At 35.3% G+C, this 72,089-nt stretch overlaps 1 protein-coding gene and 2 long non-coding RNA genes across 3 annotated transcripts; 2 read left to right on the top strand and 1 right to left on the bottom strand.

Annotated features, from left to right (window-relative positions):
- Positions 1-4,666: 4,666 nt before the first annotated feature.
- LOC126746113 (uncharacterized) lies at positions 4,667-7,570 on the top strand. The gene is made up of 2 exons (XR_007663797.1): positions 4,667-4,727; positions 7,141-7,570. It is a non-coding gene; the product is annotated as an uncharacterized LOC126746113 (long non-coding RNA).
- A 13,216-nt stretch (positions 7,571-20,786) lies between these two features.
- On the top strand, positions 20,787-22,041 carry LOC126746110 (uncharacterized). Its single transcript, XR_007663794.1, has 3 exons — positions 20,787-21,254; positions 21,297-21,710; positions 21,766-22,041. It is a non-coding gene; the product is annotated as an uncharacterized LOC126746110 (long non-coding RNA).
- Positions 22,042-45,519: 23,478 nt separating this feature from the next.
- LOC126746573 (ATP-dependent DNA helicase PIF1-like) lies at positions 45,520-58,732 on the bottom strand. The gene is made up of 3 exons (XM_050454877.1): positions 58,650-58,732; positions 45,580-46,141; positions 45,520-45,534 (listed from the first exon to the last, which is right to left on the bottom strand). The coding sequence occupies exons 1-3, from the start codon at positions 58,730-58,732 to the stop codon at positions 45,520-45,522; spliced, it is 660 nt and encodes a 219-aa protein (XP_050310834.1).
- Between the last annotated feature and the right edge of the window lie 13,357 nt (positions 58,733-72,089).

The raw sequence follows: 72,089 nt of genomic DNA, 5'->3' as shown, positions 1-72,089 counted from the left end.
AGGAATGCAAGAAAGTATTTATTGATAAAGCGCCCCTTGTAATCCAGTTCATGTCGAGCCATCAGGCGCATATCTTCATCGACCTGATCAGGGTCCCGAGCCAAATTTCTGGTAACGCGCTCCGCGGTTTCGTATCGCTCCTCCAAAGAGGAGTTAAACTCAACCGGGTGCGCGACCTTAAAGTGAAGTCGCATCCCAGTGTAGGTGTCGTAACGCTCGCCGCATACTCTGCACTGGTTCGAGTCAGGACCAGGGGGTCCCCTGCACCGCAGCGGAGTTAGGTGAGTTCTTAAACTCAACTCAGTAGCTCTTTCAGGCAGACACAACGAGGCATCGTACAACTGTGGATGAACTAAACGGTCCAGTTAAGTGTGTGAAGTGGGTAGCTGACTGTTAGCAACGCCAAAGCCAGCCTTTAATCTCGTAAGAGGATATGAGCCCACTTCCGCAATGACACGTGTACAAGCACAAATACAAGTACACGGGGTCCGGTGTTCAGTTAATCGGTTCTTAAAAGAACCGACCGTAGCAGCCCCGCCACGTGCAGGCAAACCGGTTTGGCGAGATAGGCTAAACGTTTTGTGAAATATAGGTTCAAAGACTCTAAATGATTCGCTTGCGTTTGTTTATCGACTGCTCGCGCACAAAACACCTATCGATCGGCCAGGGGCCCAAAGTTCGATGATGCCTTGTCCGTCCATAATATCTTCGAGATAAATCGGGTATCTTCTCTAACCATGTTCAACAGCCAATGACCGAAATTAAGTCTGTTATCAAAGTATTTTTCGAGAAGCGCCTGGTGCAGAACCACGTGATATGGATGAAGTCTAAATAAAAAACAAATATAAGATATGAAGGGTACAGGTTAAAAAGGGGGAATGTCAAAAATCGTTGATTTTCAGGAAATCAATTTTTAATTTTAAAACCCAATAACTTATTATTTTATTACTTTGTATTGAATGTATTAATGGGTTTAGTTTGTTATGTCTATTTGGGATTGAAATTGAAAAAATATCAATAAAATTCCATTTTAGAGCAAAAAAGAAGAAGAAAGTACAGATTGTAACGAACAAGAAGGGGAAATGTCACATATTTTCACTGTAGTTTTGTAGTATCATCAGTTTTTTATACACAAACAATTCTAAAGCAAAACAGCAAAGGTTAATTTGGATTTCTCATTTAATTGGAAAAGATACAGAAAAAATTCATAGACTTTTTTTTGCGCTTCTTACACACGAAGCTTTTGGAAAGGAAGCCTTGTCTTTGACATTTCTGGTATGTTTTAATGTAGAGGAATATTTTCTAGCGGCTGGATTGCGACAGAATTTCATTAAGCACTGCAGGTCATTGTACTTGGCTAGTGTTATAGGCAGTAGTCCTGCAAATAGATAAAACATCCTTAACATTGGAAAATAATATTATGTGTATAGTTAGGTACTTTTGTATAATTGGCCTGGTAATTCGAACAAATTGTTTGGTAAATTATTGATAAATTTTTTCATCGGTTCAATCAAAACAGCCGATTCCCACATACCATTCCATGTGGATCGATGGTAGACAAGCCTGGGATAATCTTTAACGACTTTTAGTTCACGTATGGGCTGGATCTTCATTGGACACTTATTTTTGTAAAGTGTAGTCCAGCATTTAAAAAATCGAAAGTGATTTCCCTAACATCAAAAGAATTTGGTTTAACTCGTGGTTTAACTCGTACTCTGAAAACTTCAGCCCATTCATTTAGAAGTTCCACACGCGACTTTTGCTGAACTAGTCCAAAATCCTTGTCGCATTCCATAAATGAATGTCTTCTAATGGGAAAACTGATCTTGATTTCATCATACCTTTTTTGCACATGCACTAAGTGATGGAGGTAACGGATAACTGTGTAATTCTTATTCTGTCCCTCACATGAGTCGCAAAATATATCGAGGACTCGAACACTACTAGGTAGAAAGTTGTAAACAAAATGATGCAACATCGCTTGTGAAGTAGATTTTCCTGTTGGAGGGTAGTGATTTTGTCATCTAGTTTTTTTTTTCTATGGCATTTTCTGACACATTCTTCATTTTGGCTTCTAGGGACCTAATATTTACCAAGTATTCGTCATAGATACTGCACGTATCCGACCTTGGGTAACCAAATGAAATGTTAAAGTCTCGTGAGAAAATAGATCTATATGTTTCATATGACACACAATATTTTTGATCTGTAACGGTATTTTTGTACATGTTGTACATTTTTCTGATATTTAAATCTTCGGGCAGGTAGGTTTTTGAAGAATCCCTTAGGCTGTAATGGCTTTGAAATAACTAATATGATTGACCACTAGATCTTTACCTTCCTGTTTCAGCTTGAGAGGCCTATTTAAGTGTTTTCCTCGTTTATCAATTGGGGCGCTACCAATCATTTTTAAAGATTTCTGGAGAATTTCAAGCTTTTTTTCTGTTATACCATGTAAGGAAAGAAAAGCCTTAAAACAAACTGGTACTTCTGTTGTCTCACCATCTAAAGAGATTCTGACACGATAAGCAAATGAACTCTCATGTAATCTTGCGACCTCTTCTGCGTTACGTGGACGTCGCTTTTGTACAGGACAGACACTAATAAGTCCACACAAATAGATGTTTTGCTCATCCACGGATTTTCATAAATTAAACTCACTTATTATTTTTTGTCTTGCACTAAGTGGAATTTTATCAAAATACTTGAGACGTTTACATTGGCAGTAGCTTCCTGCTACGTAGCTTTGTAGGTTAAGTTTTTTAGAAACATCGGTCTTCCGTAATTTTTTCTCTTTTTTCCGTGAACTGGCATAACAATAAAGTCTTTACTGTCACTGATACTTGGATTCATTTTATACTGTTTATTAGCACTACAATATTAAAATACGACTTGTCACTTATATTTCCACAAGTTTGACGAACAATAAATAAACACCAGAACCGGTAAACACAATCAGAAAATAAAAGTAACTGCAGTCAAGAGAGCCTTCTGACAGTTTCTGAATAACGTGCATTTGTGACGTTCCCCCTTCTTAAGGCTCTGTTACATGCATCCGCCATCCGTCGCCACGTCGAAAAATCACGCCTCCTATTGGTTCAAAATAATACCGTGACAAAACACATCCGTCTTGTTTTAAACTTTTCCGATAACGGAGAATCTTAAAATCGATTTAACTTTTATCCGTTGTCGTTCCATTTTTAACCCTACTTTTCACTGTTTACTTTTTCGGTTCAGGTGTTCTGTGGGATTCTTACTTACTATTAGTCCCCTTGTATCAGGTGTTGTGTTTTAAAATGCAAACTTCTAGACAAGAATACATTCGCAAAGTGAATACAGTTCTTCTTTTATCGTTAATCCTTATTCGAAGAAAACGCCGGGCCAAGCAGCAAAGAAAAAGGCGATTTTGGGTCAGGGACATCTTTAAAAATAGGAAAGTGCAAGGAGACTATTGGAATTTGTTGGAAGAAATGAAATAAACAGATAATGAAAAATATATGAACTATCTTAGGATGACAAATGATACATTTCGTCTACTGTTAGGAATGATCGAACACAAATTACAAAAGCACTATTGTGTTCGAGAACCAATATCACCTGGCGAGCGACTTGCAGTTACTTTAAGGTGACAAATTCAGTTAGTCAACAGTCATGTATTTTTTTCTTTTGATAGCTGGCATAAATAGCGGTATCACCTATATTTAAGTTTTATAAATAAAGATGACATGCTCAATGCTGGTTCCATTGATGGAAAAAAACATGTATAACCTTATTACTTTACAAAGTTCATTTGCAACTCATACTTTTAGGTATCTTGCTACTGGAGACAGTATGACATCAATTTCATTTTCCTTTCGGATTGCTCATTCTACTATTTCACAAATTATAAGGGAAACATGTGATGCTATTTGGGAATGTTTGCACGAAAAAGTGTTACCAAAACCAGATGAAGATACTTGGAGAAATATTGCAGAAGGCTTTAGCGAAAAATGGCAATTACCACATTGTGTGGGCGCCATAGACGGGAAACATGTTATAATTCAAGTATGTTTTCAGTGTAACATTAATTTGAAATTTGCTCATATAAATCAGTACAGTATATTAAAAAACAGGCACAGCATTTTACAGTCATACTGATCATACACTTTTAATTCACAAAGATGGATTTCCTTTCTTTCAATCTTGTATGTATAGTATAAAGTCCAGTGCAACGATATATTAGAATTGTCACCCGTCAAAACACCAGCATTTTACTTGTCAAACAATGTAAATAGCAGGTGGATGACATTGTTTGGCAGGTGGAATGCTGGTGTTTTGACGGCTGACCATTATGAAATATCTTTGAACTGGACTATACCTAAATACCTAGGTATAAAGTATTGCATTAAATTTTAGGCACCTCCAAAATCAGGCTCAACATACTACAATTATAAAGGTTCACACAGTATTGTACTAATGGCTTTGTGTGATGCCAATTATAAATTTATAATGGTTGACATAGGAGCAGAGGGTCGCCATAGTGATAGAGGAATATTCAAAAATAGTAATATGGGCAGATTAATTGCAACAATCAATCTAAATTTTCCTCCACCATGTGCATTAATTGACAATGGTGATGAAGTTAATTTTTACATTTGTGGGGATGAAGCTTTTCCTTTACCCACATGTCTAATGCGTCCATATCCAGGCCGATTTTTACCTCAGATTAAAAGGATTTTTAATTATAGGTAGGTAAACATATTGTTATATATTTTTTTTCTAAAGTGCAATAAAATGGAATGATGGTGGTGAAGCGATGAATGCCAAGTTAATCAAAAGAAAAGAAGTACTAAAAATAGTGAAAGGTTTATGGCCTTAAGAGGGTCTCCAAAAGTTGTTTGATGCCCGGAGGAACTTAACCCCTCTTACCTGAAACGCCCAGAGAAGGAATCCTTCACAATGCTGCTAGCTCAAGCCGATGTGGGTTCTAGCTTCTTTCTCAACCAAATGAACCAAAATTTCTTAGGTAGTAACTACCCAAGAGTTACCCAACTAAATGTCAAAATCAGTATGGCGCCACCAAGTTTTGGATTTTATATAATCCCAAAGGACGCCCAATATTTATCAAAATTTATTTAGGCAAGTTCAAAACGAAACTTGGAAAACAAAATCAAAGTCAAATCAGTATACACTATTGTTTCCAAATTACCTATGATATTCCAACCTACTCAACTCAAGTGAAAAACAAATTAACAACAGAAAATAACAATTTATTTAAGTCTTGATTATCACAGAGAATTATGTTATGGTATTTATCGTTAAGAGGAATAATTATTTACGTTGGTAATAAGGAACCACAACATCACACAAAAAAATACACAAAGTGTGGTTGTCAAAGTAAAATAATTTATGTTACACCCAAACCTTTTGGGGAATGAAGCTTCAATTCAATTAAACTAATAACTTACATGGCCCGGTATATCCCGCCACGGACATTGACCTAAGCAAAAAAAAATAACAACCCTAACTGTTGAAGCTTCCCCACTTAAAATTACCCTTTTATTAGTTTACTCTAATATTTACTAGTTAATCTGAGAAAATTTGACATCTTAGGAGTAGTCTAAAAATAAATAATATAACCCAAGTATATACTCGTAGTACTACGAAGCCGGCTGCGTCTTACCTCACAGGAGTCACTTGTCACATATATATGTACTCTTATCAGTAATATTCAATAATAAAATAGCATCGATTAAATAATGTCAATAAAATTTTAAATAAACTTATGTATGTATCTCAACTCAAAAGATAAAAGTTGTGATAATAAAAATAAAATAAGTGAATAAAAAAAATGTTATGTTGTGTCACTTAGCTCCACACACAGCAGACTACTTCAGATTCGAGACTCTCCCAGACATCCAAATCCCAGTCAAAGAAAAAAACTGCAGGCTTCCAAGCTTCACCTCTTCCACTTCACAATACGCCAAGCTCTGGTAGTGGTCTAGGTTAGACGTTAGCTCACAGTTGCTTAAAATAGAGTACATAACCTCAAAACGAAAGCACCATGTGGCATGAAGAAATCAGGTCCGTACAAAAAAAATCCGTCCAAAATCCATGTTATGTAGCTTTGCTAATTAAATTGTCCCCTGCCAATGCCAATCAGAACCGCTATTTTGCCGATGTTCGAGGGCACGTGAAAAATTATTAGGTTTTAAATCGCCATAAAGGCCAGTAAATTCAACAAAACAACAAATTATAGCATTACGCCCAAAAAGTTGATTTACTATCACCACATTTAGTCAATTATATCCCCATATGGGTAAAATTCACACGAATTTCAAAAAGAACTAAAGCACTCTTCACTTCATGACGGCGGTCTGGGAAAAGGAACGACCGCAGAGGTCAAACCTGTATTTAAGCAATCACGCACAAAGTGTATTGCCAATCGAAATATATAACAAAATAACTTAACTTTTTTTATAAGTACCATAAAACCTTTTATAAAAAATAAATAACAAAATTTGTGGCCCAAGGAAGTTGGCAATGAAAATATGTGTCACTATGACAATCAATTTCGATTTTGCCTAGACCAGCAACTTCTTGCTATCTTCCAAGAAAACTAATATTTACATTAGATAAAAAGAGACAAAAATTAGATAGGTCAGTCCGGGTAAAATCAACCAGCATATCTGGTATGGTCAAGCCAAAATCAGATATTGTACTATGAACAGTACAACATACACAATAATTGTACATGCCCAATTAATCATTATTCGTTATAAAATAATTAAATAATCAATATGGGATATAATTTAAATTCTAAAATATTTCTTTAGTCCAGAACCGGGTTTTATAAGAGTATAAATAAAATTTAATTAACAACCAGTACAATATGAAGCTGAAATGTACAAAACTAAATGTGTCCTTAAAAAAAAGAATACTGTAATTTGAAATGGCTAGAGAACAGAACTATGGTTTACTTGGGAGGCTATTACAGAGAGGGCATTACTAGTATCAATCATTAATATTTGTAAAATATCTATTTTGAAAATATAACTGTAATCAGTGCTTTAATAAAGAGTATAAAATGCCAATTTTAACCTGTAACAATATTTTGCTTTTTAATTTGGCATTTCTAAACATACAATATTGTGTTTACAGGTTGTCTAGAGGAAGAAGGGTTGTAGAAAATGCTTTCGGTATATTGTCAGCAAAATGGAGAGTTTATCGAAAACCAATCATTGCACAAGAAGAAACTGTTCGTAGCATTGTTAAGGCCACTGTTTGTCTTCATAACTTTTTAATTGGTGCAGAGAAAAAATATGTGTCTCCGACTCTTGTGGATAGAGAAGATATTGAAGGGCAACAAATTGACGGGGAATGGCGTAACTATGCTACCTCGAATCTTCCCAATATCAGAAGAACTAGTACTAATATGTATGGACGGACAGCAGATATAATGAGGAATAAATTAGCTACATTCTTCTGCAATGAAGGAGCTGTACCATTTCAATGGGCAAAATAATAATAATCTATTATAAAATTCTTTATCTTTATTAAACAGCACTTTATATAATGGTAATAATTATTATCACTTGTTCTTTTATTTATCCTGGACATACATATTTTTGTAAAATGTAGTACACACATTCTACTCTTTCAGTGGTGTAACATTCGCTAAAGCCTATTAACTATTACTGCTTATAACTATTTAGGGGACAAATAATTCTGTGCACCTTCATAAGCTACTTGAAGTAACTTAATTTCTAACAACACCCTTTCTTGTTGTGGAACATGCTCCAGGAGTTCTGATATTCGAATACAAATTGGATTTAAAGGGTTTTTGGGGCTATTCTCAGACGGAGGGGGAGGACAATTAATTTTGCTAAGCACCCCAATAATTGCATCTTCAACTTTGTCACCTTTTGGGGTTCTGGATGGTTGCGTGCTTGGGGTTCTGGTTGGTTGCTCACTTGTGGGAGATAGTAATGGTGGAGTTGTACTGCTGCTACTTTGACTTCTTGAAGTGGTAGGGAGATCTATATTTGAAATAGTAGTTTTATATTTGATTGTGTCGCTCAAAAACGACATTGAATCAAGATGCTCCCATTTTCTTCTTTTGCTTGCTCCGGAACCACTTGGTGTATATTCATTTGTAATCCTAACATAAGTGTCCCGTAGCGTTCTCCATTTTTTCATTAAATATTCCAAAGAAAACTCTGAATTGCTACCAAACTCCTCGTAAATCTCCATCCATAACTGGTCCCTTATAGACTTCGATCTTTCTTTCAATGGTAACCGGGAATCCCACAGAGCTGGCCGATTCTGGACACAGCAGATCAAAAATTCTTCAACTGTAGTGGTTTGTATTTCATTCTGTAAGTAAAAAACATACAAATATTTAATTTAAGTTTGAATTAACATAAAAACAATGGTTAACAGGTTATAATAAATACCTTACCTGTACCGGCTGAATTTCAGACTCAGAATCTCCGGGCAAAGATGTGCTGCATTCTTTCTCTTCCATATTTGATTTAATAATGGCCAAAGAACATAATATAACAAAATTATAAAGGCTTTTGGTATTATTACGATAAGTAAAAACAAAAATAAATAAACAAACAGTAACCAGTAAACAAGCACCACCAGTGAAATGTCAATGTCAATATTGTCAATCATACGAAAGTGACGCGTCCATGTAACAGAAGGGAAAACTATCCGATAAAATTTTGTATGACGGATGACGGATGACGTATGCATGTAACATCACCTTTAGCATGTGGCGCGCGGAAGATGATTAATAATATAGGGAAATCAATCACTTATGTAATTTTACACAGAAACCATTCACAACTAATCATTATTGTAATTTTCATATTTTACGCAACATTTTTATAACACAACATTCTGCAAATATAAAAAATATGATGGTTTTCAATGCCCAAATTCGAACTGTTTTTTATGCTAAATCCTTTTCTTACAATGCCATAAACTGGATCAACTCACTTTCCGATGAATTTTGCCTCCTCAATTTCAACAAATTTAAATATAAATTGAAAAATTATCTGTTAGGAAGACAAAAAGCTGTCTAGTAAATTTGTGATGTGCCTTTTTTCATACAGAGAACTAGTTTTGTACTTATATTTATGATACACCACTATTTTGCTGCTCGATTATTATTATTATTATTATATTTTTTAAATTGTTTTGTATGACTTTATGATTTGATGTCTTTATGTTTTTTTATACTCCGATAGTTTAGTGTATTGATTATCATTCTTTTGATTTTTTTCCAAATTTAGTGTAGATGTATCTATGGTTGAGTAGAATACTAGCGTACAAATGTTTTGACTTCGACATACATGCACTATTAGGTATAATTATTGGTTATTATACTAGTATTTTATTTTATGTAATATAAGGTCTTATTTATGTATTTCTCCAAAACATTTTTACACAAAAATGTGGCAGTTAACGGATGCCATAATTTAAACTATTTTTAGTATTTTTTTAAAATTATTAGCAGAAACCAGTAAATTTAATTTAAAAATTTTAAAGCGAAAAATTAAATAGTTTTAAAAAAGCACGTTACATTATTGTACCATATTTAATATATTTCTCCAAAAATGTGCACAGAAAAATATTACATTTAACCGTTGTTATATTGGCATTGAATTTTTTTTTAAATCTCCCTAATTTGTACTATTTTTAGTAAATATTTTTAGTAGAGTTTTTGCAAAAGAATGGTATATTTAGTACGATTATTCCAAAGATTTCGTAAAAAAGGTGCAAAAGTAAATTAATTTTGTTTTACAAATTTGACTATTTTAATATTTTGAAAATTTCAAGAAATTATAAGAATAACTGCTTTAGAATGACTTCCAAAATGTACACATATTCACACATAAAATAGATTTAGCTAAAGATTTAGTTAAATAATTCAAAAAAAATTATTCGATGTAGCTAGTGATCCAACTAGTGATCATCTAATTTACTAGGTTTAGTACAATTTTAACCGATTTTTGGAAAAAATTTAAAATATGTAAAAACATGAAATTTGTCAATAAATTTGCATTTTTTTTTAAATATTTAAAAAAAATAGCAAAATCTTAGGATTTTAGAATTTAGACAAAATTTGTATAATATATAGTACAATTGTTTTAAAGATTTTCTAACTATAAATATACTCAATACGTCACTCGATACGTACTCAACTCGTACTTCAATTGCACACCATGTTTTCATTCATATAGAATTTTTAGAAAAATTAAAATGTTATTTAAATAAAATAAAATAGGCTCAATAAAGTACATTCAGGTGAGGCAGTAAAGAAAATCATTAATTCCTTCTAATTTTACTCAAACGTTAATGCCTAAGCTATTAACAATATTAGCTACAAGCACAATAATTATTTGGGTTTTAAAGCCGATAATTTACGTTTATTCCAATTTCTATTTATGAGAAAGTAACGTTCCTGGAATATAAACCGGATAGTTGTTCCGACAGTGGCATTTCAGCTACTTCTGCAAAAAAAATACAGTTTTCCAGCAATATAGTGCACGAATTTCGATCCGATCCTCTTCAATCGCATAACAAGTTGATTACTCAAGCACAAACTTGCAAAGCTAAATATTTTGAGGTAAGTTATTATTATTTTTTAAATGCAATAAAAAATTGCAAACTTCATTTCTAGTCGCAGCCCTTTCAAAAAGTGGAAACAATTCTAACTGCAAAAGAAATCTTTTTATCTTATACCAGTCTGGCCAATGAAGGTCCTGAATGCAGACATCAAGATATCTACAAGTCTTAAGTTAAAAAGAGACCGTTAGTACTTTTCCATTTCCATGGGAACTCCTGAGGCAGTCCCTTATTTTTCTCTCTTTAACTTTTGACATTTTGACACCCCAGCAAATAATTTATCAGACCAGTATATAATAATAAAATCTTTCAGAACCTTAAGATCCTCCGATCCTCAGAAACCGGACTAACATGATCCCATCATCTAGCGAAGATGAAACGGCTGAAGGGATACAAGATCATAAAAGCCAGCTGAAAGCAATTTATGCCACAGTCACTCCAAGAAACTCCAGACTCTTAACAACCCCCATGATAGAGGCTTCTTCTCTAGAACCTGCTTCCAGTTCTTTAACTACCTCACGAAGCTCTAAAGATAACCTCTTATCAACGAAATCCAATTCAAAAGGCAGCTTGCCCACCCTCCTTGGATCTGAAGAATTTCTCCCGGAAATCAGCTCCTCATCAAATAATATTTTAAAATGCCTTTACAGTAAAGAACAAAGACATTTGGTCCCTAAATAATTTTTTATCATATAAAGTCTGTAAAATAGCAAAAAAACATATAGCGGTAAAATTGAGATCATAGTGGCTCTGGTACATGAACCCAATCGATCTCTGGATAAAGCTCAGCCAAAGAGTCCCAGAAAACCGAGAAAAGAGCTGAGGCAAGCGTTGTTGGGTAAAGTAAACAAAATGCATAACAATGTTAGAAACCTGGAGAGTGAACGTGCACAATTCCTAAAGCAAAATAAGGTAAAACCTGAAATTACTTTATTGATTTGTTTTAATCTATATTCATTTTTAATATTTGCAGATTGAAAGTTCTGGATCGTCAGTTGACGGCGACGGATTAGAGACGTTGGTCACCGATCATTCTAGTGATTCCAGTTTTAATATTCATAAAAGAAATTAGAAAGCACATTGCAAACAACCTAAAAAAACGTATACTGAAAACAAAATGAATTATATAAGGCACTAAGACAAACTAAAGATAAAGTTTATAAGATCATGGTAGAAGCATCTAATGCCTTACAAGAGGCTAATAAAAGGGTGAAGAGGAACATTAATCAGATTTTGGTTATCCAGAAAGTTTTACTAGAGACTGGTAAGTGATCTTCAATATTTTTAGACTTTAATAGCTTTTTGACAAACGGTTTCTGATGGCGTATTTCTTAATTCATGCATGAGAGATGAGACTGTAGTGTAAAGCTTAATAGTCTGTTTTCATTGTATGTTTAGAGAATAGTTTGACACTAATTAGTTTTTCTTTAATGCACCTTCCAAGCATAGTCTAAAACTAATAAGTTTTTCTGTAATGGATTTGCATAGCGTAGCCTGACCCTAGACTGATCCATTTTTCTTCACCTTTTATGAAGGAGTCAGTAGGATGGATCAGTTTATGTATCTTCAGAGAATAGTATAACAATAATCAGTTTTTCTTTAGTGCATCTTCAGAGCTTTGCTTAAAATTATTCAGTTTCTCTGTAGCAACTGCAAGATTTCTTATTTATGATCCTGTCTGCTGGAGACTTAATAATATGTCTTTCTATAATTCATTAGCAAGGATTTATCTGAGAGTTTTTCTTTAGTTTTTCTGAAGAAGTCAGTGGGATGATCGGCTAAGCATCAGCAACTGTGAGATTTCTGATGTTTTCTTCGAGACTTTATCGTTTAGTTTGAAACTAAAAGTGAATTCTGTATCTTCCGAGCCTAATAGGACACGGATAAGTTTTTCTTCAGCGGATATTCAAAGTATAGTTTGATACTGATTGGTTTACCTTAACGTATGTTAAGTTATATACAGATCGTGTTATCGTGAGCTACGTATTACCCAAAATAATGGCAACATCGCTTGGTTACGGTTTGCAGGCGGCGGAATTTTTGGTTTTTTTTTTTTTTGAACCGGCAGTCAGCAGACCTCACTTTGCTGTGTTACTGCACGTTGCATTAATAATTTTTGAGCGGTATTTTCGTGTTTTTTTCACTATGGCTATTTATACCCCTTCCGAAAGAGTTCAACTAATTAAATGGTTTTATGGAGGCAATTCGGCAGTACAATGTAGAGATTTGTTTTCAGTGACATTTGAGAATAGACCGATTCCTTGTGCAAAAACGGTTTTAAATGTGGTTACAAATTTTGAGACATCTTTTTGTCTTCAAGATTGTAAAAAATGCCACACAAAACGTCAAGAACCACCTGTTGAAGTGGTCCAGGATATATAACGGCCGGAAGAAATGGTTTGCAGTACCCTAGAACTTGATTCGACACGGTCCACTAGTAGTGTTGGAGAGGAACTGGGAATGAGCAATAAAACTGTTGCTCGTATCTAGAAAAAAAATGGGTACAAATGTTTCAAGTATTCAAAAACTCAGGAAATTTTTCCTGAAGACCGGGGGCGAAGAATGGAATTTTGTGAAACCATGATGGAAAAGGCAAATGAAAACGAATATTTTTTAAAAAATATGTTGTTTTGTGATGAATCTTCTTTTCCATTACATGGCAAACACAATCCTTCCATTGTTCGTTATTGGTCTCAGGAAAAGGAGCACAGAAGTTTTCAGTTTCGTACCCAGTATCTTCAGAAATTGAATGTTTGGGCAGGTATTTTGAGCGACAATGTTATAGGGCAATTTTTTATTGATGGCACTTTAAACGCCCAAAATTTACCTTGAGTTGCTGCAAAACCAAGTTCTTCCTGCCATTCAAATCCTACCTGATGTAGACCTGGGATCGGTTTATTTTCAGCAAGATGGCTATCCTGCTCATAACGCGGCTAGGGTAAAAGAATTTTTAACTAATTTTTCCTAACCGCCCTATTAGTGGGACTGGCGATATGAAATGGCCTCCTAGATCTCCAGATTTGTCTCTAAATGACTTTTATCTGTGGGGTTACCTTAAGCAGACCATTTACAAGCATGAATTTAGTAGGCCAACAAATTTAGAGAAGTTGCGAAATAAAATTGTCGAAGGTGCCAATTCCATTTTACCTGAAACTCTTTTGGAGGTGCGAAATAGCTTTTACGATAGTTTAAGTTTTTGTTTAGCGAAAGAAGGCGGTTTATTTGAGCCTTTTATTTAAAAAATTATATGTTGTTAAGTTTGTTTATTAGAGTTTTATTTTTGATTTTTTATTATATTTTTATCAGAGTTGATATTTAATTTTTTATTAGAATAACGCTTTAATTTTCATTATGCAAAACACAGCATATTAAACATTTTAAGATTATAATTCTATGCGGGTTTTACACATTGTCATGTCTGTAAAACCCGCATTAGTATAAATATTTTAAAAATGCCTGGATTTTCGCGTAATATTTTGGGACATTTTGTCGCCAAACGACGCAGCTCCCACGAAAGTCAGATGTTTACTAATCCCGTGACCCGTCCGCATATTCCTAAATAACCGTCAATCCGTCCATTCGGGTACTGCCGAAGCGGGACTGCTAAATAACACTATATAGGACTATTCGTCCGGACCTGCTTCTCATACGTCGGTTATACAGACAACATACAGGACTAAAATGGTTTTTAATTTTTGCTATAGGTTTAAGTTTATTTAAGGTTTATTAGCAGTTTTTTAAACAAATAATGTAATCACTAAAATACATTCTTATCATACATTGTATAGGTATTGTTAGGTATATTAAAACATACAAACGGGCAAAATGTAAAATTAAACTATTTCTTTTGCTTGGTACCTCCCAGCCCTCTATTTTGTATTACGCATTTTCCCAGTGAGTGAGGAGCTTTTCTGACGTCAGTTTTATCACCTGCTGATGGCCTTCCTATGATTTTTCTTTTATCTGCGGCTTATAGCAGTAGATTGAACACTAATCTTACCACCCTTTCTCCGTTTTGTGTCGTTGTGTTTGAGCTGAATGTCTCTTGTATTTAAATGACGTATGTAGGTCACTTAACAAAGTTGAAATAATTAATCTATATTTGTCCAAATTTTCCAAATAAGCTGTAACTGCTGGTACAACATTTTCGGGATCATTTATTCTTGAATATTCCTGATTGGGATTTGAGGCATTGGTGACTTCATTAGAAACATTGGTGTCTACTACACCTAAATTGGTATTTAATTCTGATGTGCCATTATTTATCATAGTTAACTCATATTATTATTTACTAGCTGAATTCCCGCGGCGTTGCTCGCGTGAAAATAAAAGAAAAGTCGAAGAAGGCCTCCAATAATAGTAAATGCAACCCACAATACACAAAAATAACATGAGAAGCCTTGCCTCATTGATAGTACATTCAACCCACAATTGCCACGCCGTTTTTCTTGAGGTCAAGGGGCGTGATTAATATAATATAATTATTATAAAACCAAGACACAAATAATCTTAAAAATGACAAAAGCAACCTATTTCGGAAATTCTCTATAACCTAAAACTTATTAAAAACAACAAAAACTTAAAAACAGTATTCGATTATATAAATAGAAAAAAAAACAAACGCAACGCCAACTATCCTACAATAACAAAGAAAAAACAAACACAGCGACAACTATCCTAACTTTATCAAAATTATAAACGATCAGCGACTACTACGATCCGAACACGAAATGTTGAAAGTAGAGCAACGATCAAGAATGAAGCAAGTACCTCTGGCAGTAGTATTAATAACCTATCGTTCCTGTGACGTCAAATGCGCATGTCGCACCTCGATTCGCCTCGCCCGGTCTTGTCGATCCACGTACCAGCGCATTCGCCATACTGCACAGAAAATGTTATCGGCTTAAAAACTATATTGTTTTTATAAAAAAATATACGCAATAAAACAATAAAAAAAATAGTGTTGAAAGGTCTCGGTAACCAGAGGATTATTTAAAAAAAAAGATCGTGTAAATTGATGCAATACAACTCTCTCACGAACTTGCTGAAAAATTTGGCTTAGTGTTTTAAATATATAGATTTTTTCATTCAATTCATCTCTTAGTAAAGGCAAGAAAGTATTCTTATTAGGTAAAGCTCCTGTAGCTAAAGGATATAATATTGATTGCTGAAAGTAAATTGAGTTTAGATATGACAGCCGCCTGATGTTTGCAGTGCTTCCCATTAAATCCAATAGCATACGTATAAGTGTTAATTGTCACATCCACATTGTAGAATACCTTAGATGTAATACTTTCAACCTTATATTGTTGGTTTCCAAGATCTTCAATTGCTGGGATTATATTTAACTGTTTAGGCATATATCTGTCTTGAACAATTTTGTTCACTCTGATTAAAAGTATATCCAAAATTCTCTGCATGTAAAAACTCTCGAAACTTGTACACACAAAATCTGCTTATTGCGGTAAGTTAAACGCCTTCGTTCTCTCTAAAGGAATATCCTTAAATAAACGAATCAGATCCTCTTATTGGCAAGTTTCGTCTATAAAGTACACACCACTTATCAATGCGTAAGTACATTCTCTCAACATAATTCCTAAATTATAAATTTTTGCGCAATTCCCTTCAAAAGATTGTTTGGCAACATTGATGCCCGTACTCGATAATATTGTTGGTTATAAGGTTTTAAAATCTTATTTTTTTACGTATTTAGCCAACGCTAACAAGCGTTCAGCACATGAAATACTCATAACAATAATTTTGAAGTAGGAAAATATTTTTCTAAAATTTTTCTTTCATTCAGATCATCATCGGTCATTATTACTAATGGCTCCAATTTAACAGTAATGATACTAATTAATGCTTACACAGCTGCCCCAAAAATATTTGAGTTTTGAGTGTTGCTAATAATAGTTGCCAATGGAATACCATCTACCTCCGATTGTGTTACAAAAAATTGACCTTGTGATCTTGAGTATCGCAGTTTTCAGTGGCATCTACAAATATTTCGGACGCCTCTGATATTTTTTGAGCTCTTTGCATTAGTTTTGTACGTATAACGGACAGCATATTGATGTTCGACTTGTACTATTTCAAAAATAACCCTTTTTTCTGAGGCCAAAATTTCTTCCAGTGTTTGCAACAAGTTAGGCCCAGTACGTTTTCCATAAAGTTCTTTAAATTTTTTCCATATATTGGACACATCTTTTTTTGTTGGAAACTCTGCGCTCTAATATTACCTCATTATATTTAGGACCCAGTTCTGACATTTTTTCGATTTAATAAGTATGATATGCTGATGAAGTGGCCTTTTTCAAACAAACTAATAATTATTTGTTTTACCCCTACGCCTAAAGATCGTTCTCTACATCGAGCTAAGAGTTACAAGAGTTTCTACTACATCGTGTCTATAATTTTATTGTCCGTTAAAATTTATTGTGCTTGGGTAATCTTTATCAACCGGTATTTTAGCCTTGGACTTCTCAAAAAAACGATGAATTGTAATTATTAACCTAGCTGGACAATTTAAGTTTCTGGATTTTTTCTTTTTACTTTTTCCTGATTTTGAGCATCTTGTAGAAAAATGGCAGTAGTAGTACCTTTTAAAAATATTTCTACACCTAGCGGTACATTTATTACATACATTATTTATGCTTCATATAATTCTGCTTAAATCTTCAAATTCGTAAATCCATTTCTGAAATTAAAATATTATGTGAGAATATTTAATAGGAATCATTTGACTAAAATAATTTTTACATTTCTATTTTAGTTTTAAAAATTTGATGCCACAACCAAAATTAATAATTTACCTAAACTGGCAAGTTTATTATGTGGGTTTTTTTATCTAACATGATGAAATAGAGCTTACCTTACATAATTAGAATAATAAAGTAGGTATCATAATGGTATCTTCCTTAAACTATACAGAATGTTACAAATTTGGGTGTATGCATGGGATCTTGTTAACCGTAAGAGATATGAGGTACCGTAAGAGATACGATGCCCAATAAAACGGACTTTTAACATTTTTAAAATTCCGGAAATAATTGAAGAAAACTGAATTTTTGTAAAATAGTTTTTACTGTTTTCTGAGCTTATTTAAAAAGATATTTAAAAATGAATGACACTTTCTCATTTCCACTTCTTCTTGTCACACTTTATTTGAGAAAGTGAAACTGCATTTTATTGGGCATTAATTTGGGCAACTTTGCCCTAACTTAATCGACCTTCTATCTCTTACGGTTTACGAGATCTCCATGCATACACCCGAATTTGTAACACCCTGTATAATAGCCCACACCTTAATGATATCAATATTAATGGAACATGAAATATTTAATGGCTTTAATTACAACATCATAAAAATGTAAAAAAATATATAAAGGGACCCTATACCTAGACATATTATAATACTATACCAAACAGAAAGATTTACTAGTTCTTAACGCCTTAAAATATTGCTTGTCACCTTGTAAAAAAAGTAGCGTCGTCAATACCTAGATTAAAAACATTTTAATATAGGTGAATTTAAATCAGTGAATTTTTTCATGACGTGGTCAAGTGTATTCACTCGCTGACGTAATAAAAATAGGGTTATACTGAATATGATTTGAATGGAAATTTTGACGATGGTGGTCAAAAGAGAATTGATTTTTTTTTTGTAAATTTTATAAGAAAACCACATATAAGTTAAGGCCTTAATTTATAATTTATTAGGACTATCAAACCTCATTCAATTGCTTTCATTTATTAAAATTGTGTTGTTTTAAACTGACAAACTGAATAACCTAAAAGAAAATCAAAGTTATGTTTCAAAAGCTTGAAAAATATTTACAAAAAGTCATGACTACATTTTCACGTGACGTCATTATTTCTGGTTTAAATAATTGTAGTCAGGCGTGGTCAATTTATAATATTTTGCCGCAATAGCTTTTGGTAAGTACTTGCCGAACCTATTACTTATTATGGTAAAAGGAAAATGTCCTAAATCACATACAGTGGCCCAGAAAAGTCATGGTACAATAGAGAATTACAATACAAATTTTATTTATAATTTTTTTATGAAATAAAAATCAATTTTTACTTTTATGTATTTATTTTTTCTAATGCCCTACATCATAACATAAACCTATTTCCATAATATATCTAACATACAATAAATAAAAAAATAAAATAAAATTTCTTACAAAAATTTAATCCACAAAAGTCAAGGTACATTTCAGACTATGGGCTAATAAAGTTCTGTCAATAACGCGTGGGAAAACCCTTCAGTTTAATAACCTCTTTTAAGCGATTTGGCATTGAATGAACTAGTTTTTTCGTCACATCGTTGGATATTTTTGGCCACTCTTCTAAAATTACCTGTTTTAAGTCTGATTTATTATGAATCACATGTTGCCGAATTTTTCTCCTCAAAACATCCCATAAATGTTCTATAGGATTAAGATTGGGACTTTGGGGAGGAGTTTCCAGCAGATGGGGAGTATTAAAAACCAACCACTGACGTACTGTATAAGCTTTGTGCTTAGGGTCGTTATCCTGTTGAAAGTAATAGTTCTCATGCAACCCTAATTTTTCAGCACTGGCACGTAAATTTTCTTTTAAAATATTTAAGTATACTTTTTGATCCATTGTTTCGTCGATAAAAACAATATTTCCTACACCTGAAGTTGCCATGCAACCCCAAACCATTACTCCACCTCCTCCATGTTTCACTGTTTTGATTGTATTTTTCGGATTAAGAGCTTCACCGGGTTTCCTCCACACCTTGACACGACCATCGGACCCAAAAATGTTAAATTTACTTTCATCTGACCAGATAACTTTATCCCAGAAATCAAGTTCAATAGACTTGTACTTTTCAGCGAATTCCAGTCTCTTTTTTCTATTAATATCGCTAACATGGGGCTTCTTACGTGCACTACAGGATTTGTATCCACCCTGGTTAAGTTTCCGGCGAACAGTTTCTTCATGAACAGATACTCCAAACATTTCTCTTAACTCTGATGATATTTGTATGGCACTTTTCTTTGGGTCCTTCTTAATTTCATTTAATATGTACCGGGATTCGCGCTCTGACAGCTTCCGAGGACGTCCTGTTCGCGTTTTATTTTCAATTCTGTTTTCATTTTGAAAACGATTTACTACTTTTTGTATAGTGGACCTGCTTCTTTTAATCACTTCTGCAATTTTGGTGTATGATTTTCCCTCTCTATGCAAATTAATAATAATTTTCCGCTCACTGACACTTAATTCGGTTCTTCCCATGATTATCACTGTATTTACCAGTCAAAGTTAAGAAGAAATATTCTAGTGAATACTGAAAACGAATGCCAGAATAGTATTAGAGGAATGTTCTTATTAGCAAATAACAAAATAACAATAAATTTAAAAGATACTTGCATATTTTGATTTACACAAATTAAAAGTACCTTGACTTTTGTGGATTAAATTTTTATAGAAAATTTTATTTTATTTTTTTGTTTATTGTGTGTTAAATATATTATGCAAATAGGTTTATGTTATGATGTTGGGCATTGGAAAAAATAAATACATAAAAGTAAAAATTGATTTTTATTTCATATAAAAATTATAAATAAAATTTATATATAAATTGTCTATTGTACCATCACTTTTGTGGTCCACTGTATAATGTATAACTAATTTTATAGGTTATTATTTCTCACTTCAACTTCTTCTTTTGTATAAATTTTTAATGTATAGGAACTATCAGTAACTTTTACATAGTCTATACTATCGGGTAACTGCATTTTTTAATTCAAGTACAATATCGATACTATATAATAAATAAGTATTAATTGGCTCTCAATAACAAAGTAAAGCCCTCTCTACACCTGCTATACTTATGTGTTTACTACAATAATCGATGATTGAGATTTTTTAAACAACCGACTATTCAGACGCAGGTCGCCCCGATAATCGGTTGTTTAGGTTTCTCAGGTTGGAATAATTCGAGAATTGTCGAATGGATCGATTGACGGTTATTTAGGAATATGCGACCCGTCCTCGGGCCGGCCGGGGCGGTGCTCTGTCGCAGGCACTCGTACACGCGCGTCGTTGCAAAATTTCGCCTCTATGCGGTTTCCTATGAGTAACGAATGAAAAAACGATCTGTATATTTTTACCTAAAGCTAACCAGGTTTTCTGTAATATGTTTGCAAGGCTCAGCCTAAGACTAATCAGTTTTTTTTTTAATTTCTTTGAAGAATTCAGTAAGATGAACAGCTAAACGTCAGCAACTTTAAGATTTCAAATTTCAATTAACAAATGGGTTTTCAGGTGAACGAGTGAAACTAGTAAACAAACATATAGGCGATATGTCATATGCCCGAATAAATGACGGTTGTCCCAGCACAGCGACAATCGCTTTATCTAATATTGATATTCCACTGAAACCCCTTGTCCAGAAGAACTATTATAAACAATATACTGAAAGGTTTCTTATAACAGTTTCCCATGGCCAGGATCTATTTGTATCACAATTTATTGAAGAGAAAACTTATCTGCTTTCTTTGGGTGAGTCTTTCACTTTCAAGAATGTTGCTCCAGACTTTCAAATTAAAATACAACTATTCTACATCAGATTGAAAAATAAACAAAAGATTATTAACTGGGTAAGTTGAATGGCTTTTAAGTAAGTTATGATGATTTTTTAGAAACGGTTGCTGAAGCCATCAAAGTCCAAAATAATTTACCAAGACCATATAGATAACCAGTTTTAAGAAAAAGAAGTTTTCCATACGTCTTTTCAACTATGCGCAAAGATGACACTCACCAGGGACTATATTGACACGAGCTCCTCAACCCTCATTGCTTATCCCAAAGTTTTTCCTAGACTAAATAGAAAAATCCAATACTACGTGCAATGTAACATTGATACCAAAGCGAACCTAGGTGGATTATTAGATGTGGGAACTAAGAAAAGAGACGTAATATTTTGGTGCACTAGGTACTGCATATTGAACGGAAATGACCTCTGGATCTACGCTGATCCAAATGACTGGCAGTTCGGTAGGAAGCCAATTGAAATTATTAACTTGAGTTTTTGTTTAGGACCGATTGTGAGAAAGGTAAGTTTCTATTGATTATTGTTAAAAATATATTATTTTAGACTAACCTTTTTAGATTAACAATTGTTCGAGGCCAAGATGTTTTTAACTGACAACTGCCAGGCCGAAGATAAATCGCGAAAAGCCGCCGTTAGGTCAAAACCGAATTTTATTTAGAAACGGTTTAATTTTTGTGCCAGAACGAAAAGCGAATATGACGAATGGACGAGTCAACTGGAGAACTTATATCAGTCGTTAATGCTTTTTAAAAAGTTATATTTCGATCAGGAATATGAAGAATATTATAAGAGTTTCATGCAAAATTAACTTTTTTAGTTGCAAAAAAGAAATGAGGGGGATTTGTCTGTGTTTAACCCATTAGTGCCCAAAGTTAGTTTTTGTTTTATTTTTAAATTATAATTAGAAAAAGTACCTTATGGGTCTAATAAACATAAAAATATCGTTTTTTAAGTTTTAATTCACTAGAGCCTTTGTTTTAGGGCGTCCCTTTAGAGGGACGCTGGGCAAAAGGAACAAAAATTATTAAAGTAAGATAACATGTTTATTATGTTTTGTATATAATTACATAATATTTTAGTTATCATGGTAATGTTTGAAACAAATTTTAGGATGCAATGCAATGTTACACGTTTCGCAGATGAATTGACTTTTTTTTCCACATAGGGCACATCGGCGGTCGGTTTCATTGTAGACTATCAGATGCCCAATATTATCGAATCGTACGTCATGTAATGGTCGAGGCATTCTGGTTTTTCCTTGAAGGGGTTTAATACCAAAAAATTCTTTAAAAAACTTCGCGATATGTATCGTCAAAACGCCAATAAACTAACAGAGTCGGGATGATTTGTTTTCAATTTTCGCATAAGTAACCAAGCATTCACAACAGATACATCTAATAAATATAAGACTAGTGGCCAATACCATTTCCTTTGTCGAAATCTTGATCTATAAGCCGCAACAAGACCATCTAATTTGTCCACACCACCCATATATTTATTATAGTTGGCTACTATTTTCGGCTGAGGAACGGTCTTCTTAGATCGGGTGACCCTGTCCCAACGAAGTATGTGTTTGCTACTTCAGTGGTTTAAAAATTAGATGCAACAGAAACAACTTTATTATCTTTCCATTGTACGAGCATGCTGGTATCATTTCGATAATACTCATAGCTTCCCCTTTGCTGATTATTTCATTCCTTCTTAGTTTGTACCGGACATTTCTCTAAACGATTATCTCTTATTTTGCCTGTGGCACAATAATTGTTTTTCGATAAATAGTCAAAGAGAGGAAGGCCTGTAATATCCATAGTAATTATCCATAAAAAATTTGTAACCCTTACCTGAAGGTAATTCGATTTGTTCTAGTAAAGATAGTATTACATCTCCACCCAAACCAAATTTCTTTTCTTTTTCTTTGTTTTGAGTTTTTCCAGTATAAATCTCAAAACCATACATGTATCCGCTACTCAAACAAATAGCTCAATTTTTGTAGCCAAATCTTATGGGCTTACCCCGAATGTATTGCTTGTCATAATATTTTCCATAATATGGCACCATGCTCTCGTCAATGGATAAATACGCATCAAAGCTATTGTTTGTTTTAAAATTCAGGTTTAGATGATCTATCAAGGGTCTAAATTTATAAAGCCTGTCGTCTTGGGGTAATTTTGAATTAGGGGTTCTTCCGCTCGAGATTTTAGACCAATTTAGTGACTCAGCTGATAACTAATTACTGACCCATGTTTCAATATTAAAAAAAAAAAATTTGGGATGTCCAGAAAAAAACAATTTAACAGGTTTATCTTTGGTAAAATTTTTGATTTTTTTCATAGTGTATTTTCCGCAGAGTTCCTAAAAGTTCGAAAAATGACGACATTTGCCACCTCATCTCGTGCTTTATATAACAAAAATTAAAAAAGGAGCCTAAGATAAACTTAGATTAATCCTTTTACAGTATTATAAATTAAGAATTTAAAAAATAAGCTTTTAAAACGTTATCAGCTGTGCCTCTACAAGCACAAATTTATACACCGTCCGGTGGCGCCTCTAGCGATCCAATGCACTTTGTTTGCAAGTGGGAGTCGCTTACTTTTGAACGCACTTAGGATATTTTGTAATCGAGTATACTCATGAATAATAGGGTGAGTCGGCAGGAACGGGCAACATTTCAGGACTTATACACGTGGAAATAATTTTAAAACACTAATATGTTCTTATCCGATTCTTTTTTTTTTTCAAACTAGAAATGCGGCAGTTTTAATATTAAAGAAAAACATGAATCACTCAGAAAAGCAACAGAAGCCCTTGGTAGATGAAGAACTTTTTTTTTAAAGTAAGGTATGGATTGTGATACTTTGGTGGAAAGGCCATAAAAAAGACACAAAAATGGTAAAAATTGGATGTATTTATGACATTTTGTGCTTCATGGAAAATAAACAATAGTTTAAAGGTCGCTAGATCAATCGCTAGTTAAGTGAATTATAGTTTTTGATAGTAATTAATATTATGTTAATAAGTAAAGAATGTGTACCGTTATTTGCGAGAAAAAAGAGTGTCTTCAATTTTTTTGCAAAAATCTTTGCAGTCTTATAACTTTGTGTATTTATTTCACTCATATTTTTTGCGAAACCTACCTAATAGGTACAAAAAAACACTGCAATACCTTACATTTTTAAGGCGTTTAAAAAGCAGGCGATTTATTATTGTTAAAACTGTCAGTTTGACGCGTGCAATTTTTCAATTTTAGTTAAAACAGTGAGTTTAAAAATAATGTATACGCTAGCCGAAAGAATAGAAATAATTTTCCTTTATGGAGCTCAAAATCGGTGTGCTCGCAGAACCGCGAGAGCATTTAATGAAAGGTATCAAGATAAAAACGTGAGCCATAAATACGTATTAGAATTGATACGATAATTTGAAGAGACGGGATCGATTTGCAATAAGAAAAAATATGAAAATAGAGTTGTCGATGAAGCATGCCAAGTTAAAGTACTAGGACAATTTGCTATCGATCCAACTTTGTCTATACCAAAGGCCGCAAAACTAACAAATATTTCCATAAAGTTTTTTAAAAAAATAAGTTCTTTCCTTATAAAATTCATATTCTTCATGAACTCGGAGAAGATGATTTTGATAGGAGAATTCAATTTTGTGAAGTGATGTGCCAGCGAATTGACGACGATCCCCATTTATTGAAGAACATTTGCTTCAGTGACGAATCGACCTTTTTTTAAATGGCCTGGTAAACAGACATAACTGTAGATACTGGGATAATGAAAATCCGCATGTTTTTCGGGAAAGCCATACTCAATATCCCCAAAAAATTAATGTTTGGGCAGGAATTTATGGGAGTGAAATAATCGGGCCATTTTTTTTGGAAGAAAATTTGACTGGCGAAATTTATTTTAACCTTTTAGAAAATGCAATATACCCTTCCATCATACAATCTATGGAAAATCAAGTAGATCAACATGGTGCTATATTATTGAATGAAAATAATATATATTTTCAGCAGGATGGAGCTTCCGCGTACTACACTTTGGTAGTTCGAGAGTGGCTTGATGAAAATTTTCGAGAAAAGTGGATTGGCAGACGTGGTGCAATCGAATGGCCTGCGCGGTCGGCGGACCTAACCCCACTAGACTTTTTCCTTTGGGGCTACTTAAAAAGCAAAGTTTATAAAACCCCACCTGAGAGTATTGAGAATTTAAAAAATAGAATATTTCAAGAATGCAGAGAAATTAGCGGGCACACCCTTGCCAATGTTCGTAAGGAGTTTAAAAATAGGCTTTTTTATTGTCTTGCTAAAACGGCGCGCATTTTGAACATTTAATAAAATAAATTGGTTAAACTAATTAAATTTGTTTTTCTACCCTACCGATTTACACTTAAATTGCTTCTTGGTCAATCAATTTTTTTTACAACCATTGATAGCATAATGAATGCCCTTTAAAATAATGTATCACACCATGGGGTTGCCATTTGACATACCAAAGTTTGGCGTAAATAAAATATTCATTATTTCTAGACATTTTCGCTAACTATTTGCTTACACATTTACAGATTTAATTTTTTTTGTACCGTTGAATAGAGAATTTTACGCTCCTTGCTATGATGTATCACACGATGAGGGTTCCAGATTGACAGAACTTCAGTAAATGCATAATTAAACGTCCCCCTGCATATCTAATTTGACGTGGTTTTTTTTTTTTTTTTAAAAAGTTATTAAGGGTGGATCGTTTTGAAATGAAAGCACTGTATAGTGTTCCATTTACTTCAAAAAATGTTTTTGTTATTTTTATCCTTTTTGCAACACCCTGTATATATTATAAAAGCTTTTCCCTTTAGCACTTTTTTTATACAGGGTGACCCATAAAAGTTAAGGGGGGTGGGAAAATATAAAGAATGACCGTGTACAGGGTTGTCTTTTATATTTAGACACAGCCTGGCTCGGTTACTATACGAGGTGGAAAAAAAAGTTTGATTTAAAAGTTATAGGGTTTACCTTAAATCGCCAGGAAATGTTATAAAATATAATACAGGGGTATCGCAAAGTTAATAAAAAACACAAAGTTAATTTTTTTTAAATGGAACCCCTTGTATATTTTTACTTTAAATGAAAGACATTTTTTTTCTAATTTCAAAAATATATAAAATGTTAATATTTAATTCATCATTTTTAAAAAAAATTGGTTTTTTGAGAAAAAAAACCTTTGAGCCTTGTTTCTTTAAATATTTACAAATGTTGTATATGGCCGCCATTATTTTCAACGCAGTTTCTATAATCTTTGTCCAGTTTTAACAGAGCATTTGAAATATATTCAGGGTGTTCTTCATTTAAGGAGTTTATACTTCTTTGAATTTTTTCCCTTAATTCCTCCATTTTTCACTTCTTTCCTTATAAACTTCATTTTTAAGATACCCCCATAAAAAACTATCTAGAGGAGTCAAATCAGGACTGTTTGGTGGCCGAAAACGATTATTTAAAAAAATCCTTACTGGCCTAAAGTTATGAGGCGGGGCGCCATCTTGATGCCATATAATATTGGTATATTCTCTTAAAGGTATTTCTTCTAATAAAGCTTCAATCTCATTTTCTAGAAACCGCAAATACCTATTTCCAGTCAAAGATCCTTGAAATATAATGGGTCCAATTATTTGGTTTCTAAGGATACCACACCACACATTTAATGACATTCTGCCCTGTTTTTTTATTTCGACGTATGCGTGAGGATTTGCTGGTGCCCACATGTGAGTATTTTTTCTATTATACATCCCTGCTGTTGTAAATACAGCTTCATCCGTCCACAAGATTTTATTAAAGATATCGTTATCTACGTTTTTTATATCTAACATCTGATTACAGTATGTTAGCCTTCTTCTTTCATGATTATTTGTTAATTTTTGTACTGGCATCAATTTGTAAGGATGATATCCATATTTCTGAAGAACTCTTTGAATCTTAGATATAGAGCATTGAAAGTGTCTACTAGCATCTACGGTTGGTAAATATGGTTTTTCTACAAAAATCAAAGCATAAATTATAATTCTTATAAGGCTCTTAAATATAAAATAACTTTTTACCTTGAAAATATAATAAAATTTGTAGTTCTTCATCCGCGTTAGCTAAAACTGTTCGTTTTTTTCTTTGTAGATTTTTGTGGTTTCTCATACTCCTTTCAGTGTAATAAAAAGTGGACCTAGCAGGAACTCTCATTTCGGGATGAATACGGTGATATTCAGCTTGCGCTCGAGCAACATTATTGTTGTTTTTGTAAAATAACCTCATAATTTCAAACTTTTCTTCTTCGGTGTAACCCATATTCAAAAGAAATAGCAGAAACATTGACAGTGACAGCCCAACAAATAACATTATTTATTTTATTGTTACCGATAAACACCATAGCAACGGGAATTCGGGTAAACAGTTGTTTTATTTTTTAATTTTTTAAAGATAAATATTGAGAAAACCGCTAAACCAAATATTAACATATTATATATTTTTGAAATCAGAAAAAAATGTCTTTTATGTAATGTAAAAATATACAAGGGGTTCCATTTAAAAAAAATGAACTGTGTATTTTTTATTAACTTTGCGATACCCCTGTATTATATTTTATAACATTTCCTGGCGATTTAAGGTAAACCCTACAACTTTTATATAAAACTTTTTTTTCCACCTCGTATAATAACCGAGCTAGGCTTTGTCTAAATATAAAAGACAACCCGGTACATTGTACAGCTACTATGCACATCAATCGAAAAACCTTTTTTGTTTTAAAACTCAGATTTTGGCAACTTTGGCAACTGCAATCTTTTGTTTCTTGTGAGAATTTATAAAACCTTTTATTTTTTGTTTTTACAAATTTTTTATACCTCTTATAAAAATGCTCTAAAATTACGCACCAAATATAAAAAAAATGCGGTTTACAATCGACTAGTACTGATTGTTCTTAAGCATAAATCGTGTAGTTACTTCAATTTTTTTCGAAGAACCAGTGGTCCTTGAGACGTATTTATGTTTATGCTCTCAGGGTGGGTGACGGCTTCACTGCAGCATGGGAAAAGTTCAATAACGCACCGGGAAAATTCTACAAACACTCTTGCTTTATTTAATTGAATTCATTTATTCCACAAAGTCGGGATGTACAAAATACATAATCGTTTTATGTCTTCTAAACTGGAAAGAACCAAACGACAAGACGGGTCGTCGGAGTCTTCGCGACGACTCTTCTTGGCTGAGGTTGAAAAATAGATCGACCCATATTTAACAGCCGATGTTGCCGATGTTGCTTACAATTCAAAATCAGCTCATTACCCCCCAACTTGAAATACTAAAATATAAAATATGTGTTTAAGTTCACTGCCTAGCAATATCTCAAACCGCAGGCATACGTCTCGCACTGCAATAATGCGCGAATTAAAAACAAAACGAAAACTACTGCTAGCTATAAGTAACACTTTTTTTTCTAATACATAATTATCCTTACACAGCATCTCAATATTATCTACTAAACCTACAGCTTCGTATAATAACAAAAACAAAAAAAAAATTAATTGGAATACATAAAACTCGTCAGTCACAACGGACTGCAGAGTTCAATACATACTTTCTTAAGTTAACAACATTTTGGCGACTTAGCTCCTTTCCCTCAAGGTCATCAACAATGTAAGAGTTAGCCCCAACTCGACCCAAAATTTGATATGGTCCTTCAAATAGCAAGAAAAACTTTTTGATTACCTTATCAGAAGCGGACGACTGATAATGGGTTTTAACAAGAACCTGATCACCCTCCTGAAATTCAACCGGCTTGATCGCTTTATTAGCTCTGTTTGTGCGCTTCTCTGCCTTACTTAACATTCGTTCGCGTGCCAATTCCCAGACCCTTTCCCTAGAGACTACCCTTTCGGGGTCATTGGGAAATTCAACATCTTTAGTAAAGGGACATTGGACCCTTATGCCTTTTTGTAAATAGACAGCGCTGAATCCGGTATTCAGGTTTATTACCGAATTTTAGCATTCTTCAACGAAAGATAACATATTAGGCCAGCGGGTATGCTAATCATAGCAATAAGTTCTGAGTAACCGTCCGATTTCTTTGTTATACCGCTCAGTTATGTTTCCCTGTGGAAAATAGACGGACGTATATTTCACTCGAATTCCCTCCTGTTCTAAATCTTTTTTCCAAGCCCGACTACTAAACTGAGTACCGTTGTCGCTAAGAAGACATTGAGGCTTTTGAACCTCCGATATATATACCTTTAAAATTTTATTTAAAATGGCCTTAGTTGTGGCTCGACGCAGAGCAAATAACTTAACGAATTTTGAAAAGGCATTGACAATTACTAATAATTGCGTAACCTTTCTGGGACCTTCCGGCAAAGGTCCAATTAAGTCCAAACAAACCAGTTCACCCGGTCGGCTTGGTACCACTGCATGGTATTCTCCTCGCGAAACCGGACCACTTTTGGCCTTTTGACAAATGTCACAACCCCTTACAATCTGACGTATATGTTTTTGCATCCGAGGCCAAAAAAAAGACTGTTTCAAGTGCAAATATGTTTTAGCCCTTACAAAATGCCCCAATGTTTCGTGTTTGGTTATAATAAAATCGCGCACCTGATCTAAGGGTACACAGAGTTTGCAACCCTGGCAATCCCTAGTGCCTTTTTTAAACAAAAGCCCCTCATGCATACAATACCATTTTTGCACCGACAATTCCTTTTTGCTAATAATTAACGGAACTTTGAATAATTTTCTAAAAAGTTTTAGAAATCTTGAAAAATCTTTTGTCTGGTCCAATCATTATTTAATTGATCGCCTCGCATATTTTTAAAATGTGCTTTTAATCGCGAGAGATCGCCATTTATTTTTACCAATGAAACACGAACGTCACCCGATTCGAAAGGACGTGTAGACACCAGTTCTTTAGGAGGATACCGCGACAGAATATCGGCCGTAACGTTAGCAGACCCCTTGCAATGCTCAATACGAAAATCAAATTCTTGCAAGAACATTATCCATCGTGATAAACGCACACTCCTTAGTTTACAGGTAAGCAAAAAACTTAAACTTTTGTGATCGGAAATAACAACTATGTCTTGACCAAGAACTAAGGCGCGCCACTGTTTTAAGCAGTGTATGACTGCCATAGCCTCCTTTTCCGTGACAGTATAAGCCAACTGGCTACCCTTAAATGTGCTACTGGTATATGCAATTACTGGACGCTCGTCATCGTCTGGATGCTGAAACAACGTCCCTGCTACAGCGAAATCGGAACTGTCACATTGTATATAAAAAGACTGAAGTTAGGGTGGGCCACAAAACAAACTTCCAAATAGGCATCCTTAATGGCTTGAAAGGCCTGATTCTCTACCTCTCCCCACTTCCAAACTTGTCTTTTTCTTAGAAGTTCCAACAGCGGTATTGTCAACTCGGCATACTTTTGACAGAAACGTCGTTCGTAATTCACAAGACCGAGGAATCCACGCAACCCTCTTATATTTTTAGGAGTGAGAAAATTCTTAATGCTCTCAACCCTCTTTGGATCCACGGACACACCCTCAGCTGTAATAATATGTCCTAGGAACAAGACTTCCTTACAGAAAAATTGGGACTTTCTTAACTTTACAGTAAGCCCTGCTTTACATAATTTTTTAAAGACTGTACTAAGATGATTTAAATGTAACGAGACATCCTTCGAATAAACCAGCAAATCATCCACGTAAACACACGTGAAATCATAACATTCCTCATCCAGTACCTTATTTAGACATCTTATAAGGCTCGCCATAGAAGTGCACAAGCCAAATGGCAATCTTTTAAAAGTATAAGTCTCACCCGCATGGATAAACCCCACGTACTTAGTGTGTTCATTTTTAATGGGAATCTGCCAATAAGCAGCTATCAAATCAATTGTACTTAACACCTGACCTGCTTTAAAATTGAATAATAAATCGTTCGGATTCGGTGGGTTAATAAAATCATTCACCATTCGGGAATTAAGATACCTTGCATCCAAACACACTCTCACGGACTTGTCTTTCTTCGTCACACACACCAAGGGAGATACATATTGGGTTTTTTGTTTTTTTAATTATATCCCCCGCTAACATATCCGAAACTTGCGCGTCTACCTCTTTCCGATATACTAGAGGGACGGGGTATTGTGGGGCGTTAAATGCTTCATAGTTTGTTAATTCAATTTCATGATAATAATTATTAACACAGCCCGGACATTCTGAGAAAATATTAGAGTATTTCTTGAGAAGGTCCCTCAACTTATTTTTATACACATTATCTATCGATGCGCTGTGAACTGCCCGTTTAAAGTCGGCGTCAGAATATGCGCCCTCGCTGCTCACACTCAATGGTGGTTCTGCCCCTCTCGACACCTCCTTGACCTCCATGTCCCAGTGCTCCCTGCATAAATTTATTTTTAAACTGCGATCACGGATTTCAAACTTGATGGTCAAATTAAAAGGCCTATTATTGACTCTAAAGCTTAACAAGGAGTCATCAAAATTCAGTGTTGCCATATACTGACATCCAGTTGGAACCAAATAAAATATCGCAGTTCAAATTAGGAATGACCAAGCAGATAACATTAATTCTTAAATCTGCAATTTCGATAGGCACATATATTTGGGTTTTTACACGCAGCGTTTTCCTCCCTAAAGCCACAGCAATACTGACATTGGTGACCGGCAGAGCCGGCAACTCACTTAACATAGACCTCAATGTTCTGCATTTGACTCGCCGCTAAATGTGTCATCTATTTTTCGTAAATAGGTTTCAATATCGTCTATGTCACAAAACCCATTCGTGACAATACCGCGCCGAATCTCTGAGGAAAAATGCCTGGAAATCATTTCAATTAATTTTGGGGTCGCTATTTTTTCAGTTAAGTAATTAGCTTGATTAATCAGATTTAAAAAATATTCTGACCTACTCCCGGATTCAAAAGTACCGTATGAAAGTTCCAAAAAGAGTTCGCGCTCTCGGTCAACCCCCCAGAATCTTGCCTGAAAAGCCCTTTGAAAATCATTGAAATTGTTAAATGATTCTTCTTTTATTTGAGCCCAATCAGCCGCCGCGCTTCGAAGACAAGTTAGGGCCAAATTTGTTTTAGCGGACTCCGGAACACCCGCATCGGTCAAAATACTGTTTAATTTGTTTTAAAATCCCATAGGATGGGTTTTTGAATTAGGATAAAATGTTAAATTACTTCCCCCAGTTCTTTCCAGTTCAAAATATAACCCCGATCGACTGAAATGCCTGCTAAATCTGACCTAGAAACCTCTAGTGGCTCCCCCCCCCCCCCTTTGTCTTAGATCCTGATGGTGAGTCGCTAGTCAACCTAGTCCTCTGATCAATTTCTTTAACTTCTAAACCCAATTTAGAAACAGAATCCTGCAACTCCGTCATACCTACGGACAATTCTTTAAGCAATTGAACTGTTTCCCTAGCTTGGAGCTCGCTCAGAGGAATTATGCTACGCACTGGCCATTCAGAGTACATGTACAAATAAAACACCAACCAATTTAACAAAATTCCGTTCACTACTCCTACAAATATATAGTTTATTTTATTCAGCGAAATCTGCCATAATCCGGCAACGTTGCACATCTGTCAAGACACACCGCGCTAGCCAGTGGCGCTGGTAAATAAATCGACTTCGCACCACCCCCCAGTTGTGAGTAAGATGGATCGGTCCAATTCCACGAATCTGCTTGCCCCGTCTGCCTGACGACAAATTACGATCTTGGAGCGTTAAATGTTAATAAACAGTAAACATTGGTTTTTATCACCATAGCACATCTTCTGAATGTTATTCCAAAAACCTTCAATATCGTCATTATCTTCCTCATTCCATGTAATATTTGTGTTTCTTAATAACCTGTATTCATTGTCCAATTCTTGCAACTCATTTTCCCTAATTAAATTGGGAAAATGCTTTGCTAGAGGAATAATGCTACCATATACCCCGGCCATAACAATTTGAGTCTTAATCGGAAATTATGATTTCAAGACATCATTGTTAAAATCAAACCTTTTGGAAATTTGATTTGCCGCCTCTACAAAAAAATCTAAACATCTGGTTCTAAGGACATGAATCTGTTTTGTATTTAAATTTGTAGAATCAATTGCATCAATTTGTGCCCCCAAGTATATACCTGAAAGTGGTAAATAATTTCCTCGGTCTTTAAAATTAATATTATATATGGGTGTTTTTAAAACCACATCCCTCTTTATAAAACACTTTAGTCCCTTGGAAAATTTTTGGTGGATATTGCTTTCTTTATGTTTTAAAAGTATTGTCCTTCTGGATGAAGCAATTAAAATATTTTTGTTGCATATTTTACAAAAAGCCTCATATTCTGATCTGCCCTTAGAAAGCCAGCCTCTAAACATTTCATCTTGTTCCCAATCCAATCTATATTTTTGCTGGTATTTAATATTTTTAGACTTTTTTGGGGAAGAGGGTCCTGCTTTACCAGAAGAATCGGAGTCCGAACTATCAAAAAATTAAAAAATATGAATAATACTAGGTAGTTAAAATACCTAATATACTTAGGGCAAGATAATTAGCCAATTATTTTAAAATCCTACCTCATTGTTAAGTTTAACCAGTAATAAACAACAATAAACCATAAACCACTTCACTGTCTAATCATGTAATTATATTTCTCAATAAATATGTTAATTTTGCTAACCCAATTCACAGGTTTATAGGCAAATGCAAATAATAAACAACTAAACAAGAAACGGTAAGCCCCAAAAAGAGCCGCGTGGGATTCCCCAATGCAATACGAAGAAAATTTTCATCACAGGTTGCGCCACCTGTTAGAAGTATTGAATACTAATTACAGAGTGTGTGTGTATATTCTGCCTGTATTGATTTAAAAAAAAATACTTTTTAGACTTTAGGCTTCATTTTTTGTTAAACTATATTTAAAATTTATATTGTACTTAAGTAATTTTCCGTCTATACCAGTATTAAGAAATAACAGTAGATCTACTGCAAAAACAGTAGACCTGTCAACGCTGACTCTAAGTGCTCGATGTATCCCCACTTTTTTTATCGCAAGGAATTTGCTGGTCCCTTATAAGGTACGCTAGGTATTAATGGGTTAATAAGGGACCGTACTATAAAGCTTTTTCGGTTTTGGAATTCCAAAATAATTAATGTGAAAGAAACGACTCTGGATTTACGCGCATCTAAACGACTGGCAGTTCGAGTAAATGATTATAATAATATTAATATTAATAAGTAAATATAGGCAATTTGAGTTACCGATTGTGAAAAAGATTTTTTTAAGAATATTCTGAAAAATTATTATTATGGAGCAACTTTTTTAGAATAAAAATTGTTCGAAGGATTTTTAGATTCAAGATATTTTTAGTTAACGCAAGAACAAGGAGTTAAAGCCAAATGTGTGTTAATAATAGGGAGAAAGGCGAATATGATGTAGCTGGATTAGGTTTTTTGACACGCTTAATGTGAAAATTCATTGATTCAGTTTAGATCTAGGGTATTTCTTATCCAATGATTTATATAAATCATTGGATAAGAAATAAGCGTCTTAAAATATTAATGCTAGTATAACCACAAAAATGTAATTTTTCCCGATTATGACAGATTTTTATTTTATTTTTTGTTTTATTTTTTATTTTTTAATTTTCTGTAAATAGGTAATATGTAAATGATTATTTTGTATTCTTAATTATACTGTAAAATTGTCTTTAATTTTAAAAATTTAGTTTGTATGCATCCATATCTAGGTCATGGTCGGGATGTCTTCAGTGTCCTGGTGACCCGGCTAAAATGTGCAGCCATGGAAACAGTGTGGGACCGCACTATTTTGGCTGAGTCAACAAGGCCCAGTGGCGGCTCGTCATCAAATTGTAATGAAATAATAAAAATATTTAACAAAAATAAAAAAATAAAATATTATTTTTTCCAAATAATAAGTACCGACTCTATAACTTCTAATACACCAATATAGCGCGAACCAGCCATACGTCATACTGTTAATTTGCCGCGACTCGCATCCTTTTTAAAACAGTTGTAAGAAAAGAGAGAAAGCTAACCGGCTTCATCCACATCGACACAGAACGTGTGCGAGAACGCGATACATTACGAAATAAGAAAAGCCATACGTAGCAAGGGAGCCAAGCCTCCTCTAGCGGTCAAAATCCAACGGGTCGTGCACTCGATTTGGCGCCGACAAACGCCGTTTTCATCGCGCGAAATAAGGCGCCAAGGGAGGCTAGCCTCCGATCATCTGATTAACCTGATTTTTGTTTTGTTTTGAATTTTCAGCAGTTTTCAGTCGTTTTGATTTCGGTGATTCTCGTGTCTTTTGCCCGCGAATTTTGACAAGGTAGGTGGTTTTGGCTAACGGTTTTATTGATTAGTTTTGATTTTGTCGATTTATCGATTTAATTGTGCGGCCGGATTTCCCTCTATGTTAGTGTTTGGTACTTAATTTAAGGTATCTGTCGTGTTTAATAATTTATTATTATGTGTATTTGAGTGATGCAAGGTAAGATATTTTTATTTAATGGCTTCTTTTATTAATCGTCATATCATTTCTAATGTTTGTTTGCTGAAAGATGAACAAATTAAATGAAATCAAACAAGCTGAAGATTTAATAGACTGGCTGCTATTAAACAATTTTAGTTCATTAAGCTTTGATGCCAAATATTATGTTATTAAGACTTTGGGCAGGCCTCAGCCCCATTTAATTTCATTGCGATCTGCAGACAATCGACAAAATCGCGGGTTTAATTTGACTTGGTACAGCAAATATGATTGGTTGACCGGATCGGTTAAAAGAGAAAAGCCTTTTTGCTGGGCTTGTCTGTTATTTTCTGTCCAAACTGAATATTCTACGTGGTCGAAAACTGGATATTCTGATTTAAAAAATTTGCCTCGGTCCATTGAAAGACATTTAAAATCAGAAGAGCACATTTATTCGTCTTGTAAATTACAGCTTTTTGGAAAACAAATATTGCTTCTGCTTTAGATAATGCTCATATAATGCTCAATAACAATTAAGTACGTGAAAACCGGTCAAATTTAAAGCGGCTTGTTGACATTACTCTTTATTTAGCTTTACAAGAACTAGCTTTTCGCGGACATGATGAGACCGAAGTGTCGATTAATCGTGGCAACTATAAAGAACTTTTGACGTTGTGGGGTAAATACGATTCAAAATTTGACGAATTTTTAAAAGGTAATGTTTTTTTCGGGCACTTCAAAAACGATTTAAAATGAAATCATTGAAAGTTTGTCACATGTCGTCGATGAGCATATTTTCCAAGAAATTCAAGCAGTTCCTTTTTTTGCATGGATAGACGAGACTACGGATATTACTTGTAATTCCCAACTTTCGATTGTTTTTAGATATGTCAAAGACGGCAAGGTAGTAGAACGGTTTATGGGATTTCATGATGTTTCATCTGGGCGGACTGCAAACGATTTATTTAATCTCCTGGTTAATAAATGCGACAAATTTGATTTCAGACGTAAGCTAATTGCGCAAATATATGATGGGGCGGCGGTCATGGCGGGACATTTAAATGGCTTGCAAGCTAAAATTAAATCGATAGCGCCCTATGCACTTTTTACGCATTGCCATGCCCATGCAGTAATCTTAGTTTTAAGCAAGGCATGCAATAATATTAAAGACTGTCGTATTTTTTTCTCCAACTTGTTAGGATTTTCTGCCTTTTTCTCCAAGTCCACCCAAGAGAAGTCACATCCTAAATGAAATTTGCGGTAGCCGAATACCTACTTTTGCTGCTACACGGTGGAATTCTACATCAAGATCTGTGTTTTTAGTGCATACACATAAGGAAAAATTAATAGATGTTTTTGATTTTATTCTAAACAGTGAGAATTTAAAAAATGACGACCAAAGTATCAGGGAGGCAAAGGGTTTCAAGTATATTTTAACAGACCATAAATTTTCTTTTTTGCTTGAAACATTTAAACTAGTTTTTTAACAAACTGACGTGGTTTTCTCAATTCTTCAAAATATTTCTTTTTTTCCAGACATTAATTTTTCAAAAAATCGATTAAATAATTTGACTGAAATTTTGCAAAAGTTTAGAAATGATGAGCAGTATTTTATTAGCATTTTTGAAAAACTTGATGTTAATGTTGAGCCGCCAGTAAAAAAACGAAAATCTAATTTTGACTTACCCGATTTGCGACAAAATTATAGACAAGTCTATATTGAAATAATGGACACAATAACTGAACAAATTAAGGTTAGATTCAGCGATATTAGTAAATTAAATTACTTTTATCTATTAATGTTCGAAAATTTTCCATCCTGCTCCAAAGATTTTCCCCGAAAATTACTGAATAATTTAGTAAACCAGTATCCGTTTTTTGATCCCATTCAATTAAAAAATGAATTAATTGTAACCTACAGTGACCCTCAGATGTTTCAGAGTTGTAAGTCTCCATCTGAATTATTAAGTTTTATGTTTGAAAATAATTTAAATGAGTGCATGCCAGAGCCCAATAAATTTATTAACATAGCTGTGACTATACCCATAACATCGGCATCTGTAGAAAGAAATTTTTCAGTTATCAAAAGAATGAAAAGTTATAGCCATAATTCCATGACCCAAATGCGACTAAGTAATATATCTCTTCTTTTAACCGAAAAAGAGTATATAAAAGAAATGACAAAAAAAAAACAAATTTTATGACGTCATAAAGTTATAGACTTCTTTGCTAATATGAAAAACCGAAGAATTCCCTTAATTTTCAAACCAGAGTAGGGTCCACAGAAAAAAATTAAAAAAAAAACAAAAAAATAACTGATGTATAATGACTAAAATGTATACATGTACAGATCGTGTTTTCGTTCGTTACTTATAGGAAACCGCATAGAGGCGAAATTTTGCAATGTCGCGCCTGTACGAGTGCCTGCGACAGAGCACCTCCCCGGAGGGCCCGAGGACGGGATTAGTAAACATTTAAACATCTGACATCTGACTTCCGTGGGAGCTGCGTCGTTTGCCGACAAAATGTACCAAAATATTACACGAAAATCCAGGCATTTTAAAAATATTTATTCTAATGCAGGTTTTACAGACATGACAATGTGTAAAACCCGCATAGAATTGTAATCTTAAAATGTTTAATATGCTGTGTTTTGCATAATGAAAATTAAAGCGTTAAATTATAATAAAAAATAAAATATCAACTCTGATAAAAATATAATAAAAAATCTTGAATACTTGAAACATTTGTAGCCATATTTTTTCCAGATACGAGCAACAGTTTTATTGCTCATTCCCAGTTCCTCTCCAACACTTCTAGTGGACCGTGTCGAATTATTTCACCACGAACCACTTCAACAGGTGGTTCTTGACGTTTGTGTGGCATTTTTTTCAATCTCGAAGACAAAAAGATGTCTCAAAATTTGTAACCACATTTAAAATCGTTTTTGCACAAGGAATCGGTTTACTCTCAAATGTCACTGAAAACAAATCTCTACATTGTACTGCCGAATTGCCTCCATAAAACCATTTAATTAGTTGAACTCTTTCGGAAGTGGTATAAACAGCCATAGTGAAAAAAACACGAAAATAACGCTCAAAAATTATTAATGCAACGTGCAGTAACACAGCAAAGTGAAGTCTGCTGACTCCCGGTTCCAAAAATAAAAACGAAAAATTCCGCCGCCTGCAAGCCGCAACCAAGCGGTGTTGCCATTATTTTGGGTAATACGTAGCTCACGATAACACGATCTGTATGTATGTACATTGTACATAATAAAGTATTATCTTATTCGCTTGGACATAAACATGTATATTATATTTTTATTTTAGAGTTTTAAAACCTATTCCTACTAAGTATTTGTTTGTGATATAAAGCAATAATAACCAAAGTCTTTTCCAAAGAAAATATGTTTTTCTTTTGTTCTATTCAGCATATAAAACCATAACATAAATATTATTTTTTATAAACTTTTAGAGCATATTCTGCTATCTGCAATATAAGCAACTAACTAAAGTTTTTACCAAGGCAAATATTTTTACGTTCTGTTTTATTTTTGTATATAAAACCATTATATGGTTTCAGTTGATGATAGAATTCTTCTTTTTATTTATTATCCTATTTTTCTAGTCCCATATAATGTATACCTTATTTTTGTTTATTTCATAAACCATATCCCTATTTCCTTATCGCTTCCTATTCCTGGCAAGACTTAACTCTCACCTCCGCGCTGGTTCTTGCTGGACAATAAAATATACTTTTAGTTCCAATATTAAATATAACTATTTTTTTAAAAAAATATTTCAAAAATAATATATAAAAAATACCTAATAATTAAATATTTAACAATATTAATTATGTATATATAATTATTATTACATTAGGTATCCTAATTATATATATTATCCTAATTATATTACATTAGGATACCTAATGTAATAATAATTATATTACTCGTAGGTCTGATTCTCAGCTTCCAGGAGGACGATTCTGTTGGTAAAATAACTTTTTATTAGTTGCAATAGATATGGAGCCAGGTTTCTTCTTTTCAATTCTGCTACGATTTTTTCCCAGGGCGCAGAGCCGAACGCATTTTTTATGTCCAGTGTTATGAGCATTCCTATTTTTCTATGACGGTGGCTTCTATTTGGTATGACAGATTTTAGGGTTTCTATGACTGTATTGATTGCGTATCGACTGTAGTCGATTGACTGTAGTCGATCTCTCTGGGCGAAAGCCAAACTGAAGTTCTGACAGAGTCAGTTCGAGATTAAGGTTGAGATATATTCTGTTTAGAATCAGGTGCTCAAGAAGTTTGCCGATTGTGTTAATTAGACTGATGGGCCTATAATTTGTTTGGTCTGTTGGGTTTTTCTTAGGCTTCTCTATAAGCGCTAACTTGGCTAATTTCCATTTATCAGGAAAGAAGCCTTTCTGTATAATTTCATTTAAAGCAGGGCTAAAGGCTTCTGGCTTGCTGGAGAAAACCATTTTAGCAATGTCACTGGAGATACCGTCGTTCTCCGGAGCCTTTTTTATTTTTTATTTTTTGGCGGCTTTTACTATTTCTTCAGTGATGACTTTAGGAATGGATTCTGCTGAGTATTGTTCAGGCTTCCAGGCTACAGGGTCACTAGTTGGAAATAGCTCTTTTACAGCATCTTGGGTCTGATGCATCGAGGGTGCTTGGTATGAAGTTCTAAGTTTTAGTGCCCGAGTAGCGATTTTATAACCTTCACCCCAGATGTCGTTGTTTATTTGTTCGCAGACTCTTTTCCAACAATTCCTTTTAGACGCATTTATTGCTTTTTTAAATTTTTTTTTCTTTTTCAGGTACTCCTCGTTCAGCGTTTCGTCCCTGGGTTCATCTCTTCTGTTACTTTTGGTAAGTATTCTTCTAGTTCGTAAACATTCTTTTCTTATTTCAGCTATATCTGCATTCCACCAGTATACAGGTTTTCTGTTGTTTGAGAACGTTTTTTTTTGGCGGCATCGAGTTGTTACAAATGTTAACAAGGGTCCTGGATATATCCTCTGAGTTCTTTATGCGGCTGTCGCAATCAATATTGTTTACGGCTTGTAGTAACTTAATGCTATCTAGTTTTTTAATATTCCAGGAATTTTATTGGGATTTTTTGCTGTTAGGATACTTATCTCATCTTTCATAACAAGATCCAGTAGAATATAGTTGTGATCACTTAACGTTTTAGATTGAAGCACTTCCCAGTTTTTAACACGAGACGAGATGTTTCCTCTTGTTAAGGTAAGATCGATGATTGAAGTGGCCGCTCCCTTGGAGTACGTAGGTTTTTTTCCAGTGTTCCAGAGGTCTCTGCTAAACATCCATTTGCAGAGAATGTGGCCTAGACGGTCTGTTTTAGGCATTCCCTATTCCGAAGCCTTCGCATTGAAGTCCCCTGTTATGATTATGTCCTTCTTGATGGTGTCCATAGCGGAACCTATGTTTTCCAATATATCTTCAAATTCTTCTAGGGATTTACTTGGTGCGATATAACAGCTAAAAAGGCAAAAATTCGGTATTTCGACCCAAACGAAATAGTCCCTTTTGCCACTAAAGGTCAATGGCCACCTGCCGTTTAAGATTTTAATTGCGGCATCTTTTTTGTTGTCGAATATAAAGGTGGAGTTATCGAGCAATTTGACGTTTGGTTCTGACACTGCCACGATGTGTACATTAAGGTTGCTAGCGGTTGCGATCAGTAGCTCCTGTGCGGCTCGGCATCTATTTAGGTTAATCTGCATTGCTTTTATTTGCTGTGTTAACTTTAGGTTTTGTTTTGGCGCTATTCCTTGTTTTATTTTGATTTATTTTTTTTCTTTTTTTTTCCTTTCTTACGTTCGTTAAACTTTTACTTAGAGTTTGGATACTTTATTGAACAGGTCTGGTGTTGCCCAACGGTACCGTAGTCTAAGCAGGTTACTTCGTCTTTACAGTCTCTGGCAAAGTGTCCCTCTTTGCCGCATTTGACACAGAGGCTTCTGCGATCTGAACCTACGCAATTAGCATATGAATGGCCACGACCCCAGCATCTAGAGCATTTTTGTTCTTGAATCCTTTCTCTCAATTCACACAGACACCAACCTATTCAAATATAACTTAACAAGTGTTTCAACGAGGGCAGACGAGGCGATAACTGTGGCGTTTTGTGTATTTCTCCAGGATTTCCTGATAGAGATTATTCGTATCTCCTGTGGGTCATAATGCGGCGAGATTTGTAGTATCGGTTCTCTTATTTCTTGCTTGTTTGACAGGATGTCTAAGTTTCTGATGTGAAGTATTCGGGTCGAGATTTTTTGGGTAGTTTGAGAGCTTTCAATTTCTCACTAATGGAGTTTATGAGTTTTTTTGTTTGCTCGCTTTCTCCTTTATATTTTAGTAGAACCTCCTTATTCCTTGTCTCTCTGATACCATTTATGCTTACACGGAACTCTAATGGGTTGACGTTATTTCTGATTGTTTTTACGAGGTCTGCATAAGACATTCCATCGGATTTAATTATTAGCGCATCTCTAATGGTCGTGTGGCTGGGTTTTTTCTTCATTAAAGCAAATGTAGACTTTAACATCCGTTGAACGAAATATGAACATCCTTGCCAGAGTGGAGCTTTGAGTACCCAAGCCCTGTATTAGAAGTTCTTCATTTCCATGTTAGGTGTGGTTCATTAGTGTTGTAAGACTATTAAAAGCTGCTTCTTCTATTATTTCGCCTTTTTCGTTCAATATGGAAACACAATATAGGTATTGTCGTTTTTTTTTCCAGAGAACCATCGTCTCTTGGAGTTTCTGAGGTGTTAATGTTGTATGTGACGTCACCATTTGCGAGGGTCCGGCTTCTAAGCGATTTTATGCCGCTAAAGCGGGACACGAGTGGCTTAGAAATTCCATACTGCCAGGTTTTGTCCGTAAAGAGAGCTATGTTCTCTGTTGCGTCATCTATAGTGCCACCTTTCCACTTGGCTACCCTTTTGAATAGTTCTTTAGGCCATTGTGTTTGGGTTGCTTCCTTAAAGTTGTCGAGCCCGGCTGCGTTAATCTTATTTTCTATGTTTCTAATGAGTTGTTCTTCAGTTGACTGGTAAGTATCTTCGGTTTGAGTTTCTTGCGTCGCTTGCTCTTTTCCCTTGATTTCGTGACTTTGTCTGGAGGCCATTTTGAGTTTAGATCCTAGACTGGACAACGTTTCCATTGCTTTTTTTATTTTCACCTTGGTGTTGGTATTTGCATAGACTAGGGACTGAGCTTCTTCGATTTTCTTAACTGTCTTCTCAATTAGCCTAAAGAAATCGGCTTGATCTTTGGAAATTTCTGCTGACTCTAATCTTTTCCTTTTTGGGTCTCTTATGTCGTCACCCCTTGGTAGAGAAAGCGAGAAGGATCTGAGCTTTGGTGGGGCTCTTGGATACGAGTCTCTTCGCGCGAATGGATTTTCGGCAGCTTTGTTAATTTTTGTTCCAGTAGCAGTATCCAACAGACCGGCCTGGTTTTCCACCGGGTCTGTATAGCGGTTGCTGTCTTGCGGTCGGGGGAAGCCTGCTCTCTCACTTCCTATCCTGACCGGTTCTGGGGTTCCGAGCCCCTGTCCCGTATGTTTCTGATTATTTTGTTCTGTTAGTCCTTATATATGTGCATTTTATACCTGCCGTCAGGTGCCATATTCGTAGCTGGGTCGGTTATCCTTGATGGTTTTTTTAAATTGTAATGCTATTTATTAAATAAAGCTTAATTATACTATTTGTTTGTAGGTATGAAAAAGGATGGGAGAGAAAAAGGACCTCCTAGCCCTTGAAACGTAATAGCGTTGGAGGGGAGAAGATCACCGCTCCCAGGGAGCGGGGAAGATTAGGAAATTGGATCTAAAAGGTAACTGAATAAAATCAGGTAAGGTATGTGGAAAGCATTTGGGGAAAAACGCCTGAGCTGTCCTTAGCAAACAGACATCCAAAAACTTCGAGCGGAACGAGCAAAGCATCTTTAGAGGGCCCAGGCTTCTCTTTATCACGGATTATTTCATCTGGTAGGGTAGAAGCAGTTTCATTATTATCAGATCTTGAGCTTGCTGATATCTCTATGGACATAGGTTCAGGAGTCATTATTGGAACATTTGTTGTCTCGGCTGGCTGAAACATGTATTCTGGAAAGATATCGGAAGCAATAGGCAGAAGACCAGTGTTTTTAAATCCTTGGCAAGCATTTTGCGCGGTAGGGGATTTGCCATATGCCTGACTAAATAAATTCCCTATCTGCAGAGGAGTCACTACGCGTCCTGGATGAAGCTTTAACCACTTTGATATTTCCTGATTGAAGTAGGTTTTTAAAGGTCCATAAAAACATACATGCAAAGGTTGCATCCGATGGGTGCAATGTGGTGGCAGACATAATATGACTATACCATTGTCTTTAGCATATGTTAGTGATTCTAATCCTTTGTGACTAGCATGACCATCGAGGATGAGGAAAACCTTTTCACTAAGATTAGCCTTTGCATAGGTTTGAAAGGGTTTGAGCCATTTGAAAAATAAATCTGTGGTCATCCAGCCCGATTCCTGTGCAATTCCAAGAGTGCCAGTTGGAAACCAAAAGCTCATTTTTAAAATTTTTCCTCGGGAATATTAAACATGGTGGAATATAAGAGCCTGTTGCATTCATGCAACAAACAGCACTAACATGAGATCCACGCTCAGCACTTGTTAAGCATCCGACTTGCTTCCGACCAGCTGTTGCTAAAATTTTCTGTGGTCTCTGAACCGTGGACAGACCCGATTCATCCATATTTTAAATTCTATCCGGTGAAAAGTTGTGTGTATCCAACAGTTCTTGATATGCCCTAAACAATTTCTCAACCTGCGGTTTATTAAACGCCTGAGTCCTAGCCGCTGAAGTCGGTTCTGGTTTGCGTACTGAAATATCTTTATTCCTATTTAAAAATCCGGTTAGCCATTCTTGGCCAGCTCTTTGTTTTTCTATATGGGCAAATTTATTTTTTGCTATATGGGCAAATTTATTTTTATTTTTTAAGCTAAGTTTTGAACGTCTTTACGAGTTAAACCAAAAAGTAGTAGTTTTAAATGATTAACTAGCTGCCTTTCAATTTCAGGGGGAAAAGTAGGTTTGAATCTGCCTAATCCTTTATCAGTGGCATTTAATGATTTGTTCTTTCCTAATGCATGTCGTCTAAGTGTCGCCTGAGGAACACCAAACGTCTTAGATGCTAAAAGCTAACCTATTTTATTTTGCTGAACAGCCTCGATTGCATTTTTCATGGACAGGTCACTCCAAGATTGCCAATTGGTTTTTCTTTTATAGTCGCGCGTCATACTAGCACTGTTACCTGTAAGCGAATAAATATAATAATAATTTTTAGCGTGTTAAATTATAACGGACAAAATGACATACTATGTCATTTTGTCCATATTGAAAACTTAACAATTTAATATTGAAATTGAACAATAAATGTTATGTATTTACCAAAGTAATGGATTTATGTCTTACAATACACAATAGAGCATTGATTTACAACAAAATCAATTGACTAAATAATGAAAACTTACCAAAAAATCGAAAAACAAATTCACACGTGGAAAATTTTCGAACACCATATACGTTCACTATACGACTGCCTCCGCCTAACTGAATTCTGAATATTGCCCGCTTCGCAGGTGATCGCCAATCGTTTGGAGCACGTGACATACTAGTCGGTAGGGTGGTAAATGGCACGAATTATGAAATAATGGTTATACGTCATTTTGTCCATATATGTTATTTTATCCGTAGTTCCCCTATTCATAATTAATAATTACTAATTATTTGCTAATACATAATACCTTTTCCAAAAACTCACTGTACACAATATTTCTTGTATAAATAGGATTACTTTTTATGCAATCCTTATGTGGTCGACCTTGCTTCGGTCCGTCCACGATGCTAAGCTTTATGGAATTTTTCGTCCTGACTCGTGACAACGCTACATAAAGCTGTCCATAAGTGAAGCACGGTAAGCCCAAGTAAATTCCTACCATGTCAAGTGTTTGTCCTTGTGCCTTATTGATGGTGATCGCGTGTGCTAATTTGATGGGAAATTGTTTGCGGCTTAAGTTGCCCGGCATTCCGGTGGATTCGCAGTCCTCCACGAACTCCTTCCGGGGTAGAGCAACTTTTTGCCCTTGACATTGTCCGCTCGCGATAGAACACATGAGCACGTCATCCTGCAGATCACGTACGATCATACGCTGACCGTTACAAAGACCACGCTTGACATTTAAATTCACTATCAGCATTACCACGCATCCCACTTTCAGCCTTAACGCATGCGGAGGTAACGTGGCCAGGTCTAAATCCTCCAACAGCTCATTGGTGACATCTTGTCGTAGCGGATTATCTAGATCCCTATAGTCGGAGTCGCGAATTATAAACTCAAACCAGCAGTATGCTTTTTAAAAAAGTTTTATTTTAACTAAACTTAAATATTATAACATTATCGTTCCCAATCTATGCTAGTACTACTCCTATAAAATCTAAAAACCACCTAGAAACAATGTAAAATAATAAATGCCTATTCTGCTTATTCAACGAATATATACTTATATGCACACTTATTGGAATCGGTTCATGCACATAACTCCCCCTCCCTTAAGATTCTTTAACGTCCTCGTTGATAATATCCTGGAGCGTCTTCAGAGGAATCGCCTTATGTTTTTGTTGCCACAAATAAGTTATAACTATAATAACTATTACAAGAATTAGGAATAAAACAGAAGTGCTAATTACATGGCTTTTTTCTGGAACAGAGTCTTTAAATACAATTGGTTCCCTAAGATCTTCCTGGATTTTTTTAGGATACATTAAATGCTTAAGTTGTAAATTTAAATAAACATTTGAATCTAAAACAGAATTTTCAATTTCAACATTTTTAATGCTCAAATTATTTGATTGTAATGAATACTTATGCTGACCAATAGGTATATAATTATAATTACATTACATTGGCTTTGAATATGCGAACATCCCGTTAAATTATATTTTACAAACTGAAAACAATTTTCAAAAATAGTTTCAGGGGATTTTGTACAAAATAATAGAGCCTTATTATAGGTTAACGTGTGAACTTGATAGTTGTTGTTTATCTTTGCAAATGTACAGTCTGTTAACAAATTACAACAATTAATAATTGGATCCATACATATCCAATTCGTATTAATCTCTAAACACTTTTTATACCATAAATTGTTACAAGAGACTACTAGGGCTCACTAAAATAGTGTTATTTGATGAAGGAATGGGGTATACAATTTGTAGGTTACATGTTTTTGTTCCAAAAATGGGGATCTTAATCACTAGAATTGCCATGTCGTCGGATAAAATTAATCCAGTCTTACAAATATAATGTCAGTTCGGTAATATGTCTTATCGGCGATAATAAATTTTTAGGATATTGAACTTCTAAATACTTCCAAATTTCATGTATTTCTTTAGTATTTAAAATTTCAAGATCTAGGCTTTCTAAATGGGCAAAAGTTAGCGTGCGTAATAATTTTTCTAAGTAAGAGTGTATATTTTTAATTTGCAGAATTTGATTCTGCATTTCAACTAAAAGCCTAATGGTGCCGTTTAAAACATCTATATTAGCTTTAAGTTTCTCTGAATTTTTATTTACTATATTTACATTTTCCTGGAATCTAGCAGTTATATGACCGGCGAATGAACTTAGTTGGACTTTAATCTTATGCATGGAATTAATCTGATTACTTTTCAAGATTTGTATATGTTGGTTTATAGTCTCTAAGTCATCATTATCTAAATTGCCAGTAATGAATTTAATGTATTTATGCTTCCAAGAAGGTTTACCAATCCGCGTTTTTTGCGAACTAAAGAATTAAACGAACTTAATTTTTCATAAGAATCGTATGTGTTATTTTATTCTTTATTGGCTTGCAAAAATAGCAAATTTAAGGTATTATGATACTTATCGGTAAGATGATTAAATATAAACAAATTAGAAGGTAATCCCGCTAAAGTAAACTTAATACTAGTGAGATTAAAATATACATAAGTACTATGATAATGATTTAATGTCATAGTAGGGACGATTTTTTCTATAAAGAATCCATTATTCGGCATCAGGGGGTCGACTTGTAGAAGGTTGATCCTGGGAAGTCGGGTTACGCTGTAAAGATGAAGGATTTTTCCTTAATCTCTTATGTTTCCTAATATGACCAACTACAGGTTTCTTTTTTGATAGTTCAGTAAAAGCGTTTTTTCTTAATAGTCTTAATTTTCGTAGGGATAAATGAGGGGTTCATCTTATTCCTATAGGGATTTTTTCTGTACACAATTTGGCCTTCTGAAAGTTCAGGTATGGGGCTGGAGTTTCTATTTTGTTTTTGAGTATTTTTGGATTGTGTTTTGTGAGTTTGCTCATAAACTTTTTGGGGATTAATTCGTTTTTTCGTTTTTCACTATATTGTTCGTAAATTATCAAAACATTGTTTATGTGAAGTTCGTTAGGGTATGGGCCATAGAGTAACGAAAAAGGTGAAAAACCTGTAGTAGAATGAATTCTCTGATTGTATACTAAAACTGCTGAAATCATCAGATTTTGCGGGGTTTCCTCAGGGTTTATTTTTTAAGTTCTGAGTTTTTCGAGAAGGGTAGAATGTAGTCTTTCAATGGGGCTGTTAGATATGGAGTTGCCAGATGTAGTGTAGTGTACTTCAATATAAAAAAGCTCACAAAATTCTTGAAATAAACGATTTTTAAATTCTGAACCTCTATCGACTATTTTCTTCGGTACATTATGATGAGAAAAGTAGTGACTTAATTTATTTACAACGGTCGTAGCATTTTTATCAGAAATATAATATGCTTGGGCATATTTAGAAAAGGAATCAATAATTGTTAAAAAATAACAATTAGAAAATTGAAATAAATCCATATGTAGGGTCTTAAATGGGTTTTCTGCGAGTAAAGGGCCTTCATAATTGATTTTATATGGATGTCTTTCATATTTATTCTGTAAACAGATTTCACAGGTATTAATTAGGGTAGTAATCGTTTCTCGCATTTGAGGCCAATAATACTTAAGTTTTATTTGATTATAGGTTTCTGTTATGCCATTATGATTTTTTTGGTGATATTCAGAAATTATATCTTGTTGCTGATCTTGGTTCTCTATATCAATTAAATAACTGTTTGAAATATAAAGCTTTGCGGAACCGTTTAGGTTGGCGGCAACATATTTCTGAAATTCTTATTTTAAATCGGAGTTTGGGATAAAAATAACAATATTTATATCTGGTCTAATTATTTCCTTTAAAATCTTACTAAAATTATCTGCAAGATTATTTTTGTCTACTTTGACAAAATGATGATTCTTTTTAAAAGGTTTAGTGTATTTATGTACAAAATTATTTCCCAATTCTATAATTAGAGGTGAGGAGGAATAATTTACGGGGAGTTCAGAAATGGGTAAATATTTACCTTCTGTGTCATTATTAGAGTGTACTGTGGCATTAGAGTCGGGGTCATTTTATCTAGGGTTATCGACATTTTGTTGAGGTTGGTCAAGAGTTTCGGAGATAAGCTCGTTATAACGTTCGTTGAGTGCAAAGTCAGCGAGATCAAAATCGGCGAGATTTGCTACTGTTTCGTCGGTTATAGGGGCTATTGACTTGTTTTTCTCGAGGACATTTATGTCGACCCGTGATAGAGCATCGGCGACGAAGTTTTTTACCTTTTTTATATTTGATTTCGAAATCAAATTCACCTAATTTTAATTTCCATCGGATTAGGCGAGAATGCGGCTCTTTAATCTTTGACAACCACACAAGAGGGTTGTGATCCGTTTCTATGATAAACTTTTGGCCATATAAATAAGGGCGAAAATGTTTGGTGGACTCAATAATAGCTAGGAGCTCTTTCTCGATGGTAGAATAATTTCGCTCAGCAGAATTCAAGGTTCTGGAGTAATATGCAATGATATGATCATTCTGGGAAAGTACGCTACCAAGGGCTATATAAGAGGCGTCAGTAGTAAGATGAAACGTTTTCGTAAAGTCGGGGTATGCGAGTACAGGAGAGTTAGTAATTAACTCTTTGCATTTGATGAAAGCTTCCTGGTACTCTAGATTACCAATAAATTTTTTATGATCTTTCCTTAGACATTTTGTTATTGGGAATGTTATTATCGAGAAATTTTTAATAAACCTACGATAATAACCAATAAGTCCCAAAAATGATTTTATCTCCTTAGGGGTTTTAGGCATAGGATATCTTTCGATGGTATGAATTTTTGAAGGATTTGGTTTCATGCCTTCAAGAGTTATAATATGACTTAAAAAGGCAACTTCTTTGAACAAAAACGGATTTTTCTAATTGTACTTTAAGATTCACTTCCCGGAGCCTTTTGAGGATTTTTCTAATATGATCGATGTGCTCAGCAAGAGATTTCGAAAAAATTACGTCATAGATATATACAAAATAAAATTTGTAAAGGAAATCACGCAAGACTTCGTCCATCATTCTTTGGAATGTGGCAGGAGCGTTTTTCAGGCCAAAAGGCATCCCTAAATACTAAAAATGTTCATTATTGACAGTAAATGCGGTCTTTTCAATGGAATCAGGGCTCATTTCGATTTGGTGAAAACCTTGAGCTAGGTCAAGGGTAGTAAAATAACTACATTTTCCAAGATTATCCAAGATTTCGGTTATGACAGGCAAGGGATATTTATTTTCAATGGTGGCATCGTTTAACTTGCGATAATCGATTACCATGCGGAATTTTTTCTTACCAGAAGCATCAGCCTTTTTTGGAACAATCCAGACAGGGGCGGAGTAAGGGGAAATCGATGGCCTAACGATTTTGCTGTCTAAAAGCTTTTGAATCTGTTTTTGAATTTCAGGCAACATGGCTGGAGGGTGACGAAAAGATTTAGCATATATAGGGAGATCATTCGTGGTACGAATATGATGTTTAGTTTGGCTAGTAAAAGTGAAGTCACAGTCTTCTGAATACATGACATCTTTAAATTCTTGACACAAGGGGACAATTTTGCTTTTTTTTAAATCATTAAGATGGCCTAATCGCAATTAGCTAGAAATATTAATAGACTTATTTTACGCGGGGGAATCCGTTATTTCAAAATGTTCTTTAGGAATAACTCTCAATCGTTGTTCAAATTCAATATTATGGTTGGGAGTGGATTTAGGATTTTACAAAATCCATCTTTAACCATTATTAAACTATCTGGGATTACAACTTTATTATTAATCTGAAAAGAGGGCAGAATAGCATCTCCATTTTCAAGATTTACAGGGATGTTAAGGGCATTGCTACTAATATTTTCAATTGGTTGACTAAGAGGCTTATTATACGAAAGTGAAAATTGAATTTTCTTGTTGTTTTGAAGCGTAAGACGTTTATTTTGATAATCTAAAATGGCATTTAATTTTTTTAAATCTTTAGTGCCTATTAGTGTGTTAAAATCGTTGTGCCAATTAAGAACACGCATTTTTAGGGGTGTACTAATTCCAATTTCTTTTAAAAGGGGAATGTTAATATTGCAATTTTCAAGTCTTTTTGCACGCAGTTACTTCAAAGGCTTCATGAAATAATAAATCAGGGAACAAATTTGCAACATTGGGGTTCATTATTGATTCAGACGCTCCTGAGTCAATCAGAACAGTAATTTGCATTTAGGGCAAAAAGAAATACGGCAATTCGACTTTTTGGGCAATATTATTTAGGTTGATAGAGGCTATTTCTTGAAAATTTTCAAGATTTAACCCACCCAGACAATTAGGGGGAATAAAGTTTGCTTCTTGCATGACAGGCGTTTCCTGTTGCTCACCATCATACGACAAGGATTCATCATAATATTCATCAAAATATTAACCTGCTGATGGATCATAATTACATTCTAAATTACTTAATTCTTGGGAAGCAAAGTTTCTAGCCCCGGCGGGTTGAAAATGACTTCTATAGGGCCTTTGTTGCACTTGTTGATACCACCGTCTATAGATTACAACACGTCAGACCACTCGAGCGGCCCTGAAATCGATTGCCACACCCCCCGTTGCTCACCTCGCCATGCATCGGCTGGGTAGAACCCAGGTTTAGTTTTCGTAAGTACGTTAACTTGTGTGCATCCGTTTCGCGAGAGAGTTTTTGCTTGTAGCGTTTTAGACAATAATTTGGTTACATACTACTTGTATAAATATAATTACCCAATAATAAAGTAGTATGTATTTCATCCCTATATGTTAAATATTTTGTTCTGTATTTTGTGTTTTACATAAAAGCATTACAATCTTAAAAAATAGTTTATTATTTATTTTCTCCCCCTAATGTTACTGGAATAGTTTTAGCCGATTTTACAACCTATTATCCCAAACCAACATACCCCACTTCTTTTTGTCGGTCACCAATGTCGGCGTTTAAGACCCGGTAAATTTTGATATTTTAACATATTTTATATATATTTACTATATCCACAAATGAATACAAAGTATATAATTTAACACACTACTTATTTAGCGCTTATTATGATAATTGTTGTTTTTATAATATTGTTATAATAATGTTTGTTATTCTTTTGCGCTTTTGTATTTTTAAAACGACCTAATTCAAAAATTAAAATAACCCATACCGTATTTAAATTATTTTATATTTTTTAGTGCGTTTAAATGTGTTTTTTAATTGTTTATTTATTTTAACTTTAGATTTATTTTTTGAATATTCATCTCTAAAATTTCAACAAATATTAAGTAAAAACTTGTATTTTTTGATAAGACCCCTAAAAATGTAGCAAATTTAAACAATTCAACAAGTAAGGTTTTCTTCAAATTCACTTTTTATATATTATATTTGACTTAAAAGGCAGCCATTTTGAATCCGCCATATTAAACGCTTCCAATTTATTTAAAAGTTCAAATTCATTGAACTGATCAAAACTTCTAGATACACCAATTTTAGAAAAGGGAAACTCAAAAACATTTTAAAAACTGTCCTTGTTATCGAAAGCCAAGCTACAAAATTTGAAAACAATCTGACAAGTAGAAGTTATAGTTTAAATAGAATTCTTAGATTTGTTATATACATACATACAAACATTGCTACATAAAGGCAAAGAAGTGAAGCTAATATAAAAAATGTGTATAAACGTTAATAATTAAGAAACACTGTCATATAAACACATTCTATTCCAGTCCTATAAAAAAAGTTCTTATTTTATGACTTAAAATACTTCTTATGAATACTCCTCGTATAAAAATAATCAGCGCGCCTCAGAATTTGCTTTCATCGATATTTACGATAAACCCTGGTAAACGCTCGTACGCAGCAAACAGCGGGATTCAAGGTCAATTTTGCTTTAACACGGGCGGTATAGGAAGTGGTCTGACTTGTTGTAATCTATAGACGGTGTTGATACATTCGAGAGGGTCCTGCAGATTGTACCGACATTGGGGTTGGTTTCGGCAAGTGCCTTGGATTAAAGTCTCTTTGAGGGGCAAAAACATTTTTTTGTTGACCAAAAACTTCGGCGTTTGTCGGAAAATGCTATTTTATGGGTCTAGGCCATAGACATATAAATAAGGGGAGACAACACGTTTCATTCATAAATTCGGTTTGTTGACGATCAAGCATGTCTTTATGTTTTAACGTAAGCGGAACAGAGACAGAGAAGAGAGAGACCGCCAGAAAACCGTCAACATCGCATCAAACGAGTCACGTATCTACGAGTGCAATCAGATGCGCCCGCCATATGAGCCGGCGATATTGGCTTCTCCGTCTGTCACTAATAAAAGGAGAAAGACGTAATGACATCATCTGGCAGTCCAAAAATATTTCATATCAGTCGGCTATATTTCGTCGGCGTCGCCCAGTGGCGTAACCGTTAAAAAAATTAAAAATTGGTGTAATCAAAAATATTTATATTAAAATATTTTATGAAATTAATTAGCGATGGTAAAGATTGTAGATATCTTTTTCTTATTTAATTACATACGAAACATTAAAAAAATTTACGTATATTACCCGGTTGGTTATAATACATAGGTACATAATTATTATATTCTTAAAAATGTTTAGTTTATTGAAGCCTTTTTGTATCTTTAATATTTTGGATATTTATTAACAAAAACATGCCACTTGCCATTACCATTTTGTTATTTGTTGTATTTTTAGTTTAATGGATTTGTTTGTTAAAAATCTGTCATTATATGGTAGATTTTTACGATTACAAAAAAAATAGCTACGGCAATTATATTTGATTGCTATAAAGATAGAATCTTAATAGATGCTTTGTTAAGAAAATTAGACGTTCAATTACATACATATTTACATATCACATCACGTGACATGCGATATAACATATTTAAAGCTATTCGTATAAAGGCGTCTAAAAGTTATTACTAATAAGATTTTATTATTATAGGTCAGAATATCTTTAAGATCCAAACCGGAATATAAAAAAATAAAATACAATTTGTACTGTAACATTTTATTTTCTACTTAAAATATACAAATTATGAAGCACGTAAAAACGAAAATATAAATGTAGGCAACTTACTAAAACAAAAAGAAATTATTTATATATGTACAGGGTGGCCAAATAAGAATGCGAGGTACTGTATCTGGGAAACTATTCATCGTAGAAGCTTGCGATAAAAAAATTTATTACTAAAATGGCCAAGAAAATGACCTGGAAAATATTTTCAAGTTTCTAAAATGGCCGCTAGGGGGCGCAACTGCAATCTTGAATCTAGAAAACTGATGTTTCTGTAAATTTTGCTGAATTAACCTAACAAAAAAATAGCTGATTATTAAAGTAGAGACTAATCCGAACCTTTTTTATTTGAATAGTTTTGCTGTATCTCTAAAAATAAAGTGGTGGAGGGTGTTCAAAAGTTGGCTTAAAACACACCCTGTATACTAAAAACGCCTTAGCCGATTTTATCAAACTTGGGCTAGTTGAAAAGAGCTATTATTAAGCTACGAATATTATTATATTTCATGTTTTTTTAGTTTTACATCTCGCCGCTAGAGGGCTTTTTCGGCTTTCTGACACAAATGACTAATTTTCTCAAAAAACTTAAATGCAATGGTATAAATTTTTTTATACAAAAAAATAGCTTAATGACGCCTAAATATGCTTGCGAAAACCGCATCTTAATATCTTCATCCTAACCTAAAATTTAGGCCAAAGAAAATTTTATATGGAAATCCCTTAATATTTATAAGAACTACAAAATAGTTTATTTCGAATTTCTTTTATAATGTAAGTTGTGGCCCTATAAAGGACCGATTTTAAAAAGAAAGGGTTTTAATGCCCCCGTAAATGCTCGAAATGCTGACCATCACGCTCTATGCATTGCTGAAGCCTCTCATGGGTAGATAGAACTGCAGCTTCAATTTCGGCTCTCGGTATGGTATGTATTGCATTACGAATGCGGTTTTTCATATCTTCTCTAGTCGTAGGCTGAGTCTGAAATACAATGTCCTTTAACCGCCCCCATAAATAGAAATCAAGACAACCAAAACCATACTTACGAATTAAAAGATTCAATATTTGGAAGACTACTTGGGTTAGTATTATTTTCGACAGCATTGGAAAAAGTTTCCCAATCAGCACTAAAAATTAAAATATTTATATAAAATAGCCTTAAGCAAGAAATAGTACTTACGCATTGGATTCAGAAAACTTTTTTGGAGGTGTCTCCATAACACTGGAATCGGAGCTAAAAATCATATTTCATGTTTTATAATATTAAGTAATTTAATAGTTTTATAAACAATATATTAGGTATAGGAAAAGTTTGAATTGTATAGGTATATTATGTCCTATTTATATAAAATATGTACCTGCAAGATGGAGGATCCAAGAAAATCAAAGGATGAAACTGAGGGTCAGCATTTGGCCTAATTTGCTTTCGGCCTGTTATTTGTGTGATCATGATATCACTAGGATCAAAATGGCGTGAACAAATATGGGAGTACTTTGTAATTGCCTGATTACATAGACCCAAAATTAAAGACCACCTCTCCCTCCTTTCCAAATTTATAGGAAACCTAAAATGGGAAAAGAAAAAAACAACCTTTAATAGCTATTATAATAATTATTATAATGACAATTTATTTGTTTTGTTTGTCATGTATACCAACTATAAACAATTTTGACAATCTAGTGCAATATGGAATTACTTAATAACAATAATTAATATTTTACCAAGAATTAGGGTAATATAAGTAGGAATATCAATGAAATTAAATAAAGGTTGATGTTAACTTAAAAAGTCATGAATCATAAAAAATATTTATTATTTATATAAAGAGCTATTTACTAAGTATATACCCTTGAAATATGTTTTTTTTTAATCATTATAAATTATATAGCTTATAATTGGCAATACTAAATTTCATGTAAATTTCTCATTTTTAAAATTCAATAAATAAAGAGTTGGTAGGCACGTCACTGTTACGGCATTGAGAAAAAAGATAATGGCGACGAACGGGATTTCACTTACCTCCGAAATATAAGTTCTGGATCAGAAAAGTCCATTTTTTTGCAAACTACACACTGCCGAACCATCACAAATTGTTTTTCAATAGTTTTTTTAATATAAAAATGTCAAATATCACGAAAAAACACTAAAAGGGAAACAAAACACAAAGCAACACTGCAACGCCAAACATGAATGAAACCCTAAATTTTATTACGAAGGGGAGGAGTGACGACCGCGCTATGTTGTCAAGTCGTTATCTGTAAACGAAATATTTATCGACGTTTTAGAGTACCGCGTAAATGGATACTAGGACGTTTTTAGAAGGCGGGCAACGTTGCTTTGTTGCTAAAAAGATGTATGTGCGGCCGAAAATGTAAACAGTTGCGTCTCTCCTTATTTATATGTCTATGGTCTAGGCTGTACATTAACGGGTTGAGACGGAAAGGGTTGATTTTTAAAATTAGTTTGTTGTGGGTGTTGCTGATTCTTATGGTTATGGTGTTTTTGTTTAAAATGTGGGTTGTGGTGAGAGTCGTGTTTTGCTGTGGGTTTTGGTGTCTATGTGTAGTTTGGTTTTTTAAATTAATCTGTGATTCGATTAAATTGTAGTTTGTAACATGTACAAGTGCGGCATCTAAATTATCGGGGTTTTGAATGAGTAACATCGTTTTTAACGACTCGGGGACATTGGACATTTAAGTTAATTAGAATTATTGTCAATATTTTGACTTTGAATTTTACAGTTAATTCTTTGCACAAACAGTTTAAGTCTTTGTACAAAATCTAGTAAATGTTCGTTTCTATCTTTATTAATATAATTAAGTTGTTAAAGCAAAGTTTGATAACCTATTGGATCACCATATTTTTTCCTTAGAGCTACCTTAATTTCTTCCCATGTCTTGAGATCTGGCCTACTCATCAAAAAATCTCTAGAATTATCAATTAGCTAAACTTAGAGCGTATAACAGTCAACACGAATTTTTTCTGAATTTCTTCTCCATTGTAGTAAAGTTCATAAAATTCGTTAATTGAAAAAATAAAAGATTCTAAATGTTCTGGATTTCCAGAGAAAGTTGGTAAAATGTTAAGAAAGGATCGCAGATCGTCCATTTCGCTTGTGGTTTTATAACTTTGTATTAAAGGAAAATGTTCTACAGATTCCTCTTCTTCAATAGAAGATACTTAAGAAAGACTACTTAAAACAAGATTATTTTCTCTAGTCTCACTAGAGTTAGAAGAGTCAAGATTAAAATCTGCAAATAATTCGGTTAAATTTAAATCAGATCTGTCTTTATATGATTCTAGCTTTTGTGCAAGGGTATTTTTATTTTTCTTAGCTTTTAAGCCTAGTTTTCTCCTATTCGATAATAAAACACTTTTAAATGAATTTTCAGGATTAACAGACATAAATAAAAATAAAATTAATGGCAATTTTAGTGATTACTTATATGAGGAATATGACGAACCATTCCAGCATCATTTCAAATTTTCTCACAAATCACCTTCACAAAACTTGAACAACTTTCACAACTTTTTCTTCTACAAAGTCAGCCTACTGGTTGCAGGAAAATTACTTGAAATCTTAGAGTTCAACGACATACTTCTTAGATTGGATGACTACCAGAGTTTCACCCCAGGGAGTTTCTTTCTTCTTCCTGTGCTTCTTACTCAGTTGATCTTGATGCTGAAGAGTAGAGAGACCAAACGGCAGGGAGCTTGAGTTTGAGTTCTTGAAGTTTACCACAACTTCAATTGTGCTTACGGTATTAAAATACACCAAATCTCAACGTTACACGATAGAGAGACTTGTAGCACAATCCTGTTCGCAGCGCCAATTATAAAATCAAACCAGCAGTATGCTTTTTAAAAAAGTTTTATTTTCACTAAACTTAAATATTATAACATTATCGTTCCTATTCTATGCTAGTACTACTCCTATAAAATCTAAAAACCACCTAGAAACAATGTAAAATAATAAATCCCTATTCTGCTTATTCTACAAATAAATGCTTATATGCACACTTATTGGAATCGGTTCATGCACATAACTCGCGATCGAAGCGATTGGTAGCATATTGTAGGGGTCCGGAAACTTTACTTCAATAATTTTCTCGTTCATCTCCCAAACTTGGTTATTGACCGGACATAGGATAGCTCTTTTTCCTATCGTCTCTGACACCTTTCACAGTTTTTTTTTGCAGCCTCTTAGCCACCGCTTCTGTTTCTGCTGCCGTTGTTGTTGTTGCCGCCTCCTCTCTTATTGCTCGAAATGGTTCCTGAAAAACAAAATCAATTAATTCATCATCATTTTTAACTCACAAATTTTTCGGTAGAAAAAGCACCGTGTTCAATACTCCCTAATCCGCGGCGGTAACGATAGCCGCCTCTGAATTACGTTGCCCTTTTCTTCTCGGTCCCTGAGTATCCGGCGGCGGCATCTACGTTCCATAGCCAACTCTGGAAATCCATTCCGTCCATTCCTTTTCATCAGATTTGACTCTCATGTTGACTGTGAGAATCATCTTTTCCATTTTTGACCATAACGCCGATGCCGCTATATGAATTCCAGTACCGCGCCCGTTTTACTGTGTCCCTTGATCACAGGAAGGAGTTGCTTTGGGTCGCCGCTCAGTAGTACTGTCCCTCCGCCAAAGGGTCTCAGTCTATTCCTACCCTCACTAAAGCTCCTACAAGTCTCCTCGATGAACTCCAACATCCATTTGGCCAACATGAATGCCTCATCAATGACGATTAACTTTGCTTCCCTTAACTCCTTGGCAGCCTCCGATTGTTGGAGCAGCGTCGAAAGTATCTGGTTGGCGCCCGTATCCTCCCTCCTGTTTCTCGGGATTCCAAACGTTGAGAGTGCGGTAGATTCTCGCTTCAATAGGGTCGCCGCTATACCTGTAAATGCACCATATTTGCAAACTTATTTTGTGTTAGATTTATATTTTTTTATTTTTATAATTCATTTAATATGGTGTTAAGGGTAATCGTTTTACCGGTAGCCTCGGTGATTCCATCCTTTCCCATGCCGGTCGGTTCTCCTCCCTCCCTCACGAAACGTTGTACCTCCTGGAGACCGTACTTGTACCGATGCATCAGCATCATCCTTTGTAATGTGGCATCATCGATCTTCTGTCCTTGGTGGGTAATTGGGTTTATAGCTGCCGGCGCTTGTCTATCCAGGTCGCTGCTTATCTTTTTAATATATCTCTTAATCAGGCGTTGGCGGTCTCTCAGCGCCCCGTGTAGGTACAACAATCCAAAGGTTGTCACGCTTTCATGTTGGCGGCAGTCCATTCCAAGGCACGTTCACCTTCATCCTCATCATCGGCGATCAACTTCATTGCAACGCAAGCTGACCTAACAGTAGATAAAACAACATTATTTACAGTTCGAGCATCAAGAAATGAAACGATACTTGGCCTATTACATAAAATCATCCTCAAATAATACTGTTCCTTATTACCCGGAGTCGAAAAGACGGCTTGGATCCGTCCGATGCTCTTATCTAAGCACCTTCTCTTTTCAACCCATTCGCCCTTGGTCCACGTATGGGTTGTCGGAATGTCCGAGTAATATAGCGGTCGTCGTCTTCCATCGTCCCTTTCACACACTCTAAACCAAGCGACCCATTTGGAATTGCCTCCTCGATTTAAGATCACCTCCTTGTCTTCACCTTCCTGAAAATACTCTAAGTTTTCCTGTTCGAGGTGAACCGGCAACGTTGCAATACTATGACTGGTCAAAAAGGTACTGTAACCGAAAATGCGATATCATCATCTTGGCACTGGTGTTTTCCGGTCTAGCTACGTGGCTCCTGCCGGTCTTCTGAATATTTATTTTCCGAGATTTAGGCGCCTATCTTTTGTTTATGTGGTCGCATCAGAGTGCTTTGGTTTGTAAGGCGCGGAGCATGGGAATCGACTGTCGGGACGTCTTCTTATTCATGGCATTGCAACCGGGCGTACCCTTGCGTGGGTGTTGCCCTTTTCGTGACTTGCTGTCACATGTCAGCTAATGGACTTTAGGCAGGCATCTTTTTGTTTATGGCTCTGCTTCCTGAGCAAAAGGGGATAGGGGGAGAGACAGGAATAACAATGGAGAGGGCGGGAGAGGTGTGTGTGTGGAAGGAGTGGAGTGCGAAGGCCGGGTTACTGCCTTCGCAGCTGTTAAAGGGCAAGAGAGTAGTACTTTTTATTTTATTTTATTTTATTTTATTTTAATTTATTTTATTATATTTTATTTTATTTTATTTTATTTTATTATTATTATTTTTTTTATATTCTTTTATATTAATTTATAATCTGTTAAGTTTATTTAGTTAACATATTATTTATTAACGGCTAAATAGAATAAACAGAAAAGATTCATACATCTGTGGTGTTTACGCTGAGAGAGCTCAATTCATATCCGCGACAAACACGTGCATTATGTTTTATGCGGTCCGATGGGTGTTCGGACCGTTAAGCGCGGTAGGTAAATTAGCGCGTCGATTATATCCGGGACTGAAGTGCTGATGATAAGGGGCGGAGTTTAGGACGGAAGATGAATGGGAGGAGCTTGTAGTGGGCATTGGTATGGAAAAAGATTCTCAAAAGATGCTTTGTCTGGTCTGGGTTTTATTAGCAAGTTCGTTATAGAACTTTCGCTATTGATTGTGAGTTTGTCTTTGAATTTCGTGTGGGTCTTTATTAAGTGTTGTTTTATCGTGTCTAAGTTTAGGTCTGCGTGTAGGTCGGCGGTTCTAATGAACCATGGGGCGTCAGTAATTATTCTTAATATTTTGTTTTGAAAGACTTGAAGCTTTTGTAAGTGGGTCTTGGGGCAGTTTATGAACAATGGGGCGGCATAAAGGAGTTTGGGTCTTATAATTTGGGTATAAAGGAGCAATTTGTTTTTAAGGGAGAAGGGGCTTTTTTTGTTTAATAGGGGATAAAGTTCGTTAAAGGAGCTGTTAACGATGGAAAGGGTTTTTGTTATATGGGGTTTGAGGGATATTTTGTGGTCGACGTAAAAACCCAAATATTTGATTTGATTTTTATATGGGACCGGGGAGTTATGGATTTTTATAGGAGGGATTGAGCGATCTCGCCTCCGGGAGACCAAAATCGCTTCAGTTTTATCTGCGTTGATTTTGATCCATCGGCATCCATCGGCAAGACCACTCAGAGATAAGGTTCATATGGGATTGGATATAGGAGTGGATTGTTTTAAGATTTTTTGAGGATGCATAGATCAAGGTGTCATCGGCGTAAAGGGCTATTTGGGTTCGGGGCGTTTTTGGTAAATCGGCTTGGTAAATGTTATATAGGATAGGGGACAGAGGTGAACCTTGAGGAACCCCTGCATTGATATTGCGGGTAGGGGAGTTAATATTGTTTATTTTAACCTGAAAGGGCCGTTTATTTAGGAAAGAGAGGATAATTTTGGTGATCTTTAATGGGAAGTTAAAGGAATGCATTTTATGAATTAGCCCCTCGTGCCAGACACGATCGAACGCTTTTTCAACGTCCAGCGCTAGCATGAGGGTGGAATGGGTCCGGTTTAGGGAGTCAATGAGGCTTTGCTGGACTCTGCACAGTTGGTGAACCGTGGAGAGCCCTTTTACAAAGCCACATTGCTCCACAGGGATAATTGGATGGGAAGTTAAAAAGGATTCAATATGGGATAGGATTATTTTTTCAAGGATTTTGCCCATTGTGGGTAGAAGGCTTATGGGGGGGGCGCCAGTTTTGGGGAAAAGTAAGGTTTTTTCCGGGTTTGGGAATAACAATTACCGATGCCGATTTCCAGGGAGATGGGAAATAGCAGTGTTTTAGGGAGTTGTTATAAATATTTAGGAGGGAGAGGAGGATGTTTTCGGGGAGGTTTTTAATCATTTTGTTGGAAATAGAGTCAATGCCGGGGGATTTTTTAGGTTGTGAATAATGTTTTTTAGTTCTTCTATGGTAGCTGGGTTTATGGGGCAGTTGGGATCTATTGGGGAACGGGAAATTTGACGGAATGTTTTCTCTATGATCAGTTCATGATCATAAAGGGATGGGGGGATAGGATTTAGCTGGAATTGTGACTCGAGGGAGTCTGCAAAGGCTAATGCCTTTTCTTCCGTCGAGTACACAATTCCATGGTGGGGACTATAAATGGGGGGATAAGGGTTTTTGTTTTACCCCGGAGGGATTTTGTAAGGCGATTTTGTGCGATTTGGTGAGGAATTTTGGATTTAATTAGGATGGCTGTGCCGCCCCCTTGTCTGTCCGAGGGTCTGTCTGTTCTGTAAATGTTATAGTTAGTTATAGTCCAGTTTGTGTGGGGTCTGAGCATAGTTTCTTGCAGAAGAACTATGTCAATGTCATTTTCTGTCATGAAATCAGCCAATTCAAATCTTTTAGGAAAGACCGAATTGGTGTTCCATGACAGAATAGACAGTTGGTGGATGTTTGTGTCCGAGTTTTCGTCCTGCATCTTTTGAGTTTGGGAAAGGGTTTAGGTAAAAAGGGTTTTTAGGAGAGGGTTGGCAGAAATTTTATTAATAAGGGTGTTTAGGATTATGTCAGTTTTTTGGTTTAGGATTTCAGGATTTTCAGTTAAAGGGATTAATTGCAATAAAGGATTGAGGGTTCTAGGTTGTGTTTGGGGTACAGTTTTTTGGGTGACTTGGGGATTTTGGGTAGAGTTGGGATGAGCTGGAGGGATGAGATTTTGGCGAGAATTTATTGCTTGAGCGTAGGACTGTCTTTGATAATTGATAAAGTTGGGGTTTTTGGGGCAACGGAAGTATTTGGGTGAGTGCTCTCCACCGCAATTACAACATTTAGGACGTTCTTGGGCTTCGGGGATGGGAGTTTCGCAAGTGCTAGAGATGTGCTCTCCCCCGCACTTCCTGCATTTTGGCTTTGCAGCACAATTCTGCAGGGAATGTCCCCATTCAAGACATCTCTGGCACTGCGAAATTTGTTTGTTTTTGGAAGTATCCAACTGTTCGATTTTGACTCTGATACAGTTAATTTCTTGAACTGTATAGATGTGGGATTGGGTGTTTGGGACGAGGAATCTTAATAGTGGATACGTAATAATTCTTTATTGTTTATATAAATTTTTATAGCCGTATTTTCTATTACCGGGTCTGTTTCCCTTTGCGGTACTTCTTGATGTATAATATTTCTTTTTATAATAATTGCTGTGCCTCCGCCCACAACGTTAGGTCTATCGTTTCTATATATTTTGTAATTTGGTATTTTTAGCTTTGTGTGGGGTCTAAGAAATGTTTCTTGGACCAGGGCCACATCTATGTTATTATGGTTGATAAAGTCAATGAATTCAAGTTTTTTTGGAAACAGTGATTGCGCATTCCAACTGATGATATTTAGACAACTAGAAAGGTCCCCCAGAATTACAAGTTAGCCCCCAGGAGTAATTTAATCGCCGGATTGGCGTTTAATTGGTTTAATTTATCCATTAATTTATCTAATTTTTTGTCTAATACACCTTCAGGCAAGCTTAATAAATACAACAGGCCATTATTTTGGGTAGGCAACCCAACTCGCTTTGCAGCTGAAGTTGAGGTGCCCGCCCCCAAAATGTCCGCCATAGACTCCTCCTCTCTAGGTCTCGAGCTCGAGCCGGGCGTTTTTTTTCATTGCATCTGCAAAGCTTACTGTTTTTTTTGCAATATTTAGTTTTATTAAGTTGGGAATTTTCGAGCAGCGCCAGAAGTTCGCTGGGTGATCGCCGCCGCAATTGCAACACAAAGCCGGTGTCGTTTTATCCTTGGTACATTGTGAATAAAAATGATCCCCCTTGCACTTATGACAACGCGGCTTTGCGTTGCAATTTGACATTGAATGGCCATATTTTTGACACCTATGGCACTGCCCTATTTGTTTAATGTTTTCAATTGTGAAAGATCTTAAACGCTCGACTCGAACTCTTATACTGAGCAAGTTGTCGACCTTGAAAATATTCTCCTGATTTTTTGGGATTAAGAATCTGATGAGGTCTGTTTGCCTCTTTCTACCCGGGCCGGTATTAAACCATCCCATTTCTTCGGGCTCAAACCCCATCAGATTCAATTCCTCTTTAATTTCATCTAAATTAAAATTTCTATCAAATCCCCTTAAAATCACATTTAATTTTCGGTTCTTCCTCGAGAAAGAAAGAATGAAATTCTATGTTTTTTTCCCTTTATAGTTTTGTAAGACCTCTATGGTCCTGAGGGGTTTTTGGGAAAAGCCCTAAACCCAGTCTCTCTTTTTGTGTTTTTAAAATGTTTATTTTTATTTTCTATGATCATTTTATATTTTGCTGCCCAGTTTGTGGTGTCTCTTATGACCACTTTTGGCACTTTAAGAATACTGGGTTCAGCGCTTTTCCCCTTTCCCACCACGGAGAGGTCGTTTAGTGGCATGTGGAGCGGGTTTTTTGGATTTTTTATTATATTTTCATTTTGATTTTTATTTTCTACAATCCCATCCATAGCGCAAATGTCTTCGTTTGCACTTGAAGATGTTGCTTGATAGAGATCTTTATTCGGTGGTTTTTTTTGTTTTCTAGGTCGGATTCATGCCCTTCCCCGTCCTGACGGGGCGGTGAAGTGCCTGTTTCCTCCCTAGGTCTTTTCCTCGATTGTTCTTTGTTTATTTTTTCAATGCTCATATCTTTTTCCCTCACTACACCTTCTAGTTTTTTACTGTGCTTCTCCGCCAGGGACAGCTTTTCGCTTTGGAGCGGCGTTAAGCCAGCGCCAGTTTTTGCCCCCCCCTGCCAGAGTGGGTTCACCATCAGAAGAGGATATTGTAGGTTTATTTGTACGGGATGAGGTGGGTTTTTTAAATTTTGAGGATTGGGGATAGCCTTCCAAAGTCTTACCCTGCTCTACTATCTTTTTAGTTTTTGAGTCATCGCTCTTGATGAAAAGGTCTGTCAGGTAGCCATCTGAAACGTCCATCTTCTCTCTTTCTGACGACATTCCCCCCCACAGACTATGGGGGGGCGATTCGATTTTGGATTCCGCCCTGTGCTGTGGGGTTTGTTTGCTTTTTGTGAAATTAAAACAACGCTTGATTTATTTATTGATTAATAAGGTAATAGACCCTGTGTTTCACTCTCTCTGCTTTCGCTTTGATCGAAAAAAACAACGCTTTTTTTCGAAAAAGACAACTGCGATATATTGCCTCGTGAGGACCGATATAACGCATTTTCAGAAAAGCAGACGCTTCATCCCAGCTGATAGTATTTGTAGTCCGATCCACCTCGACCTCGGCCAAACGGACATTTAACTGATCTAAACCTTTGTTAACATAAGCATTAATATATTTACATATTTGTACAGCATTACCAATACAAAATTCAATATTGATGTGACAATTATAGCGCAATAATAGAGTGGGATTATAAGGTATAATCCAACCGTTATCGACCAGACGATTTTGAGCAGTGCTGAAATGAGAAATACCCGCGGGTCTACGATAGAAAACTCGTTTATTATGTACCAAAATAGTACGTTCGACAAGTTTCTTAGGAAACTGCCTTCTGTAAGTTTTCTCTCCCGCTTTCCAGCACGATGGCCGTTATCATCGTCGTTGTGTAAAAGCTGTACTGTTACAATCTTGCTCCTGCTCATTATCATCATCATGATTATGATGATAATTATAATTATCCGGCTGTTCCATTCTCGGTTGTTCTCTTTCTATCATGGGGTCATCATCTCTCAGAGAATCCTCAATATCTTGATTTATATTTGTCACATCAACACTACAATTACTATGTAACATATATTTACATACCAGTCCTTTAAGTTTTTCATAGCCGGGTCCGTCCGAGGGTTTGGGCCATCTGCCCCAAATAATCTTATCGAAGTCCTCGGGAGTGGTCGGAATATCCTGTTCCATCATATATAGTAAGATGTGTGCGTGGGGTGCTCCTCTCTTTTGAAACTCCTTGCGTACCACATAGGCTTCGATCCAAAGCGTATCTGCCCTCAATGTTCTTTGATTATTTATCGACCAGTTGACGTTATTGTATTCGATCTTAACCCCCGCATCCACGATGTACTGTAACCTCAATTTCCCAATGTGCTCCAAGGGATTCCATAGTTCGTCTCTTGTCGGTGGTGCTGCTCCTCCTGGTCCCGGTAAAAGGGGCGCTCTTGCCTTGGCCACATCACCTAAAAGACGAAAACAGTAATACTTACGTATTGTATTAACTTTATCTTGATACTCCCTGTTATAGGTCTCTTCCCCATTAAGGTGTCTGAGTGGATAAAGCATCAAATCCAACGACGATCGGATAACATTTACTTCCCGGTACGGTTTCGCCTCTTGAACCCTTAATGGCCTGGCCACGAACTCGACGTTGAAGAAGCATGGTGGACGATCGCCCACATATACACCTCCGATCGTTTCGTTCGACGGTACCAAAAAGGCTGCTCTCTCGGCGACCGTTTGGATTTGGTTGTGACGCTGGTAACGGAACTGGCACAGGGATCGTCCTGCATGCGGTAATTTACACAGATGGCCACCTCTCTGACTGGCACTCCCTGTGCAGCTGCTCGTCGCTCCTCCTCTTGGTAAATCTCTCAGGCGTGCCTGAAAATACGACATAACTGATTATTAGCTCTTAAGTAAGTTTCAAACAATACAATTATTTGCCTATCTAGGCTGCTGGCAACGGTAGATAAACGTCTACGGGCCTAGAATTTGTCATCCGTGACATCTAGAAAGTATAGATGTGCCTCGTTGCCGTATACATCGGTCCCCATCCTATGCGTTTCTGCCATAAAACGCACTTGTCGATTAATAACAGCTGGAATAGCTGCTACTGCAAAAGCAGGTTGTCCACCTGTTGCTGCCGCTGCTCTTTTTCTGCTAGAAGCATTTGTTTCTCCCAGCCCCAATCCTGCATAATTTCCTCTAGGATGTACCACGGCAAATATACTGTTATACGCTCTAATGTATTTTTTAAAGTTGCTGTTCCTTTTTTCGTTCCTCGACATGCCTTCTTGCGTATACTGTTTCCATAAATTTCTATCCGTCGGTTTCCTAAAAAGAGACTTATTAGTTAATATATTTTTACCTTCATTACAACATAAGGCGGTTTTACCAGACCGCCTAACGATTTCGCTTGGCCAAAAGTTTGCTCCACAAAACTGGCACACCCACATATCTGCCGAGAGTATGTGTGTTGTATGTAGTAGTAGCAGCAGCAATGATCGTGTTTGTTATTCTCGGTTGCTGCTGCTGTTGCTGCGGCCTTTGTTGTGGTACAACAATAGTAACAGCAGCAGTAGCAGCAGCAGCATCATCTGTATCAACAATGCAACGATTCATATCAATTGGGGGAGTTTTCCTAAACTCCAAGGCGGCTTCTTTTTCTACATCCGTTACAACCTGAAATTGAAAAGAATTACTAACCCCATCATCATCATTATTAACTTCCGGAAAGATACTTCTCCTATCGAATACTTCACCGTAAATGTCAATATGATTCCTACCATTATAACGTAAAATAATGGGATTGTTATCACTACACGCCCATCTTGCACGATCAGCACTCTCCTGTTAGTAAATCTTGAGATGACGACAGCCTCCATCGCCGATCCCCATTCTCCCAATCGTTGCATTCTTGCTTCATTCAAATCAACAATTTCGTTCCAATACGAAAAGAAATTGTCAAAATTGGCAACAACATATCTCACAGCATTGACACGTACGATACCGTGATAATCTTACAAACCAAAAAGGCCTAAAGCAAGTGCCCTAAATAAACAATTTCCATCACCTGTAATACAAAAGAACCGCCCAAACAAATCACGTCCCATTGATACAGATTGACTCAATGCCATGATGACTAAGAGCGTATCTAATTTAAAGCATGCGCAAAAACTACTACTACTACCACCACAACAATTATTACTGTAAAGATGACAACAACTTACCACTACAATTACTACTATAATACTTCAATAACAATTACTATTATTACCACAAAACCTCAATAAAGCACTTACTACTATTAATACACCAACAAATACGCACTACTAACACCAACTACTACTACTACTAATACTAAATACGATACAACAATAACACGTCACTCGAATATAAATCACGAAGACTAATTATCGCTAAATCGCGGTTTTAATCGCAAAGTAACACAAACGAAAAGCTTGTAGTAATCCCTTCAAAATTCCCAAAGGAATTGATATTTTTTAGAGCGTTTTCTTACATTATAGATTTATCAACTTGTCCACTACCTCCCAAAAAAGGCGAAATAAGGGTTTTTCCTATTCAAGAGAAAACTATCTGTCAAAAGAAAACCGCCTTGATCCAATTTTAATTGTATTTTAAATACCTATTCGTTTAATCAAAGGAAACGCTACCTCTTATATTGTTTTATGACTATTCGCGGCTCTCCTCTTATCATCATTGCATGCAATAGAGTGCTTGATCTTTTTACCTGTAAAAAGATAAAGGTAAAACTTTTACATTCTGTCAAAACAAAACATACCTGTTATATGGTTTTATTTTTCTAGAATATTATTACACAATCAATTGTAAATATATTTTCTTTTAGGTAATTATTCTAATCCTCTTAACCATCTAACAAAAAAGGCGAAATAAGGGTTTTCCAATTCAAGGGAAAACTACCTGTCAAAAGAAAACCGCCTTGACCCAATTTTAATTGTATTTAAAATCACAATAAATACCTATTTATTTTATCAAAAGAAACGCTACCTCTCATATTGTTTTATGACTATTGGCGGCTCTCCTCTTATCATCATCATTGCATGCAATAGAGTGCTTTATCTTTTTACCTGTAAAAAAAGGTAAAGGTAAAACCATTGTCACCTCATCTTGAACGACGTCTGTCAGAGCTATCAGTTTTTATTTTTATTTTTCGGTCGGTTTTATATTCTCGGGGCCAAGTTAATAGGTTTTTTGCTTTTTCTGATTTTTATTTAATTTTCATATATTACATAGTCTTTAACCATCTTAAAACTGCCTGATTTTTGTTTGATAATATAAGTGTTTTTTTTGCCTAAAGTTTTTGGCTTTTATTATTGGACCGAACCGCGTATTGTGTACGACGGGTAGTTTTACATTAATACGCACCCGACAACCATTACAATCTGTCAAAACAAAACATACCAGTTATATTGTTTTATTTTCCTAAAATAATATTATACAATCAATAAGTAAAAGTTCATATATAGATAGTAGATTTTTCAATACTAATTTTAAAAAGTTGGTTTTGTTAATTTAGATAATCTTTCACTTTAATATATATTGAAAAAACGAACAACCTCTGGCTATTTTTTAGAAACCTCTATTTTTTTAAGATTAAGAACTTTTTTATTTTATATTATGAAGTCCATTCTGAAGTGGAGTCAATATAAAATTGAAAAGTTAGTAGAGGAATTCTTTTCTCCACAAATAAAACGCTAATCCTCCAATTTCAGAAGTTATGCATTTCGGCAAGTGTTCTTGCCATCATCAGACTCTAAAATGTATTTCAAACAGTTCAAAAACATTACGAACATTTTTTTCATTGACAGGTGACAAAAAATACAGATAAAATTGTGAAATTGTAAAATACTTACTGGGTTACTTAACACACACAAATTCGAAACAATAACAAACAATACTTGAATAGTACATTGCACGACATCTAGTGAACTGTTAAAATCATAATAATATGTGATTAGCAGATTTCTGCTGAGTACTGGGAGCGAGTGAGAGAGAACCATCGGACTGTAGTGTTATAGGGTGTGAACAAATAAACAAATAAATGTGTGTTAATAAGTCAGATCAAATCAAATGTCAGTGTTACTGTTAGGTCCCAAGGAATTAAAGAAAGTGTTGCTCTCAAATTGAGTTTGCTCATTAATACAAGTGTAAACCGGTGATTTTATGCCTTTATTTATTTCCAGGATTTCCAAAAGATCCAACCCTAACCCCTTCTGACAAACATGGAGCACCTCGGTATCCGCCCCAGGCTCGAACCGGACATGGGTCCGGTCTCAATAATATGATTGGCGAACGGAGAAGAGGTATTGGTTATAAATCGGTTTCTATTCTTTTCAATGTGTTTATTATGTTCTTTGACTCTCGTCTCGATTCTCCTTCTGCTTTGTCCAATGTAGCACACGTTGCAGTCGGGATGAGAACATTTTAGTCTGCAAACACCAGATCTGTGTGTGACGGGAATTTTATCTTTGGTGTTGACTAGAGATTTAGAATTATTCGAAGTCCTGAAACAAACACGCAACCGCTCATCGGAGTCCCTCGACAAACTCTTGGCAACTTGATGGGATATGTTTCCAAAATATGATATGCTTCTGTACATGCCATCGGTTTTGTATATATGCGGCTTATTTAGGGCTACAAGATATAAGACAAATTCTGGAGATACAAAAACTGAAGAGCACGAGGTAGTTAAAATAAAACTTAACGACGAAAGTAATAAGCTGTGGTCAAACTTGCAACAGGTAAAAAATGATTAACAAGGCTCAAAATATATAGCATTGCATCATATTAAAGCGATGAGTGTTCCCGAATTGCAAAAATTAACAGAGGCAATATTCCATGGCACACAGACCAAAGTGATCATCTACACCATATCACAAAAGATTATGATGCGCAGCGGAAGATTGGAAGAAAACCAGCAAAGAAATAAGAACGAAAATACTAGCTCTAATAGTAAATAAAAAAGGACAGGGGTATAATGAAACCTTATTAGAAATTAAAAATACCATCAAAGAATTTTTTTGAATGTTACATGAAAGAATTGCGGTCATAACCTGTTCACGAGTCGAGGTTATGTCGAGGCATCGCAAATGGACTGTCTCATTTACGGTCTGTGTCATTCCGCTGGTTCTAATTTTTGCGCTGCCAAAGTTTTTCCTGACAACGTCTTTAATAATGTTTAGCGATTGGCGGTGGTAGTCGTGTAGATGATGACATTTGTGTTCGTGCCATGGAATACGCCCTCGCACATTTTCCTGAGTTTCTCCAGTGGCGCGTGTAGTGCAGGGCAATCTGTTCATCTTCCATTGTGTCGGCCTTCAATTTACAAAGTGTATCCCACATGTCCTTTTCGGTGTCACCCGGAGGTATTTTGACCAACTTCTGAAAGATGGTGTCTAATCGTTGTTTGAAGCGTATCTTCGTGACACGCTTCACTATCTCATACTCGTTGTCCATAGTTCTCAGTTCTGGAAATCTATCCACGTATAGTCTTTATATGCTCATTTGTCATCTAGATGTCGTCCTTGTCTACCAGCACTGCCTTGACCGTGGTGTCCTTGGTTTCTAGGGGGTTTCCAACCTTGATTTCAGTGTTCGTAAAGCTGACCATGGTGATTTTCCTGGCTGGTAGATCTTTTTGGGTCTCAGTGTCGATGAAAAGTTCATGGTAGGGTTTTTATTTGCTTCTGCAACTTGATGCTGAGGTCAACTAGTTCTTTCTTCGTCTTTTTTTCGATGTTGTTGCTCAGACTACTTGATATAACAATAATTTCATATATATATATATATATATATATATGAAATTATTGTTTAACTATAATTTCAGGAAGAAAGTGTGGATAGAGTAGGAGCCTCCTAGCCCTCGTTTCCTAATAGCATCGGAGGGGAGAAGTGGTTGCTGCCAGGCAGCGAACCGTGGGATAAGGATTTTATTAAAAGGCAAGTAGGGTGAGAATCGTGGGTAACCTTTTTTGGAGACGCCTGAGCCGTCCTTAGCAGGTAGACGACGATGCCTGGGCGCTTGCGCCCATGCACGGCCGGCTGCCTGGGTCTCCTTCACCAGCGACAAGGTCTAACGGCTCCTC

Source organism: Anthonomus grandis, chromosome 17 (genome assembly GCF_022605725.1).
Source record: "Anthonomus grandis grandis chromosome 17, icAntGran1.3, whole genome shotgun sequence".
In the NCBI taxonomy this organism is placed as follows: domain Eukaryota; kingdom Metazoa; phylum Arthropoda; class Insecta; order Coleoptera; family Curculionidae; genus Anthonomus; species Anthonomus grandis.
This window is presented reverse-complemented; position numbering and strand designations above follow the sequence as displayed.

Bases quoted from the DNA above. Each gene is read 5' to 3' on its own strand.
- LOC126746573 (XM_050454877.1), bottom strand. From the start codon at position 58,732: ATGGACGGAATGGATTTCCAGAGTTGGCTATGGAACGTAGATGCCGCC. The intron at 46,142-58,649 runs GTAATTCAGAGG...CTCCGACTATAG, and splicing joins ACCGAGAAGAAAAGGGCAAC to GGATCTAGATAATCCGCTAC.